This window comes from Prunus mume, linkage group LG3, assembly GCF_029339155.1.
Source record: "Prunus mume cultivar Tortuosa linkage group LG3, ASM2933915v1, whole genome shotgun sequence".
In the NCBI taxonomy this organism is placed as follows: domain Eukaryota; kingdom Viridiplantae; phylum Streptophyta; class Magnoliopsida; order Rosales; family Rosaceae; genus Prunus; species Prunus mume.
Window position 1 is genome coordinate 20,872,817 of NC_142700.1, and position 71,600 is coordinate 20,944,416.

Sequence of the window (71,600 nt, forward strand, 5' to 3'; positions counted from 1 at the left end):
TTATTCTTTGTTTTAGTAGGAAGAACAACTGTTAAGTAGAATTTCCTATTCAATACAACTTCCTTATGGTTGATGTAATTGGGGACTGATGTATATTGCATGTCTATTGCATGTATATTTCATGTCTATTGCGTGTATATTTCTTGTCTGTTGCCTGTGTATTGTTATTTATTTCCTTCGTAAGCAATACAAATGAATACATACGCAATAAATGTAAGATATGCACGCAATAGACAAGCAATATAGACCCAACAGATATGCAATATAGACGCACCAATATACATTATTTTTATGCTACTCAGCTGCCCAAAACTAATAAAATAAAGAAAATCAACCAATTTATTAACCGATTATAAAGGAGAGAGGGATTCAAACCCGAGGGGCAGTGCGGAACCAATAGGGAGTTTTTAGAGCATTGCACCTGGGGACATTTTTTCATGTGTTTCTATAAAAAAGGCATGGTTGAATAAAATATTGGAGGCGAGGCCATAGCCGCCTATTCCCCTTACATAATTACCTTATTAAGATGCAACCCATTGCGATTAAGTCAAGGCATGTTGAACGGCTTAAAAATTGGGATCTGATATTTGGAATGGTGGCTTGGATAAATGATGACATATCACTTTGCAATGATGTAATACACTTAAAAAGCCATCAGTCCCCATTCACATAAGCATTATTCAAATCCCAATTCACATATGCAGTCTTCAAATCCCAATTCAATGCAGTTTGGTTGAGGTTAGGTAAATGTCATGAAGGAGTTAGGCCAATATTACACCGATGTTTGTTTCATTACATCAAAAAAAACTTTACACTCCATATGCACATTCTATGTATGGGAATGACATGTGTCTAACTTCAAAAACGCATCTGCCTATCCATTTAGATTGCCCACGTGCAATAGATTTACAAATTCATTTATTTTTCTCCTCACCAACCTTCAGCATCTCCATTTCAAATTCTTCATTTTTCTATGCTCTGCATCCAACTCCATATACATTTCGCACAATATGAGAATAAACATAGCGTAATATCACACTAATTGAAATGAAAGCATGCATCCGCTTTCATATTTGCCACTATTTTGGTTCTAATTGTTATTGTCCAATAACTTAAATCTAAATTTCTGTACACAAATACACTAAGATTGAGAAAGACGAAGAAGAATTCAGGAGCAGAGGTAGAATTCGAAAAGGACCCGTGGGTCTCTATTGTGTATTTACATGACTTTGAAATTGGATATTCCCAAAACCTATTTAATCATCATGCGCCTAAACCAAGTTCAACCGATATCATGGCATGTAAGCATCTCCCCGTGCAATTTCTGCAGCCAACTTCAACCGAAAAAATGGCATGTTGGTGCAAGTAGCTAAGGGAATCTCAGCACTCAACAGCTCGATGTACTTCAACACGAACATACCACAATCGCCTCTGAAGCAAAACAAGAACTCGATCAATTCAACTAATGACATTCTCACGTAATTGACAAATTAAAGTAATAAAATTAAATAAAAAGTTGTGCTCACTGATTAGCCTGTTGTGGAACATCCATACAATGTATTGACCATGGACACCACCAATCTCGGGTGCACTCATTCGCGTAAACACCTTCTTCATAAAAGTCGAGGGTGTTCAGAAGATTTGGAATCGTAATTGACAGAGGGCCGAGTTGTTCCTTTAAGCTCTGATCTAGAATGAGTGAAATCATTGAATCGTAGACTTTGATTTCACACTGAATCAGATCAATCTCTAGAGCCACCCAATGCTTATATTTTGGCAACATACAAGGTACATACACCTTATCGTGTTCTGCCAATCCAATCCACACGCCGGAACCTTGCCATTTACAACGTTCACTAAACTGCTTCTAATTTTCCACCCAACTTGCTCTTTTTTCCTTTTATTATTCGCAAAGCAAGTATGGATGTGATTCTGTTAAATAGAAAACAATCAATGGTTAAACACCTCCACAAAGCAAGTATGGATAATTTGTAATTATTAACTGCACTTGGTCAAGGCCTATGTCATACTGATGTAGCACAGCCCTGGGTGTGTTAGTTTAAACACTTAGAGCAATAAGATGTAGCAGATGAGAAAAGTGAAGAGAAGAAAAGGTAGAAGGCAGGCAGAAATCAGAGAGTTGAGAGGAATGTTTAATCAAGATTCAAATCTGAATTGTAAAGAACTACATAGGTGTATTTATAGCAAACTACAACCTAGAGACAATAGAATTAAAATCCCCAGGTAAAACAGAAATCATATTCCTAATAAAATAGGAAACTTAAAAATCCTAATAGGATGTGGAAAACTAACTTAGAAATCCTACTAAGATTTGGAAAACTAAAGAATATAGGAAACTAACAAATCAATTAGGAAACTAAACAATTTAGGTCCTATGCATCCTGCATCACATACCATAAAAAATACATCGGTCGTTGTCCAGTCCAATATTTCTACTTCCTCCAACTCTTGTTGTCACTTCCGGATGAGATACAAGCCCAAATCAATGTGCTGCACATGTTTTCCTTGTCAATCTCATAATCTATGTACATTCAAACAAATCCATAATCAATTAAACTTATATCTCATTTCAGCCAACCGTCAGCTTTGATGAGGGAAGCGAAGAATTCAATCTCAGCTTCCACGTTGCCAAATTGCATCATCAAACTATGAATATAAAAAAGTTTAGAACACAACAATTTAAAAATATATACACTCATGCCTTCTATCTCAAAAAACAAAGGACTTACTTTGGGTTATGGCGCTATTCCCAACAAAGTTTCAGCAATTTCACCATATCATCATGCGGAATCGCCTTCATTGGGTCTAACGTCCGAAGTCGGGTTGTCTTTGGCAAATTTTTTTGAACCACTTCACTAGCTTCAACGATCTTCCACATAGGAATAATCCTCTTCCTCTTCCGTAATTGGACCTCTCGTTCCACACCTTGACCTTCATCATTCAACCAAACGTTCAACTGAGATAACACAGCTGTAGGTTGATCCAAATCAATGTCCCCGAGAGTAAACTCAACCTTTGTCCCCTCCGTGCTCTTGCCAATGTCATCGCCAACCAACATAACTTCATCATCCTCTTTCTTACATTGGTTTCTTTGCACTTCTTTTTCCTCACTTCTCTGTGTTTTCACTTCCTTGCCCTTCCTTTTTTTTTTCTTTTTTTTTTTGGATCCTCTCCCTCACTGCTTTTTCTTTGCAGTTCTTCCTCTCCTCAATGCTCTTTCTTTGCGCTTCCTCTCCTTTGCTGCTTTTTATTTTCACTTGCTCTCCCTCACTTCTTTTCCTTTGAGCTTCCTCTACCTCCCTTGGTTTTCTTTGCACTTCACCCTTCAATCCCCTCCTCTTCCTTTTCCTCTCCCTCATTTGTCTTACTTGCCCCTTCACCCCTTTCAATCCCCTCATCTTCCTTTTCCTCTCCCTCATTTCTGTTATTTGGCCCTTCACCCCTTCAATGTCCTCCTCTTCATTTTCCTCTCCCTCATTTCTGTTACTTGGCCCTTCATCCCATTGCATGTCATCCACTTCCTCATATCCCCTAAATAGATGTGACACGACACAACAATTCGTCCTCTCTTTCAGTAAAGCTATGTCCCTTCTCACTTCCTGCTCAAAATGAGGACCTAAACAGTGGTCCAAAATTTTTTCCATCCGTATGACCTTTAACTCAAGGATGTCCTTTTCCCGCTTTACTTGAAACAACTCGGACTTCAACAAGCTTACCGCATTGTTCAACTCATCAAGGTCAGCACATGAAGAAGGAATTGACTCTGCCGAGACAACAGCAGGGCGATCCTGTGGCCAACTCCAATATGGTTGTCTCATTTCCTCTTCACTTGGACATAAGCGCCAAGCGATGTTTAAAACAGACAAGAGTCATATGCAATCATTCTACTTCATAATTTCATTGAATCTTATAAATAGTTCCAAGGGCTACAAACCAAACCTCTTTGCTCTGAAAAAATAATTGTTCAACTTTCTCATCTCGGGAACAGACGTAGTAGTTCTCCATCGCAAATACGCGGGAGAGTTGTCGGATCAACAACTTTGCAGTAATTCAGGTCTGACATTCTAGGAATTAATTCATATACCCAAATCTACATAATTCACAGGACACAAGTTATTATTTAAGTTTTAAAGTCAACAAAACATAACGACATGAACATTATTACCATGTACCTGGAAAGCATACGTGAAACCTTTAAAACTCCAGCCACCCCTTTGCACTTCACCATGGTTATCCTTCTTGCCCTTCTCATTTCTCCGCCTTGTTCTGGTTACCTTACTTTTCCCCTTCCCTCTTCCATCTTCCCTCTTCATTTTCAAAGCTTTTCACATACTTTGTTGGTGCAGAAAACAGACTGTCTTGGGTTTTGTCAAACGACACCGAACCCCATGGATACCTGTTGAACGCATCCAAGTCCTCTACAAGGGTTAGGTAATTTAGATTAATGTTCAAATGTTTGTCCCTTCCCAAAACCACTAACTCAGCAAAGTAAACAAGAGCTAGCTTGTAGACGTCATCTTCCTCTGTGCACCTCAGAAATGCTTCTTCTAAAGCATTACATGTAATTCTTTTGTCTATAAAATATCTTTCCTGAAGTCTAATTTCATCACTTTCTCCATTGGAAACTTCAGGCACTTCCCCAAAACGAAGCCACGAGATCAAACAGAAATCTGACGAGTGTGAGCAGCGTCGCACCTATTAAGAAACTCAATCCATCCAAGTCTTTCACACCCTGCCCCGCTATTCTACGCAACACAACCCCATGCACAATCTGCCCGCTAAACTGAATCTTATCTATATTGGAAGATGGCTAAAGCATGATGTCTTGAATTGTTCTAATTGTTCGGCACTCAACCGCTCGAATTGCAGCTAGGGATGAATTTGCATGTGAGCAGATTGTTCACCGTGAGGAATATGCCTCGACTGCAGCCATACCGGCTCCACGTTGGCTCCCATTTCCTGAAATACAAGATGAAATAACGTGAACACATATACTACTACGTATTTGCACAATCACATTGGTATTTACACAACTAGTCAACCAGCACATTACAAATTTTACAAAATACATGCGCATAGGGATTACTGATCACAGGCTTTAACATGATCAATGCAATATGACATATTTTGTGCAAATACCTGTTAATGCAATGATTCTGTGAATTACAAGCAATAGCATGTGTTTTATTTATGGATCCAAACTCCAATCAATGGTTGATGCATGAGTGAGTGTGAGTGCAATCTAGGTAAGTTATGCACTTCACACACATGACAATTATTGTCATCTCATACATAACACAAAATAAATAAATAAATAAGAAAGATGGTGGAAGGAAGCAAAGCAAAGCATCTGCTATGCTATCCGCTCGCTAAGCCATTGCCACATCCTTCTTTCTTTCTAGCTTTTTCTTTAGTCAGCCATAATCGTCATAGATCAACCTTTTTTCAAATGCTTTGCACTTTTATTCATAAGTTTATTATTATCTGTTCTCATTTTTAACAGGCAAATTTAGTAACAACGAATTAATATTTATTTCAAAAATTATATATATTCTAGCGCCAGAGAGATAATTTGCACTCTGCACTGCTTCAAATGTGGAAGGTTTTGAGGGCCTCCTCCAATTCAACACCATTACCTTATTCATATCATTATTGACATGTTATTGACTTTATTTTCATTCGTTTTTTAACATATACCCAAACAAAAATTAACATGCAAGTGAAGCACACAGAAGAGATGCCAAATCTAACAACATTCATGGTATAAATTGGGGAAAACGGTTACTCTAACCCTAAACTCAAATTCCATAAATTACTCACCAAATGCTGGTTATTAAACAATCGCAAGGTGTCTGTGTTGGGTCTTTGTGCGGCTTTGCTCCACAAATGGAACCTATCACTTCCAACGAATACGGCTTCTCTCCTTCCCCTTCCCTTGCCGTCTTTTCATTTGAATCCACGCCTTTGCTCCTTCCACTCAAAATAAATACTTTTTCACGGTTTAGATATCTGGAGTTGCGTTCAATCGTCGTTAACCTTTGCCTTCAACCGTCGTTGCCCGTTGCCTTCAACCGTTTCTCGAGCTTAGCGATTTCTCTGAACTATGAGTTTGAGATCAATGGGTTTTTTCTGTTCAAAATTCGAACTTGCCTTTTTTCTTTTTCTTTTTTTTTTTGTTGGGACCAACTTCATTGCTGGATATTAAATTCGGGTTTGGGTTCCTCATCTACCCGATTGCACAACTTTATCTCAATTCTCCCCAGTCCTTAGATTGATCCAATGACTATAAAGTGAACCCCTTATAACTTACCCCTCATTATAGTCTGAGCGAACAACTCAACATAGGACTAAAGTCTAGTCTAGTTTAGTCCAATCGGAAAGGCTATAATGAGTCTTAGTCCAATACTTCAAACTTAATTATAATCAGTCTAGTCCAGCCTACTAAACGGGACATCTGGAGCCTCAATTTCGTGTCTTAATTTTTTTGAAGAATTTCGTGGAGTTTTTAAAAATTTACTGAGACTACAAGCCGTTGGATTAATTGAACGAGTGAGGTGTGTGGGGCTCTACAACGCTCAAAATGTCGTCGCTCACTTCGCACCCTAAAGCCGCTCATCAGACTGCTTTGCGTGAGGAGTCCACGGCCCCTTGCTGCATTTAGGGTTTAATCATATTTGGATCAAACCTTTGAAATTTCCTTAAAATGATGACCCTTTCTTCAATCTCTCGGTTCATGTCCTCCTCAGTTGGCCTCAAAAGTCACAAATTCTCAATCTTGCGGTTCGCTGCTGCCTCAGATGAGATATTCTACAAGCCAATCCCAAATGGGTCTTAGGATTTTCATATGGGCTGGTCTTCACTCCAGTTATAGGCATAGCTATTTTATGTACAGCAAAGCTTGTGAACTGTGTGAGATTAAGCTAAACCCAAGTGTGATTTTTGATGTTTTGGAAGCTTATAGAATTGAAGGGCGCTTTATTAGTCTTAAGGCATTTAAGGTTATCTTTAATTTATGTAAAGAAGCTAAGCTTGCCGATGAAGCTTTGAGGGTATTAAGGAAAATACCGGATTTTGGTTTGCGTCCAGATTCTACTCTGTATAATGTTGTTATAACGTTGTTTTGTGATAAAGGTGATATAAATATGGCTGAAAGTTTGGTGAAAGAGATGGGCTTTGTGGATCTTTTGCCCGATTTGATCACGTACATTGTAATGATTAATGGGTTTTGTAATGTGGGTCGGTTAGATGATGCTTGTAGGTTGTTTAAGGTTATGAAAGCACATGGTTGTTTGCCGAATGTTGTGATGTACTCGGCACTTCTTGATGGGTTTTGTAGGTCTGAGAAAATGGAGAGAGCTTTGGAGTTATTGACAGAGATGGAGAAGGAAGGTGGGGATTGTAGCCCTAATGTAGTAACATATACGTCTGTGATTCAAAAGCTTTGTGATAAGGGTCTGTCGAAGGAGGCATTGGGTATTTTGGACCGAATGGAAGCTTGTGGATGTGCCCCAAGTCTCGTAACGGTTAGTTCTCTAATTAAGAGTTTTTGTGTCGAGGATCAAGTTGAAGAGGCTTATAAACTGATTGATAGAGTTGTTGCGGGACGTAGTGTTACGTATATAGTGATTACTATAGCTCTCTTGTTGTGTCTTTGGCAAGAGGTCTTGAGGATCATGCTTGATAGTGGGGTGAAACCAAATAGTTTGGTGTGTAGCATTACGTTAAAAAAGATTTGTTTGGAAGGACGGGTGATAGATGGATTTTGCTTGTTTCATGAAATTGAGAAGATGGAATGCTTGTCTTCCATTGACTCAGATACTTACGCAATTCTTTTAGTGGGGCTTTGTGAACAAAGACATTTAGTGGAGGCTGCAAAGCTGGCAAGGCTAGTGCTAAAGAAAGGAATTAAGCTGAAAGCTCCTTATGTTGACAGTATAGCTGAGATCCTGAAGAAATCCTGAGATGAGGAGTTAGTTAAGCATTTGAGTATAATTGCATTTTGAAGTTGAACAAAAGACATTGCTCTCCAGTTTTTATGCCTTTTCTTTGCTTATCTAGAATTGGGTTCTTCTACTAAGCTCAAAGTCTCGAACCAAGAAGAAGACAATCATTGAGTTAAGTTGGTAGGTGAGGAAGAAGGGAATTCATGCCCATGCCCTGGAAATACAATTTTGGTAGCAGAAGCATCTTTGGTTCAGATGCAAAACGGGTTTTATTGGTTCAGGGGCTCATGCACTGTTTTACCCGACTCTTCTTTACAATGTCACTGGGAATAAGCTTTAGTGTTGAATTATAAGTGCTCAAGCTGATTTCATAATTAGTAGTTTTCTGTTTATTTGTATTTTCTGGTTTTAATCCAAGTGGCATAGATTGATTGGTTAGTTTAATGGAAGGCTGAGATTGCATTGTGATGTAATGCATCCAGCTGGCACAGTATAACGGATATACTCTCACACCAAGAGTGTGAGCGATCTTGTACAAATGCTAGCAGTCTAATAGAAGAAGAGTGTTCTCTCTGCTACACGTATAGCAGAGGAGATTTCTGATTTCATCTTGCTCTCTCTCTCTTTTTTCTCTTCTTATCAAAACTCACACACAGATTCACAAAAACACTAACATGGTATCAGAGCCTAGTTGGATTATCCAAGCTGGGCGTTTATTCGTGAAGAAAATCGTTGAAGTTAAGCTCAATCATAGCTCACGGTGATTGAGCTCGATCAATTGCTGAATCTGAAAACAACTCGTTTCAGTGCTTACAAATTCGAAATGGCTGGATCTGGAAGCTCAGAGGCTAGAATCCCAATTTTCTCTGGTGAGAACTATGAGTTTTGAGGATTAAGATGGTTACCATATTCAAATCATATGGTTTATGGGTTTTGGTAGAGAAGGGGTTTACAATCCCAGATTCAAAGAAGAAGGAATCTGAGGATGTTTCAGGAGAAGAAGTTGATGAGAAAGCATTTGCCATTCTCATGAGGATGCGAAAGCTCTTGGAATTATCCAAAATGCAGTTTCTGATCAGATTTTTCCCAGGATTGCAAATGCTGACTCTGCAAAGATGGCTTGGGATCTGCTGTACTCAGAATATCATGGTGGAGAGCATGTTAGATCGGTAAAACTTCAAAACCTCAGACGTGAATTTGAGTACACTAGGATGCGTGATAATGAAACCTTATCTGATTATCTTACTAGACTAAATGAATTGATCAACCAAATGAAAACATTTGGTGAAGTTCTGTCAAATGAGAGGCAGGTTCAGAAGGTGTTAATTAGTCTTAGTAAGAAGTATGATCCTATATGTCTTGTGATTGAAAACACAAAGACTCTAGAAATTGTGGAGTTGCAGGAAGTGATTGCCATTTTGAAGAGTCAAGAACAAAGACTTGAAATGCATAATGTTGATACAGCTGAGAAGGCATTTGCCTCATTCACTGTGAATCCCAAAGGTCAGAATAAAAATGGATCTCAGTCTGGTTCATCCAAGTCACAGGGAAATTGGCATTCTAAAGGAAAGCCATGGGAGTCAAAAGGCAAGTCACAGCAGAACAGTTATCCTGCACAGAATGTCAATTCTACAAATCAGGAGAATGCAAAACCTCAATGCAAGGTGTGTTCAAAGCATCATTTTGGTGAGTGTAGATACAAGGGGAAACCAAAATGTTATAACTGTGATAGGTTTGGACATTTTGCTAGGGACTGTACTGTGAATAAAAATGTGCAGAAGGCAAACTATGTAAACCAAATAGATGTGACAGGGAATCTGTTTTATGCCAATTGCACAACCACTGAGATCAAAACCAATGGAGAATGGTATGTTGATAGTGGCTGTAGCAATCATATGACAGGAGATTTAAAACTGCTGGTTGATGTGAGAACTAATGTGACAGGGAAGGTACAAATGCCAACAGGTACACTTGTAAATGTTGCTGGCATTGGTTCACTGATGATTGACATAGAAAAGGGTAGGAAATACATCAGAGAAGTAATGTACCTGCCAGGGTTAAAGGAAAACTTGCTGAGTGTTGGACAGATGGATCAACATGGATATTGTCTGGTGTTTGGAGAAGGAATGTGCAGGGTGTTTGATAGTCCATCTATGGATTATCTAATCATCAATGTACCAATGAAGAGTAACAGATGCTATCCAGTATCTTTTCTTGCTGACAACCAGCTACTCATGAAAACCAGTTTCATTCAATGCACATGGATGTGGCATAAGAGACTAGGTCACTTGCACTTTAAAGGTCTGAAACAGTTAAGAGAGAAAGACATGGTGCATGGTTTACCACAATTGGAAGAACAAAGTGGTGTGTGTGAAGGGTGCCAATTGGGAAAACAACACAGGGTTGTGTTTCCAAAGGAACAAGCTCAAAGAGCAAGCAAGGCACTTGAATTGGTGCATATAGATCTTTGTGGTCCTATGAGAAATGAATCAGTTGCAAGGAACAAATATTTCATGCTGATTATAGATGATTTCACAAGAATGATTTGGGTATATTTCTTAAGAAACAAATCAGAAGCTTTCAGCTGTTTCAAGAAGTTCAAGTCTATGACTGAATTACAAACTGGACAACAAGTGAAATGCATAAGAAGTGACAGAGGTGGAGAGTTTCTATCTACTGAATTTGTGGAGTTTTGTGAAGCTCACGGCATTCAAAGGCAGCTTACAATGGCCTATACTCCTCAGCAAAATGGAGTGGTAGAGAGAAAGAATAGGACTGTCATTGAGATGGCAAAATCAATGTTACATGATAAGGGAATGCCTTATTTCCTATGGGCAGAAGCAGTGCATACAGCTGTTTATTTGCTGAACAGATGTCCTACCAAAGCTCTCCATAACATTACCCCATTTGAATCATATAGTGGAAGGAAGCCTGGGATTGCACATCCTGAAAGTTTTCGGTTCTCTGTGTTATGTTCATGTACCAGCTGAATTGAGGCACAAGTTGGATCCTAAGAGTACAAAGGGAGTGTTTGTGGGATATGCCACTTGTGAAAAAGGTTATAGAGTTTTTGATCCAATCTCTAACAAGCTGATATTGTCAAGGGATGTGACATTCGATGAGGAAGGTGTTTGGAATTGGACAGATAACCATGGTTCAGATATGCCAACATACTCAGTTGAAAATCAAGTAGAGTTTGATGTCAATTCTGAAATTCAGGTGACAATGGTGCAGCTACACCTCTAACTCAGAATTTGCAGGAAGGAAATTTGTCATCTACTCATCACACTCCAAGTGATATAAGTAGTGAAGAAAGGAGAACTCAAGCCTATGATCATTCTCCATTAAAGTGGAGGAGACTAGATGATGTGTTGGCACAATGTAACTTGTGCATCGTGGAACCAGAAAACTATGCTGATGCTGCACAGGATGAATCTTGGCTTAAGGCTATGCAAGATGAATTGTACATGATTGAAAAGAATGGAACATGGGAATTGGTGGAAAGACCATCTGAAAAACCAGTGATTGGAGTTAAATGGGTTTACAAGACAAAGCTAAATTTGGATGGTTCAGTTCAAAGGAATAAAGCAAGGTTAGTTGCCAAGGGATATGCTCAGAAGCCTGGACTGGATTACAATGAAACATATGCACCTGTAGCTAGATTGGATACCATCAGAACACTTATTGCTCTTGCTGCCCAAAAGAACTGGAAATTGTACCAACTTGATGTGAAGTCTGCTTTCCTTAATGGAGTATTACAAGAAGAAGTCTACATTGATCAGCCGGATGGTTTTGTGATTCAAGGTCAAGAAGACAAGGTATATAAGCTACATAAGGCTCTATATGGTTTGAAACAAGCACCTAGGGCCTGGTATGGAGAGATAGATAACTATTTCTCTCAATGTGGTTTTGAGAGAAGCTTAAGTGAATCAACCTTGTACACCAAGGTAAGGGGAGATACGGAGATCCTAATTGTGTCTATCTATGTAGACGATATTGTGTATACAGGGAGCAGTCAAACACTGTTAGCTGAATTCAAAGAAGATATGATGGCTAAGTATGAGATGACTGACTTGGGCCTACTTCATCATTTTCTTGGCATGGGAGTTATTCAATCTGAGTCTAGTATATTTCTACATCAAAAGAAGTATGCTAGCACCTTGTTGAACAAATTTGGCTTGACTGAATGCAAATCTGTAACCACACCTCTTGTTGCCACTGAGAAACTAGCTAAGGATGATGGGAGTGGAGCTGCAAATGAAGAACACTACAGAAGCATTGTTGGTAGTATGCTGTACTTAACTGCTACAAGACCCGACATCATGTATGTTTCAAGTCTAGCTTGATTCATGCACTTTGTCCTACAAACAGGCATTATGGAACAGCTAAACGTGTTTTGAGATATGTCAAGGGAACTCTAGACTACGACTTAGAGTATGTGAAAGGCAGGAAATCAGTTCGATCGGCTCGTGACAGTGATTGGGGAGGATCAGTTGGTGATAGCAAAAGCACATCGGGTATGCTTTTACTTTTGGAAGTGGAGTGTTTTCTTGGGCCTCGGTGAAACAGCGTGTTGCCCACTGCAGGTGAGTACATCAGGCATTGAAGCCACTACTCGGCCATTTGGCTTCGATTTGTACTAGAGGATTTTGGAGAGCTTCAAACTGAAGCTACTCCATTGCATTGTGATAACATCTCAGCAATAGCAATCACTAAGAATCCTGTATTCCATCAGAAGACAAAGCACATTGACAGGAGATACCATTTCATAAAGGATGCTTTGCAAGAAGGAGTTATTAATCTGGAATATTGTCCCACGAATGAGCAACTGGCTGACATATTCACCAAACCTTTGGCCAAAGATAGATTCAATTATCTCAGAGAGATGCTTGGAGTGAAATCAGCTCAAGACTTAAAGGGGAGTGTTGAATTATAAGTGCTCAAGCTGATTTCATAATTAGTAGTTTCTGTTTATTTGTATTTTCTGGTTTTAATCCAAGTGGCATAGATTGATTGGTTAGTTTAATGGAAGGCTGAGATTGCATTGTGATGTAATGCATCCAGCTGGCACAGTATAACGGATATACTCTCACACCAAGAGTGTGAGCGATACTGTACAAATGCTAGCAGTCTAATAGAAGAAGAGTGTTCTCTCTGCTACACGTATAGCAGAGGAGATTTCTGATTTCATCTTGCTCTCTCTCTCTTTTTTCTCTTCTTATCAAAACTCACACACAGATTCACAAAAACACTAACATTTAGGCTGAGTTTCTGTGGTGGGACAAGGTCGATGAGGTACAAATATAATTTTATCAAGCACGTTTATGCTTATATTTGTTTGTCATGGTTCATTTTGAATTCTGATTTTCAATTGGATAGCTTGTGGAAGTTTCTGGGATCTTTTTCTCCTTTTTATTTTTTTTATTTTTTTTAAGTGGGTGTTTATCATTTTTCTGCAGCTGTGAATTAATTTGCAATTTTTGGTTATGTTTTGTTTTTATCTCAGTTAATTGTAGATGTAAGTGAGATGCAGTTAATTTTATTTAAATGAAAGGAAACTGTTTTTATTTATTCTACATGCGGCCTTACTATGTGTGTTTATGTGACTGATTTGGTATTCATTTGATTATTAAGGGTTGTGCTATTCCTTAGATTCGTCACATTAAAGTTTGTGTAGTTTTGCATCAGTTTTTATGTGCTTGTAGGACTGTTTGATCTGAATCAATTTCTTGTTTAAATTATAATACTTCTATTTTCAGTTTGTATTGTTAGGTGCAGTTGCCCTGCATGAAGTTGGAGTTCGATGGAGTCTTCACACTTAATGAGCCATACAAGACTTTGGTTCCATCATCTTTATATCATGTTAGTGGTTTCCTGGATTTGCATTGTCCGAGTTTGCTTGGTTGGAGATAAACTGATACATTTTTCCTTCAAATGAAATATTATTGCTGCGCAGAGTTTATCTTTATTTATTTTTAATGTTTTTTTTTCTTAAATTTTTATCAATGGCTTTATAAGTTCTAAAAGCACTTTCTGATAGCCAAAATAGTGTTTGGCAACGATTGATAGAAAAGGTTACAAGTGCTTCTAGGTTAGTGCTTTTACTTATGTGCTTCCTCCAGGAAGTGCTTGCAAGTGCATTTTCAGGAGGCTGAGGCACTTGGTTTTTTAGTCAAAGTTTTGTTGTGCTTCTAACAAAATTCCTTCTCAGTAGGAGAAGAATGCTCTGGATTAAAGTTGACTTGGGTCATATCTATACTTGACTAGAACTTCTGCATTTTGTTTTGTTTTTTATTTACGTTATTTTTTGGGCTCTAATCTAACCATTAAACTTTTGGCAGTGTCACGGAATTAACCATCTGGTGATTCCTACAAGAGATTACTGCTTTGCACCATCACTGAATGATACATGTTGTGCTGCAGACTTCATTCATGGTAAGCATTTTTGCATCTTTGATTTGATTATATTGAATACCATCCGATATTTCATGATTTAGCATAAACTAGGCTCTATGTACCTAGGACATTCTGTTCTTGACTAGATACAAATGACATGAGTCATAAAACTGTTGAAGCCAGGTACACTCATCCAGTATCTTTCTGATATGCAAGGGTGGAAGTGTGAGGCTTCCCTTCTGGAATTTTCCAGTATAAATAAATGGTTGGTTAGAATATCTTGGACCATCTAGACTGACTGCTCATGTTTTTTTTGTATTTTGGGCATGAACTTTTAGAATCTTCAAGAGATATTTTTTGTTGAAATCTTTGTGTCATTTCCAAACTGCTTGGTGGAATTCATTGGGGTTCTTTCTTCTTACCCATGAATTTTGGAAGAAATTGATCCCAATGCTTGTAATTAATTTTATGAAAATTCTGTTGGACGAAATTGAAGTGATGAATTACTTTTCCTATATTATGAATAATGTGCCAAGCATTCAGCTCCTTTGTTTTTTTTTTTTTTTTTTTTTCTGAAGCTTATGCTGGACCAACTGGGAAAAGGCAGTAAGATCAATAATTCATTCAAGAAACAGGCTTGGACATCAAGGCACTAATTCTGAAGATGACATCTTACAGTACATGACTGGTGAGGTTCATTACATAACCATGGAGTATGAAATATCGGATCAGCAAAACAAGCGAAAACCAGCAGCTCCATCCACCTCAGCTAGTAAAAGAGCTCAAAGAATCATATCAAGGAGGAGATACAAGAACTATTGAATGAGAAACCACATATAGTAAAAGGGTTGGTCGGCGATGAAGAAGACAAAGACTGCTGCTCAATAGAACGCATTGTTGCTGCACTTGAAACTGTACCTGGCATGGATGATGAGCTCTTCTTGGAAGCTTCTCTCATTCTAGAAGATGATGATGATAAGAAAGCCAAGATGTTTGTGGCAATGGATGTTGCAGCTCGAAAGAAGAAGCTATACAGAAAACTTCGCCAGTAGCATCTAAGTTGCTTGTCAGTATGCAAGTGTAGTTTTGATATGCTTATCACCCTCGTGCTTTTTTCCTCATGTAAATTACATACATGGAAAGAGTTTCCCTCTACATAATGTAATTCCCTTTTGTATATCAGTAAGTTTTGAGATGGGCTCTTTCCCTGCTATTGAACAAGAAAGCCAAAGCTTCCTCTTCTCTTTGTTTTTTCAGCAAATGAAACTCACCAAATGCTAATTAGCACCCGGATTATCTCCACACTATTATGAGTTTAGGGTTTGAAGCTTACAAAGTTGTAAATCAAATTTCATACTTACCGAGATCTGCAATACGTATTAACAATAATTTCATACTTACAGTAAAACAATAAATGAAGTTACTGATCAATTAAAGAAAACAAAATTACCCAGATCAGGGGGAAAAAAAAACTACTGTGCCGTTCTTCTCTGATGAAGTAGAATTACTGATGAAACTTTTCTATTCTGTGAACCGCATAAAGACCCAGGTCGTTTGCAAAAGTTGGATCCAAATTCCACTCTGTGAACTGGGAATTGCCAAAACAAACAGACACGGACGGAGAAGACCGTGTCACGACCTTGACAAAAGATTGGTGCTTTTGCTAAATGGCATTGCTATCTCATTCTCCTCTCTACCTTCTTCTTATCCCATAAATCATATAAACTTGATTCAAGATAGCGCCCATAATAGGAGTACCCTAAGGTTGGAAGTAACTACTCCAAAAGTAACCCTAGCCCTGTGATGAAAGTTTTCCAAACAGGATTCCACTAAAAATAAATAGCACCAAACCACTTGTTCGATACAAATCTGGAACCAAGACGAACAAATGTTGTGGCAAGCTGATCATGTTCAAAGCCAAACTAAGTAAAGAAGTGTTATGAATACATACATGCAAACATTTCCAAATACTCCAAATACTGCATCATATACCACATTGGCAAACGAAACCGAGAAAAACAAGCAAGCAATAAATTCAAATATATATGCAGGATAGAAAAGTCGTTTGAGAAATACAATCATAATAAACAAAATAAGATACGTGAGTTAGGGGTGGGCATCTTAAACCGAAATACCAAACCGTACCCTAATCGCACCGTACCATACCAATTTCATACCGTTTCATTTGGTATGTGGCGATATTCGATACCGTACCGTACTGTACCAATAGAGTATGGTATAATAGAGGTATCAAGATTTTGGTACCGGTCAATACCGTACCGTACCGAATAGTATAACTTTATGTTTTTGTCATTTATGTTTGGATTGTGTCTGTATTTTTGTAAGTCATAAGACATAATTTTAACTATTTTGGTTTGTAAGCCATAAGGAGAAGATAATACCATTAATTAAGATATTATCCTAATAAAGAGAAGATAATATCATTAATTCAGATATTATCTTCATAAAAAGAGATAATATCGTTTAATTCAGATATTATCTTCAATAAAGAGAAGATAATATCATTAAATCAGATATTATCTAAGTCCGACTCGATCTCTACGAAACCCTAGCCCCGAGGCTCCTATAAATAGACTACTTCATTCATCATTCAAGGTACATCTAAACCTACTCCTAATACCCAAGAAAAATACCCGAAGCTCTCTCTTTCTCCCTCTCTACTCTCCATATTTTCTCCACACGGCTCCGGCCACCACACATGGCTCCAGCCGCCCGGTTCACACCCTGCATAAACACTACTCCGTACCCTTTGCTTAGCTATTGTTTTCCTACAAACACTCAAACTAACTTAGGCATCGGAGGGCCTTTGGCCAACACCCCTAGGGTGTGGTCTATTTACTCCAATCTGTTTTACAGGAATCGAGGAAGAGAGAGAGGGAAGATCGAAGGTTGAAGGATCTAGAAGCGAATATTCTCCCGTGAGATTATTTGCCCAAACATTTGGTGCTTTCATTGAGAGCACGAGTTATACTCAACGCGTGCTCAAGGAATTCATTCCTCCTATTGTCCAATCCACCGAAGCCTTCCAAACAACCATGGTTGGAAGCAAGCGCACGAGGAGCAAAACCGCCGCGATGGCTAAATCCGCGACGACCGAAAGCCACTCCACCCACAATCTCGCGATCGACATGGTGGCACCACCACCTCTCACCACCGTGCCACCTACCAGACCCGTAGTCGGATCTAGCAACCTCCGTGGCACCGCCACCTAGCATGGTGGAACCTCTCATCAAGGTGGGCTCGTTACCACCACTGACTTAGGCCCGGTCTTGGAGCAACTTCAAGCACTCCCTCCATTGCCTCCACGCTTGACGCATGCTCCTCCATACACATCCAATGAAACCCTAGCCTGTGTGCAATTGGGCTCCACACACTTCTCTCCTCCCGATCCACGAAGTCAAGCAGATCTTAATATGAGAGTTGACCAGCTAGCTCAGAGGATGGACGACCAAACCAATCTGATGAGGCAGCTCCTCCACCAAATAAACTTGGTTCAAAACCTTGACCTTGGACAACCGGGCCAAGAGAGAATGATGGATGAACACACCTATCGGCAGCTCGATGGGTACCAAGCAGGTCGAGCAGGAATGGGCAGACAAGGAGAGGGACAACAACGTGATCAGCTTGCCGTCATGTCACAAGCATTTGCAAGACACACACAAAGCAACATGCGAGAAAGACTCGACCCACGACTTGACGCTTTGCCGCTCGCAGGCACAAGGACCCAGAAATTATTGAGCGGAGGTGCAATATTGACTAAGTATGAAAATGGTTTTTCGGAATAATCATTTTCTCAAGATAATTTTTGGCGGCTTTTATTCCTTATACATCAAATAAGAAAACTTGAATTTATGAGATTTTAGTATGAAGTATATATTGACTTAATGAGCCATCATTTTTAGCTTAAATCGTATTTTGCACTAAAACCGAATTTTCATATTTTGATTTGGTGGGAATTTGATTTTCTAGTATTTTTATTTGAATCCAAATGGGGGGTACTTCCTTATTTACCCAAGGAGGTCAACTTGGTAACCCGCACAATGAGGACCGTGAAGAAAGGCACTCTACTGACCGCTCTCGAAGAACCAATTCTCATCGCCAAGTTACAGAAAATCCTCGCATAAGCAGTTCACCAACACGCCGCCTAGGCAGCGCAGCCGAGAAGATCAACCCTTGCAAACCAACGAGGAAGTTACTCGGTCTCACCCAAATCATAAAGGTCATCAACGTGACCGACTAGCCATGTGTGCGGAAGACGTTGAGAAGCTTGTGAATAACCGACTTCGAGACTTAAAGATTGGTGGAAATTTCGTAGATGCACTACGTGTTGAGGTAGACCGAGCAAACTCATCACATTTCACCGTCGAAATTGAGCAGGCTGCTCCCCCGAAACGATTCTCAACGCCCTCTTTTACATGCTTCAAAGGCGATTCGATTCCGAAAGCCATCTGAAGCATTTTAAGAGCCTTATGATCCTCTACAAAGCCGAAGACGAGCTAATGTGCAAGGTGTTTGCAATGACTTTGCAAGGAGCAGCTCAGGACTGGTTCCACACCCTGCCATCCGGTCGATCAGCAGTTTCAAGGAGCTTGCTTATGTCTTCACTAAAGAATACACTTCTTATCGGTCAATCAAGAAGAATCTGACCATCTGTTCAACCTGCACAAGAAGTCCAATGAATCCCTGCGAGACTACATCAAGAGGTTTAAAGCGGAGAGGGCAAACAATGTAGGATGTGATGACCAAATTGCGTCCTCTGCCTTCAAGAGGGGTTGCCAATTGAATGTGAGTCTGTATTGCGAGCTGACCATTTATCCTCGCCAAACACTGGTATAAGTCTTCGCTATAGCAGAGCGCTACGCATTATGGGATGACGACCGGATCGCCACGAAGAAGGCTGATCAAGTAGCTGAGCGGCAAGCCAAGAGAACGGCAAGCGCAGATCACACCTCGGAAGGTGCTTCAGCATGAGAGCTACACCAAGTTCACTATCCCGATACACTAGCTCCTGACCCAAGTAAAAGACATGCCTTGGTTGAAGAAACCATCGCCTTTAAAGGGAAACCCAACCAAGAAGGATACCAGTAGATACTGCACATTCCATGAAGGGCATGGTCATTACACAAACGACTGCTTCGCCTGGAAAAGGCACCTTGAAGATCTAGTCAGAGACGGCCATTGCACGGAATTCATCGCAAGGAGGGCTATCCAGCAAATCAAGGATTGTGACGCAGCTAACGATGAACCTCCATGAAAAAGGTCATATAGATCAACACGATCCTAGCTGACTCCAAAAGCCCAGACTGACCATCAGGGGGCAAAAGAGAAAGATCAAGCAGGCGACTTCCATCTCCTAAGCCGTCACTAGCTACCAAGTTGTGGAAGATGAACCTTTCATCATCTTTCAATGGAAGGAAGTTTTAAGACAATGAAATACCCATCACCTCCAAGGGTACTATCCATGAAGCTCTTCACTTATCAGCTCGGCTCTAAGCAGGCGACCAAGCCTTCCTCACCTCCATTGAAGACAAGTTACTTTTGATGTTACTCATGCACTCATCTTTTTTGTTTGATAAGGCAATGTAGTCACACAGACATCAATACAAGTTCAAGCTTTTCTTTCCAATGAAGTATTCACAAAAGCAATCGACACGTTTCTGGACGTAGGCCAAACGAGCCACTCTCAACGACACGTCTCGGGACGTAGGCCAAACGGGCCACACTCATCGACACGTCTTTGGACGTAGGCCAAATGAGTCACTCTCATCGACACGTCTCGAACGTAGGCCAAGCGGGCCACTATCGCATCGACACGCCTCGGGCACGTAGGCCAAGCACGGGTCACACACATCGACACGTCTCCGGGCGTAGGCGAACGGGCCACTATCATCGACACGTCTTGGACGTAGGCCAAACGGGTCACACATAACGACACGTCTCGGGCGTAGGCCAAACGGGCCACTATCGCATCGACACGTCTTTGGGACGTAGGCCAAACGGGTCACACACATCGACATGTCTTCGGACGTAGGCCAAATGGGCCACTATCGCATCGACACGTCTTCGGACGTAAGCCAAACGGGTCACACCATCGCATCGACACGTCTCCGGACGTAAGCCAAACGGGCCACACACATCGACACGTCTCCGGACGTAGGGCACACGGGCCACTCTCATCTACACGCCTTGGCGAGGTTAAACATGCCACACCCAGTGAACACTCCTCCTATCTAGTAGGCAAATAATCGGATCGAGACCATTACGCTTTCATCCTCGACATTCTCGGCAGAGGCGGACCATCGTCTTTTTCGATACTCGCCAGCAACTAGTAGCCACTCTCGCTCTAACCTTCTTCGATTGCCATCACGATGTCACCCAGCTGGTCCTTGTCTCGAAAAAGAGAAGACGAAGAAAAATATACGTGCTTGACTTACCTTGGGATGCACGGCAACTCCTCTCTTCGACAAGCAGTACAAAATTCTCCAAGATCTTTCTCAAGCTAGAAAGTAGAGAAGTTAAGTTTGCAATGTAAGAAAAAGTCAAGAGAAGCCCTGTATTTGTACAAGTTGGACAACTCAAGTCAAGAAGGAATGGCAAGCTCATTCCTATTGGGAATCCAACTCCAAGAACGATCAGAAGCCTGCGCCAATTAGTAATCCGATCTACAAAAAGCCCAGACACGTTGGAGAGCCCGAAAAAATAATTTCATCTCCTACATGCCACACAAGGGCCATGCAGGCTGAGGGCATTTGTGAAAGCAAATATTTCCGTCTCCAATCAGGGCACGCCACGTGGAAAAGAAGATTATCTATTAAATTAATTAATTGAACCAATTTATCTGGCCAATTAATTAATTGAGATAAATATCTTAATTAATGGGATATTATCTTTATTTAATGAGATAATACCATTAATTAAGATATTATCCTAATAAAGAGAAGATAATATCATTAATTCAGATATTATCTTCATAAAAAGAGATAATATCGTTTAATTCAGATATTATCTTCAATAAAGAGAAGATAATATTATTAAATCAGATATTATCTAAGTCCGACTCGATCTCTACGAGACCCTAGCCCCGAGGTTCCTATAAATAGACTACTTCATTCATCATTCAAGGTACATCTAAACCAACTCCTAATACCCGAGAAAAATACCCGAAGCTCTCTCTTTCTCCCACTCCGCTCTCCATATTTTCTCCACACGGCTCCGGCCACCCGGTTCACACCCTACGTAAATACTACTCCGTACCCTTTGCTTAGCTATTGTTTTCCTACAAACACTCGAACTAACTTAGGCATCGGAGGGCCTTTGGCCAACACCCCCCGAGTGTGGTATATTTACTCCAATCTGTTTTACATAAATCGAGGAAGAGAGAGAAGGAAGATCGAAGGTTGAAGGATCTAGAAGCGAATATTCTCCCGTGAGACTATTTGCACAAACACACTTGTAACCTTTTCTATCAAGCGTTGCCAAACACTATTTTGGCTATCAGAAAGTGCTTTTAGAACTTATAAAGGCATTGCCACACAGGCCCTAAATATTTCATGCAAACAAAAATAAAAAAATTAAAAAATAAAGATAAACTCTGCGCAGCAATAATATTTCATTTGAAGGAAAAATGTATCAGTCTATCTCCAACCAAGCAAACTCTGAGAATGCAAATCTAGGAAACCACTAACATGATATAAAGATGTTGGAACCAAAGTCTTGTATGGCTCATTAAGTGTGATGACTCCATCAAACTCCAACTTCTTGCAGGGCAACTGCACCTAGCAATACAAACTGAAAATAGAAGTATTATAATTTAAAAAAGAAATTGATTCAGATCAAACAGTCCTACAAGTGATGCAAAACTACACAAACTTTAACGTGACGAATCTAAGGAATAGCACAACCCTTAATAATCAAATGAATACCAAATCAGTCACATGGAGAGCTTGATAGGTTGAGGAAGGAAGCAATCACAAGAGCAATGAAGGCCAATGGTTCAACACTTACACCTTGGGATCCACAGAACGAAATGGAAAAACACGTCCTGATTTGTCACTTGAAGGAAAATCATTGTCCCAAAGAAGGTGGCAGTAAGCAAAGACAACTAGCCACACGTACCAACAGAGTGCTTGTTGGTCCAAAAAGATCACCCTTTCGAGACATTGGAAACTCCTCGTTGCCGGTGAGGCAGAACAGCAAAGCAGTCTTCCCTTTGCATTGCCCTTTACCTTCCAAAACATAGAAAAGCTTTTTAGATTGGTTACATTGGATTCAACTTGGGAATCTTGCTCTTTTCCGACCATATTAACTGCAGGGGCTCTTCCTCTTTGCTAACCATACGAATTGTACGGGCACAGTTGAAGATCCATGTTCTAATTAATTTCAATAGTAGAGGATACCATTTGTGAGGGTTGGTGAGTTGCAATCCTGAGTTTTAAATGTTTGTTGTGGTTTTTCACTTATTGCATCAACGATATGCCTCCAATATCTATCACAGCTAATGAGCTAGAATCAGATGGTGGTATAAATAATAATCTAGATAAATAAAATTTAAATTAATATTAACTTAAATCAATTAACCCAGGTCAAAGCCAAATCCATAGGAAAGCCCAAGTCCTCATGATTCAGTTAGAGTTCACATATCATATGTGGATAATGCTACGAAGACCACATTTATAAGAAGATCTATAAATGTGGTATCTCTAACATTTTGCACAAGATATTAGGTCTTTACATGCATTGTGAATTATTATTGATTAGAGCATTTCTATCCATTTGCCATGGCAAAGGGTAATGGGAGGTAAGAGCTGTTACTATTCACATGAATAGTGCTAGCCCTTGCAAAAGGCAAGTTGTGCTTCCACCCATTGCCATGGCAAAGGGCTATTACTTTTTACTTTAAATTATATTTATTTTTTTAATACTTAAACGATTAATTTGGATAAGATTTTCGGTTGTGATGTTTCAATATTTATTATAAAATTCACATTCATATTTCAAATAAAATTTTCGGTTGCCATGTGTCTATATTTATTATAAGATTAACATATAAGATTTCAGTTGCTACAATTGCACCACGTGTCATCTCTATATTCTAAATCTCTCCATGAAACCACAACCTCAACTCACAACAATCATCCATATCCTCTCTAGCTTCAACTCACAGCTTCTATCCGTTGGGGGAAAGCAAGGCTGACACTAGCTCAAGGCGTCAAGATTGACATCACTGACCTCGGCAGGAGAACGAGCTGATTTTGTCTTGGGCCTTGCCCAGGTTGGTGCCCCCCACATCTTGCCCAGATTGCATTTATGCGCTAGAAGTGCCTTTGCGGGCCCTTTTGTCCCGGGCTGAAATCGTGATTTGGAAATGCTTTTAGATGCTCTAATTTTATAATGTCATGATGGCAAGTTATGCATGTGAAGCTCTCGAGGTACACATACTCCCGCGTCCACTTAAAATCATAAAGACAATACATACTCCTTGATCACACAAGGATATGATTATTATATAAGATGTAACACAAACGTTACTCAATAAAAACACACTTGTTACCAAAAAAAAAAAAAAAAATCTCATTTATGTTATGCTTTTTTAGGATCATTTATGCTCTGTTGGTTGGGAAACTAAGCTATATATTTTAAGAGCATCTCTAAGAGAGATGTTATATTCAACGTGACACTTTCAACATGTAAAATAGATAGCTGACATTCCCTCCAACGGATATGTTAAATCCTACATGGAATAAATTTCTTTCTCCTGTTGTTATTTTTGGCTATTTGACTTTGTGATGTTATTTTATTATTTTATTATTTATTTTTGGCTTAATTATGTTCATGGCCCCTGTGCTTTCAAACTTATCTTAGATTACCACCTGTGTTTGCAAACGGCTCAAAGTACCCCACAACCTTTTAAAAACCGTCTCCCGTTACCTCTTTCGTCAATTTTTTTGACGCGTTCCGTTATGAATGTTATTGTTTATACCCCCCCATTGGCTGGTTTTTACCCAAATCGCTCATTTGGGCGATTTCGATCACCATTTGCTTCGATCCAGGTATGGTTTTTCAATCTCTCGAGCTGTTCTTGCTGCTAGTTGTGTTGGTTAGGAGAAATTTCTGAGTTTGGAGGGTAAATAAGTGATGAGCAGAACAAAGGGAGAGGTCTGCTCGAAATTTTTTGGGGTGTGGGGATAAGCGACAAGAACGTTAAATGCGAAATGTCAAAAAATGACAAAAGGGGTAACGTGAGACGATTTTTAAAAGGTTAGGGGGGTACTTTGAGACTTTTGCAAATACAGGTGGTAATCTGAGATAAGTTTGAAAGCACAAGAGGCATGTAGATAATTAAGCCTTTATTTTGAATTAATATGCTTAAAAAGTAATAAACCAATAACCACTATATAATAAAATAATATTTTAATTTGACATATTGAGTCGAATATGTCCAATTGCAACATAAGCTATGAAATTCAAATTTAATGTTTGATATTTGACATCTAGATGCTCTAAAAACTAAAATTAATATAAAACTTTAAAAATAAATGGGCCTGAAGAGTGAGCTGGGCTAAAATAGCTTTGCATCAGTCTAGCCCGTTCTTCATGGGCTACGACCCACAATTGTTTTCTATGTTCCAGCACAAAATGGGCCTCCACAGTTGCTCAACTAACACACCATAATCATCGCTCTCAACGTTGAAGCGTCTTCTCTCTCTCTCTCTCTCTCACTCTCTCTCTCTCACTCTCTCTCTCACACACACACACACGCATTTTCATTTAGCTGTGAGTTCTCCAACTTCATCTGAGTATTTCATTCTCAATCGATCAGCGTAAGGCTCTACATTTCTCGCTGCATATATCTGCTAATGGATCTAGGGTTTCATTTAAATTTATGATTTGCTCTATGAATTCTTTCCCTTTAGTTTTTGTGGATTTTCTGTATTTATTCCTCAATGTATCTTGTATTACAAGATTCTGTCATTGTCATTTATTTATTAGGAGATTAAAAATATTGTTGTTTTCCGTTTGGTATATATAACGTTGTTTTATTATGTTCATAATGGTTATTACAGTCTGAAAAATGTCAGGAATTTACATCGTCGGAGCTGTCTTGGGAACCTTTGGGCTTACATATGTTTTGGACAAGGTTGTTTCTGACAAAAAATTATTCGGAGGTAGAGTTTTGATGATAAAGTTGCTTGATGATACTGTGTTTATATGAAAATAAAATAATTTAACCTAGATGATAAATAACCAGGCAATACTCCAGTGACCATTTCGAAGGAATGGCAAGAAGAAACTGAGAAGAAGTTACAGGCTTGGCCTCGCACTGCAGCATCTCCTGTTGTCATCAACCCTATCTCTCGCCAGAATTTCATTGTCAAATCCACCTCTAAATAGGCCTCATAATATGCTCAGCTCAGTTGATTTTTTTTTTTTTCTTTTTCTTCATTTTTTTCTTTCTTTTCCTTCTTTGGCCTTGTAAGTCATGCTAATAAATATATGTTACTGATATAAAACGGTGACAGGAAAACATTTCCGTCGAAGGAATTAATTTTTTGAGACAGAAATATTTTTTTGGCTATTTGTTCGTTAGAATGTGAATTACCTGTTAGCTTTTTGTTCAGATTTAAAGGTCTATATTTTTTTCAGATAAACATGATTTTAAACGTTGGAACTCTAATTGACATTTGAATATGTTATATATGGGTTGGAGATGCTCTAAGGTTCATTTTGCAAATGGTTGTTGGGACTGGTGGGCAGAGTTCTGCTGTTGGATTTGAGTAGCATCTCTTCAAAAGATATACTGACATTTGCTTGCCAAGAATTTTGGATTGGTTTGCTTCCTATGCATCGTCAATTGGCAATCATGAATCATCCATTACTTTATATATTTATCTTTATCGTAGTCAAGATAGAATCAATCTTCCATGGTACGGAAGGTTGTTGTGTGCCTGCCTGCCAAATGTGTGAAACCCTTCCAAAACCCCCTTGATTTTTGTGCACATGACTTGCTCCTAGCCCTGCTCGCTACTTTAATCCAAAATGTATCACCATTTTCAACACTTGATACATGTTCATATACATACTACTGTTAACTCATTGATATCTATATTTGTGGAACCATGATTATACTCATGGACATATGTCAATTATAGAATTAAGAAAGATAAAATGAATTGTTCCATAAAAATAGGACCCATATTTTGATTATTTTTTTATTTTACATTTTTTAATCCTGAAAATATAAATTTACAATATTATCCTCATTTATTTAATATTTTCAATTCTTAACATTATCATTAACAACCAAGGGCATTTTTTAGTATTTTGAATGTTTTATCCTTTTGCTTTATAAATATAGATTCCAACCAGTTGACCTGTTCCATCAACTCAGTAGTAAAAAATGTTAATTAATCGGGATTTGGAGCCTTTATATGTTGTGCATTTACCCGCATTTTGCGACATTTAGATCATTCTAATAATTTAACGGTCCAAGATACGACACTTCATTTTTAACTTTTGACACCTATCTATTTAATTAACTTTAACCCTAACACTGTTAACTCTAATTATTATTTTGTTGGCACTGATCAGTCCGTAGAAGCATAACCGAAAAATTGTATGGAGTCATCACAATGTTTTTCTTTTAATTTGTTTGTATCAATAAAGGAGGGTGTTCAACTTAAGACCTCTTAGAGCACTTCTACCATTGAGGGGGAGTCCTGGAAAGAGGGGGCCCAAGCAACTAAAGGTAGCTCTAGAGCAAGAGTTCCAGCTCGGACAAACAGTGGCCCCAGCAATCTGGGCAAGCACACGGGTAAGTTCATCTTGAGCTGCTATAATGACGTCAGCAATAAAAAAATCGAAAACAAAAAACAAAAAACAAAAAGTTTTATATTTTTTTTTATAAATACCTAGTTATATTCTTTACTTCCCACACGAAAAACTCTATACAAATTCATTTTCTCATATCTCATATGATTAGTAATTGCCCTTATCCTCGCCCATAGGGGTGGAAACAAAATTGTAAGAGCTGCCACTATTCACGTGAATATTAAGTTGGTGGATCACAATGTCTATCTGTACCACTACTACAAAAATCATCAAAGGCCACAGGCATAAGGGCACACATACAATATTGTGCCCTCCTTTAAGTTATATTTGTGCTCTTTTTTTTTTTTTTTGGTATAAAACACAAATATTTGTGATAAATTCAAGCACATAGGGCACGATTTTAAATTAGGCACAATAATTCATGCCCTATGCATTGTGCCTCTTGTGATTGAGTCTGATTCTCTGTTGGTGGTTCATAAGGTTAAGAGTGATGAGGAGTGTCTTGCTGCCGAGGGTGCTTTGGTGGAAGGGGTACGTCGTCTTCTTGCCAATCATGAGTCATCTGCTGTTAGGCATATCCCTCGTCATGCGAATGGGGCTGCCCATCGCGTTGCCCGTTTCAGTCTCCGTGATCAAGGTCTATCGTGTTGGATGAATGTGGGTGCTTTATTATGGCTCATGGAAAAGTACCCACATCCATGACCCGTTCTTCAGAAAAAGTAAGTGAATTATTTGGAGAGACAAAACATTTGGGTCTTTATCTCTGACAGATGTGACATGTTCTAGACACAAAAACTATTTTATGCCCAATACTTTATTATAATTTAGATGTGAAGTAATTTTTTATTTTCAAACTCTGTTTTTATCTACTATACACAAAAATCATTTTGTGCCCAATAAGTTGTAATAATTTAATGTGAAGTAATTTTTTTTTTCTTTTCAAACTCTGTTTAATATTTCACGGCTTTTCTTATAGTGTGTTTGGATGAGAAAATTTAAAAGTACAAAGAATTTCTTAAATGATGGAATTTAAAATGATGAAAATTAATGTTCTAGAATTTATAAAGTTTCTTGTTTGGGTGACTGATTTAAAACACGAAATTTAACCTTTATTTGTAAAGTTATCTTTTAAAAACTCAATCTCTCTTGGGATTTTAGAAATGACGACTTTTAGATAGAATTTAAAGTTGGGATTTATGATCTCCAAATTCCCTGTTTTTTTCCCACGTATAATTTCTAAATTTCTATGTTTTTTATATCCAAGCACGGGAATTAGTTCATGTCAATTTAGAAATTTTGAGTTTTGTCAAAATCTCAGGTTTATTTCCCTCATTCAAATGCATCGTTAAAGTTTCTTATGTTTCTTTTGTTTTGTGTTTTTTGGCAACCCTCCACCTAAAGTTTAAGTTTAAAACTTTTGACCCAAGAAAATATCTCATCCATCACCCTACTTTTTTGAAGCCCTTTTTCTCTCCCCCTCTCCCTTCTCTCTGTGTCTTTGCTGCACCCATTTATTGAATTTCATTTTTGATTATATAGATTGAGCTTGATATAGTTAGGGCTAGTTTGGCATTGTTGTACTGTGAAAATAATCGCTGTCAGATTTACTCTGAGAGAAATCAGTTGTGGGAGAAACAGTTTGTTGTTTGGTAAACTTTTTGTTAAAAGTGTGTTGAGGCCCAAAAAATCCACAGTTGGGCCCGAATAAATTCCCGGTCCAAAACAACACATTATTGAAAAAAGACCCAATTTGGAGCACACAAAAGTCCACCATGCACGAGTCACACTCCACGCACTATGCCAAATAAATAATCCGTTATGTTAGGAATCGAGATTAAGATAATAAAATGCATTAGCTCTGCAAATTCATGCTAATTATCCTATCAAGTATCATAATTAAAAGCATGTCACGCGACATGCCATGCCAAACAAGAAATTATTATTGCACACCTAACCACGCTACAAACTGAAGTGGGCCCAAGCCACTCGAATGCCCGGGGCTTGCTTCAGTGGGTTGTGGTATGGATGGTAATAGGTTGTCATGAGGCCCATTGATGGGCAGAGAAATGGAGGTTCCAGATTGCTTGGGAGCCTCGGAACCCAAGCCCGTTTCTTAGGTCCAAATATGTGGGTAAGCACGAAGGAGAAAAATAGCTCATTATCTCAACCAAAATAGCCCATTACCTCAGCCCAAAATGGTCTATTAAATTAACCAATATAGCCCAATACTTGATGAGATTAGCCTATTTATTTGACAAACCAGCCATTGTCCTAGAAGGCCCATGTAACTAAGATAAAGACCTGCAAAAGCCTCAGCACTTGGCTGAAAAACAAGAGCCATAAAGGGAGCTTGGAGGTCCACGTGCACAGATCCATCACATGGGAAAGAACAAGTTCCAAGCAAAAAACATCTGAAGGACTAAAAGGTTTTATCGCGCAGGCTGCTAGGAAGAAAAGCACCTTTCGAACTAGCATGTATACCCACTTTTTTCCTTTATCAGATCTGGCCATGAAAGAGGGGAGGAAAGAAAGAAAAGGGGATGGTTGAGAATAAGAGTTTTCCACTAAAGTGGCTGTGAGAAGAGCATTGAGCTCTCAAAATCCCAAATTTTATGCAAGTAAGCAGAGTAGATTTCACCAAAATAGGATGATTGAAGGGATGAGGGGAGAAAAGAAGGGAAAGACTTGGCCAAATTGGATAGAAGCCATTATGGTTTCTTGAAAAAGAGTGGCTTCCAATGGCTATAAATAAGGTCTCTTCTACCTAACAAACATCAACCACAATCAGAGAGCAAGCTTCCTCTCTTACTTCCAAAACCCAGCAATTTCGTGCTTAGTTCATCTTCCTCCTCCTTTGTTTTTCCTTCTGGCAAACTGTTTTAATATTTGACAAAGTCTCTATTAAGTTGCCGGAAAAACACTTAAGCCACCCATCCTTCTCTCTTTCCCTCATTCTCAGCCAAACCTTTCTGCAAACCCTTTCTCTCCCAACTTAATACCCCCATTTTCCCCTAGGAACACTTAGTTTTCTCTTCAACGCTAAACTCATGACAATTTTGCTCTCATACCATAAGCCTCTCATGGCCAAGCTATGATTCTACCTGTAAGTACTAAGAATCTATTTGTAAGCTGTTGTTATTTTTGTTGGTGAAGGTAACCAATGTGTTTCCTATGGTTTTACCGTCCTTTCAAAGCATTCTTAAGGGCTTGGTCTCTGAACTCGAACACAAGGGGTAATTTCACCTATTTCTCTTTTCAGAGCCCAAGCCCATTCGTCAGGATTCTTTGGAATAAAAACCCCTACAAAGTGTAGTTGGTACTAATTCCCGCATAATTAGAAAATAATTCCCCCATAATCATTAAACCCAGTGCCTCTTCGAAACTGATTCTTGTATAATCAGAAAATGAAAGCACCTCATTAGATGTTTTCCCTTATAACTTTCTCTCACAACAATTTTTAACAATAAATGATTTTCTCATAGTTTAACAAACGGATTGGGCTTCCCAAATTTTTAAAAAAATCACTTATGATCCCAAATAAGCAATACTAAATAGGCACTTAATCACTGTTGTAACTTTTGCTTAAGTAATGTTGCTACTATCTCATTCTAGCTTTTGATTGATTTTTTTGTGCGTGATAGTGGAGGACAAGTGTTGCTGTTGTGCTTGCTTTGATTATCATCCACAACAAAAGGAGCCTAAAAGAGAAGGAAAGAGAAAAGGAAAAGCTGCTCTTCCCAAAGTGAGTTGTTTGTTAAAGCAAAATTGTGTTTTCTGTTTTGCATGTTGTTATTACATTGCAATGCCTCAATTGCATCTACTCTATTAAAGTTTAAATTGAATGATATGCTGTTTTTAATGTTCGGAAATTTTAGGAAAAGTACAAATTTGAAGAGGAGAAGGCTCACTTTCAAGAGGTTGATGCCTTTGAGTTGTTGGAAGAGAGAGAGGAGGTTGTGGGTGGTTGAGAAACAGAGAGAGGGAGAATATAGGCAGCTGTGGTGGAGAGATAGTTTTAGGTGTTTTTTTTAAATCTTTTTATTATAAATAAATACATTGGACACGAATGAATAATTTGTGTGCATGTGCAAAAGTCAAATCAGATGAACAAAGCCACATAATGCCACATACGTGCCCAAAATTGTTGAATTTTAAGGCACGAAAAAGAAAAATCGTGCCTTTTGAGCAATGAAAACTCCTATAAAGGAAACTGGCTAATTTATTGTGATTGCACTGTGCGATCACAAAAGCACTTCAATACCACAATTTACACAAAATATAAGGACAAATGATCACTATTAGGAGCTTTTTATTTTATATATAATATAAAATTATATTACAATAACGGAAAATACCAAATATTTTATTCAAATAAAAGAAATTACATGACTAACAATACTCAATAATGGTTTGTCATTTAAAGAGCAGCTCACAATGCTGCTGATTTTGGCTTGGGAGGATCAACCAAGCAAATGTCGAGGAAGCTATCAATGGAAGTGTAGTTGTAATCCGGATACAACTTGGAGGCCTCTAGGTTGTTTTCTGTGAATTCATAAACTTGACCTACGACGAATATATCGTGGGCAATGGAAGCACGTACATTGTCAGCGTGAGGGAGTGCTGCAAGGAAGAAAGAAAGCAAAAGAAAAAAAAAACATCATTACCACAAATACATAATATTTCTTCCTTCCATATTTAGATAACTAAGCAGATTAGCACTCAAGCGCTACTCGGTTAGTAAGTTAAATATGGAGTTTGATAAGTTGTAGATGAGAATTCTCACTCTTTGAGTATTCGATCAGTTGTTGTGCGGAGACATAAACCCTTTTAAGAGTGCGCCCTGTCTTCTTCTCCCAAAGAGAAATTAAATCCAACTGAGATATAATGTTTCCTTGTGGTCTACAAGTGATGGTATTGTTGGCTGCCCTTGGATCTGTTGCTGCTTTTATTGTGTAGGCTGCTATGTCTTGCTCGTAATTCATCACGGCTAGACATGTACATAAAAAACAAAACAAAACAAAAATCATATTTTCTCGCAAGCATATACTTCTGATTATTCATTTCAATTGACAGTTTTATTCAAGAATAAAATTTTGTGCAGCCAAGGTGACTTGAGGGGCAAAACTTTCCATTTAATCGTTGAGGTGAGGTTGCTTTATTTTTATTTATTTTTACGTAAATAAAACCACCTAGAAAATAGAACATTATTTCATTGTGCATCAGAATGAAAAATTAAAAAAGAAGAAGATAAAATAATATATATATATATATATATATTTATAGTATGACTGTCAAGCTTATACCCTTGGCTTCACCAGTGCCATAAACAACGACTTCGTCCCTTTCCTGATGAGGATTAAGCAAATAACTAACAAAATAGGATCCAAATGTGTTTCCACACACATAAGTGTGGGGAATTTCTGCTGCTTCTGTAGCCCTTCTAATCTTCCTTCTATCCTCATGGATAGCCTCAAAAGCTGCCAGTGTACTTTCTCTTGCTGGATCATTTCCAAACTCTGATGGGATAAATCTCTGTTTTTAACAATTACAATAAATATAATAGTTAGGCTTAAGTGCACATACTCAAGTAGGCGACATATTTTCACGAGCACGGGTAATATTATCTTATCAGACTTATAATTATATTACGAGACTCTGTGAATGTCATCCACACATTCGCATAAGAATCAGTGGTTCATATTCACAGCCTGACCGCAATATAGCACTTATCGTCTTTTCACCTTTATATTGCCTGCATCTTTGATGGCATTGATAATTTTGAACTGTTCAAGAAGTTGAGGGATAGGCAGCGTAGATATTACAACATCAACTTGTTTTAAAGCCGCGACTAGCTTTTCATGCTCATCCAGTTCACCCTGTTGAATTGGCAGTAAAAAGCAGAATATAATTAGTAGAGTTTGGCCAATTAAATTAAGAAAATGAGAGATTAACATTAATTTAATTACTTGGAAGATGGTGAGCCCCATGGCTTCAAATTCTTTGAGCAGCTCAAGCCTGGAAGAGTCGTTGCTGGGTTTGATTGGCCGAACGTAGGCATAGGTTGGATGGCCCAAAGAAAGGCTTGCCTTCACCATGAATTTGCCAAGATACCCTGTGGCTCCAATTATCAGTATCTTACTCTTCTCGTCCGAACCCATGGCTTCTTCTTCAGTAGTACTTTTCTGATGAGCAGCTTATTTTGAAATCTGGGAACCGATTAAACATCCTTATATAAGAAAATGATGGCATGGCATGACTTGGATGGCATGGCATGACATGGTTTGGTCCAAGGACAGACCGTCCCTATGACTAACCCGGGCTATACTCCAGGCAAATTTTATTTTATTTTATTTTTTTTTCTGGTCTAAAATAGCAAACCCAGCACACCTCCCCCAAGTTCCAATCAACCGACAGATTTAAATGTAAGTGGACCCCAACTGACAGATTTAATACATTGACTTGGTGGAGTTGCGTGTAAGGCACCTGCCCTTTTTAGTTCCAAACCGCTTAGTTGGCATGGAGCGACGTGATTCTGTGAACCACAGGACAGAGTAACTTGAATTTTTGGAGACCAGTATGCATCCAAGCCACGTCATTCTGACACCACAAGACAGAGTAACTTAAATCATTACGGACCAGTTTGTACAATTCCTGACCAGATAATGGCCCGTTTGGCTATGTAATAATTTGGATTTGAATTAAGAAAGTTTACAAGTTCCTGTAGATTGTCGGCTTTACCACTTTGGTCTTTATAGTTTCAATTTTGTCAATTTTATTCTTATAGTTTTAATTTAGAGCAATACAAGGAATGTTTTAATTTCTGTCAAATTCCCCCAAATTTCATTAACTTTTGACAACGTGGAGAGGTATTTCAGTTTACTAGAGGCATCTAATGGTAAAACACAAGCTGGAACTATTCTCATTCACTTTAGGCGAGATTTTTGGGTTTAGGGCTTCAATTTTTTTTGCATATATTGGTTAAAATTTGGGTGAATAGGAGAAATTTGGCTCGATTGGATCAAAACACCCTTCTACCTCTCTAAGTGAAGGGCACGTGATCAGAACTTAATGGAATTGAGAGGAATTTTGACAGAAATTGAAACGTACCATTAAAATGCTTCGAATTGAAAAGTACAAGAATAAAAATGACAAAACTGATAAATTACAATGATAAAATTGACAAAACTTATAAATGATAAAATTGGTAAACTACAAAGATCAAAAATAACTTTTAGCCTTGAAGACTTGAGAGTCAAACCTAGATTGGAATCATTGTAATTCGTTTAATTGTTGTGTTATATTGCTCCATTTTTTAATCCTCGTGCTCCCTTAATAGAATTCGTTTAGTACTTGTTATATTGCTCCATTTTTGCAATCCTCGTGTTAATAGTATTACATTGTTTAAGGAAACACGTGTTATTCACCACCTTAATCGTAAGTGCTGCATCACCACAATACTTGTGCCACACCAGTTGACCATGATTAACTTCTAATAACAAGTACCTTAATCAAACAATACTCCAAATATTTTCACAGTTCTTCCCCTCATGGAGGGATTCAGGAATTTTTCAGAAGAGGTGCAATGTTTTAGCCAGTATATATAGTCATGTTTAAAAACGTATAGTTCACTCAAATAAAGCTAAACAAGATTTTCCTTGATTGTGATGACTCATAATGAATATTCTTCTTCATTCAAAATTAATATTCAATTATATATGTATTGGAAAAATTAATATTCAATTTCCCATGTCAATTCTCCATGGGGTCCAAATTTTACATAATCTTCTTGAGTTCATATGGATGCACTCCACCACTCAAAACATCTCTCGATTATTTCATATGGGAGCCAATTGAAATTTTAAATTTTAGGTTATTAAAAAATATAGATGGATAGAGAGAGAGAACAAATTAATGAATTGTGGTGGGTTATTATCTTTAAAGAAGGAATTTTTGTGGTTTGTGGGGATTGCCGGTGGCGTATAGTGGTGGAGTGACATGAAAGTGACCCCACATGGAAAACAGGCCGACCCATGGCTCCACAGAAAGCCACAACCCTTGTTCTTCTTCTTCGTCTTTTTTTCCCCTACAGATGTGCGCTGTGCGCAGCAAAGAACAAAAAAGAATAGGTTGCTCAGTCATTTAATCAAACACTTCGTTGGTAGGCAACTTCAAGACAGACCAAAGGGGCAACTTCCAGTAAAAGGAGATGTAGTTGCATGCAAAAGAGTGACATCGTTAAAACATTCTAGAAGAAAATCCTGTGAGACAAAACTTAGGAAAGAGTAGCTAGTGCACACGTCACAAAATACAGCTCAAAACAAAGAAAATTAAAACCTACACGCGATTCTTCTAGAGCATGATGAATGATGATAGGTGGATTCCCGTACCATTCATTCCAGATGCATTATTTGTGCTCAGAGAAAAATGCGCTAGCCTATCTGCCACTCCATTGGCCTCTCTACGAACGTGATTAACAATGACATGGTTTTTCCTCTGCTAACATGTTGAACAACCACTATGGGCCAACTAATGTAAATGCACGCAAATGCAACACAGTGGCTGATTAAGCAGCAGTTCATGAGTGCTTCTATAGTGAGTGGAAAGTTATAAGGGTTTTTTTTGAGGGGTATGTAAGAGCTATTGGATTTCATCTAACGGTGAGTTTTTAAAAGAGGGTGCATGTAGAACCGGGTTGAAATCTGACCTGTTTGGAAACCCAACTTCAGTTGAAGATTTTTCCCTCTCTGTGAAAAACTCAAGAACACAATCCTCTTTTTTTTAATGTAATGCAAATCCACAATTAGAAAGATCCAAAGCTCCCAAACTCTATAATCGCTCCATTGTCATCGGCTCCTTAGGAGGCTTGCGATCTATGGTATCCTCGGTATGACGATTAATGACTTTTACCTAGCTATTGCCCTATTTTGATTCTATGATTCAAGTGAAAACCCCTTCTCTTTTTCGTTCAGCAGAAGAGATTCCAGATGAAAGCAAAGTAGCATATCTCTTTTTCGTGCTGCTGCAGTTGTTCCTCGATTTTGGTAGAGATGGAGTCTCCACTACGAAAGAATCCTCTCTAATGTCCACCATATTCTTTGAAGCTGACTGACTTCGGAGCTCCCGATTGACTTTGAGAGGTAAGTTCACTCTTGCTGGATTGATTTTGTTGGGTTTGATTTGTTTTTTGTGAGGGTGAGAAATTTGTCATTTGTGGCATCAATAATGCGTCATTTGCTCTACTATCAATAATGCGTCATTTGACTTTGAGAGGTAAGTTCACTCTTGCTGGATTGATTTTGTTGGGTTTGATTTGTTTTTTGTGAGGGTGAGAAATTTGTCATTTGTGGCATCAATAATGCGTCATTTGCTCTGCTATCAATAATGCGTCATTTCCTTATGAATATTCAATATACTTAGTTGATTAATTTTTTTTTGGAGGGGGGTTGGAAAATTATGAAATGTAGGTAAAAGATCCTAAACTTAGGCTTAATGGCATTAGGAGTAAGCATTTGGAGAGGATATTGGGTGAAGTTTTGTAATTGCTGGTTTGAATTACATTTGAGTTCTTAGTTGAACATGTTGGTTCTAATGTTATTTTTTCCAGATTATTTCACAAGAGATGACGTAACTATTATTAAATTTTGCTTGTGTTTTGTGTAATCAGAATCCAACAAGCTAGGCTATGCGTGTATTGTGTCAATTTGGGCAATGTTTTGTGTAAGTGGAATGCATTGATAAGTTGTGATGCAGTAATGATTGATTAATGAATTAACATTTGCTATGCAGTAATATAGAAGTAGATCAATAATATACGTGGATAAAATGTCTGGGGGCTCAGAGAGTGATGACTCTGTAACAGCTAATGGGAGGGTTTACATTCCTGAAGTAAGAAATGAGGAAACACCAGCAGTTGGGATGAAGTTCGACTCGCTTGACCTCGTTTATAATTTCTATAATAGATATGCATTCTTGGCTGGCTTTGGTATTCGACTTCATTCCATCTTTTGGGGGAAAAATAAGAAAGATATTCTGAGAAAAGAATTTGTATGTTGCAAACAAGGTGCATACCGGAATGATGAAACTTGGGAGAGAAAAAGGCAGGGGGAATAAGTAGATGCAATTGCAAAGCTAAGATTGTGGTTGTGAAGACACATGGGAGCAAGAAGTATACCATCTCTCTTTTTGCAGAGGGACACAATCATAAGATGATACCCTCAGGAAGAATGCATTTACTGAGATCACACCGTCGTATTTCAGATTCTACAAAAGTACTCACAAAACAGTTGGGTTCGGTTAATATTCCCATTAATCAGAAGGTAAGTATTTTCGAGGTGCAATCCGGAGGAATGGATAAAATCGATTTTATCAAAAAGGATATCTACAATCTTGAATGTAGTGTGAATGGGAAGCTGAGGAACCACAATGTTGAACTAGTGACCGAGTATTTTATGGCTGAACAGAAAAAAAATGAGGCTTTTTATTTCAAGATTGAGGGAGATGGCGATAACAGGTTTAGTCAATGTTTTTGGGTAGATGCAACTTCTAGACAGGCGTACGGATTTTATAGAGATGTTGTTGTATTTGATACCACATTCAACACGAATAGATAAGACTTGACATTTGCACCAATGTTGGGAGTTAATAACCATGGTCAAACAATTGTCCTAGCATGCGCATTTTTGAGCAAGGAAACGACTGAGTCGTTTATTTGGATGTTTGAGGAGTTTAAGAAAGCCATGCCAGGTGGCGAACCTAAAACGATCATCACAGATCAAGATGCGGCAATGAGCAGAGCGATTTCAATAGCCTTCCTGATAACATTTCATCGACTTTGCATATTGCACATCACATCAAAGTTCTCTGTTAAGTTACCATATTCTGCTTATAAGAAGTATTGGGGTGAATTCCAGAAAGCCATATGGGATACTGACAATAAGGATGAGTTTGATGCAAAATGGAATATTGTGGTTACAAAGGCTGGTTTGACTGACCATCCACGGCTAAGTTCAATGTTTGATTTAAGGGAATCTTAGGTTCCAGCCTACGCACGACACTTTTTTGCCGCTGGAATGTCAAGCAGCCAAAGAGCGGAATGTTCTCATGGTTTCTTCAAGCAATACATATCAAGGAGAAATTCGTTGATGGATTTCATAATAAGATTTGAGAGGGCACTTTCTCATCAATGTCAAAAAGAGTTAGTTGCTGATCACATAGATGCATTTGAAGTGGCTCAATGTATTCTACCGATGCCAATGAACAAACAAATGGCTACCTTGTACACAAGGAAAATGTTTCAAAAGTTTGAGCAAGAACTAATACAAAGTACAACATGTTTCCTAGAGTTGAAAACAGAGGATGCTACTAAAGTTGTCTTTAATGTGAGCGAAAGGAAAAATTGGGAAACAAGAGTGGCAGAAGTCGTATATGTCAAAGATTCTGACCACGCATCGTGTAGCTGCAAAAGATTTGAATTTGTTGGAATTATTTGCAAGCACATCCTAGCATTGTTCAGAAGGGACCAGATTGAATATATGCCCGATAAATACATTTTGAAGAGGTGGAAGAAAACTGCGAAATTTGGATTGGTGTCAGATGCAAATGGCAATGAAATTAAAGACTCTGCAGATCCTGGTCTTTTAATAAAGCGGAGGAAAATGTCCCGACTTGCTTCAGATGTGGTTGAGGATGCATTAATGTGTGAAGAAGGATGTGAGCTACTGTCAGAGACTCTAAAAAGTTTGCGGGTGAAGTTGAAGTTGTTGAAGGATGAACCAAGTAATAACGAAGTTGGAGGGTCCAGCTCTCAAACACAATATATGAAAGACCCTAAGAGAGTAAGGTGCAATGGAGGGTCGAAACGAGTAATGGGAGTAAAGGAAAAAGCAATCAAGCGAGGGATTAGACACTATCGGGAGTGTGGACACATTGGTCATGATAAAAGACAATGCCCAAGAAATTTGAACACACTGCAAGATGTTAACACTATTTATAATAAGACCTAAAATTTGAATAGGTAAAGTTCTTATGTGCTTCTGTTTGATGTTTATGCAGGACATCACCGTCGAACAATGACGAATCAACTCCAATAGATCTTAGTGACCCATTATTCGACGAATTTTACAGGATGCATGGACCAACTCAATGATTTAAGTTTCTATTATACGAAGCCCGGTTATTATGAAGACTAATGATCAGGTGAAGTTTTCTAGATGCAGTTTTATTATTATTATTTTTTTGTTCATGTCCACCGATGAGCTCTTACTATGTCCATTGATAATTGAAATGAAAATTTGCTTGGTTTAATTCTTGCATGAAATTTGGACACATGTTAATTTTACGTCTTCTCCCTATTTAGAAATTTTCATAGACATTAGATAAAGCATCAAATTTTGATTTATGTGAAGAAGCAATGACTTTTACCTTGTAAAATGGGTAGTTTATGGTGAATTATGTTTTAATAGAGATTCATTGATTATATGACAGGCTAATGCAGCATTTCCAGTTGTTGTTTCCATTACCAGTAATGATTTCCAGAAGACGCATCATTTGTAGCAGCACCCACTTTTTGCGAATGTTATGCTCTAGTGTTTTACTGGTGATTAAGATCTGAGCTGGACTGGTTATTAGGTGCACGATTTTGCAAACATTCGTAACTGAAGGATACTTGAAGCACTTTGTTAAAACAGAAAGATTAGAAAGCAACGTGTAAAAAAGTACATTGCAGCTAATCACATTTCGAATGGTTGGGTAATATTAAAGGGTACACTAACATTTGAACTACTCATAATTCCACACACAAAAGAAAATTTGATTGCAAAGCATTTTATGTGCTCCCTCTTAGCAATACCACGATCTCCCCAATCAACTGAACAACGGTAGCCACAATCACTAGGTCGTATTGGTCAGCTTCTTCTTAGCAGGTCTCACGTGCTTATGGTCACTCATGTCCCCAGTGATATAGACAAAATAAATATTCAGCAATATTTGGAATTTTATTATATATACATAACCATAAACCATTCACTACACAATGTATAGCACATGGTGTTTTACTTATGACTCACGTGTCATGATAATGGGGCTTTACTGATTTCCAACGTGCTGTGATATTGACTGCTTATTGAATAATATTTCCATATTTGCAAAATATTAGACAGAAGGAACACATGATGACTTGCAAGACATAGTCCCAATAATTATATATGAAGCAAATGAAACTAATATTTGTATTATTTTATATTAGATAATGACATTAAGGGAATATAGTTCTAATTTGTGCAATACCACGATCACCACCAACCAACAGAACAGTTGTAGCCGCAATCACTTAGTCGTATCGGTCCGCTTCTTCTAAGCAGCTTTGACATGCTTATGCTCATTCATGTCACCACCATCGTCTAGTATCTCTCTCACAGCATCAGGGGACACATAGTCCCAATTATAACTTGTATGAGTAGTTGCCACGAATGCTCGGAATTTTTCGAATCCTTCGTTGAATGCCAACTCTAGTTCACTGTGGTGCTCTTCGCATCGCATATGGTTCATCAAACAACCCTTTAATTTCATCATTCATTACTGCATCCAACTCCTCAGCTTTCAGCTTCCTTTTATGACTCAGCTTCAAGTACTTGTTCTTTTGGGAGAACGCTTTGTTCACTCTAATGTTAAGATCAGCCAAAATGGCCTCGTCTTCAACACATTTCTCGTGCCATGAATTGATCAGTCTGGAATTATAATCCAGCTTGGTACTGACTGCATCTATTGCCTCTAATGGGTCATCGGAGTCCCCCTCACTCCCAAATGATGTTGAAAATGGAAGAGGTCGGCGAGTACAACGTGGAAACGGAACCTGCGACTCCAATTTTTCATCTTCGATTATGTTGTTGGCGCCTGAAGAGGTTGACATGCTTGAATAATCCTATTTGTTTTAGAGGATGAGGATTCCAGATGCAATTTCGTTTGAGAAATAGAACATAGCTTTATAGACCAACATACCAAAGCTTGCGTGTAGTCAACATATCTACTTTATTTCAATTTTAAAAAAGGAGGTGTCAGGTTTTGCTTTTCAAGCATGTCAACCTCACACTCTCCTTACACCACTGTTAGTGGTTGAAAGAAACTCAATGGAAGTGACATCTAGTTAGTGAACCCAACCAAACTAAACAAACTAGTTAGGATTAAACTTAGATTGTATGAGACCTTTTTTCATTTATACATTGTCAACCAAATGTTTTTTTTGGCGGGAACCCTTTTTTATTGGTATTACTATCACCCCTTTCATAAAAATTCTCCCTCCACAAAAAACTCACTCCTCCACCGAATCTGTCTCCATCTACTGAAACTCTCTCCTCCACAGAAACTCTCTCCCCCCATTGAATGGATTTACTAACCAAGTTTGATGTGAGCATAATAAACACCCCTCCAAACAAAGACCGCCTTCGAAACGCAAGTGAGTCACCAGACAAGCAAGGTCACTTTCCTAGACAGAATGACCATTTTGTTGGAAGTTTTGAGTCTGAAAGAGTTCTTGCTTTTTGGAAGGAGAGGCATCTTCAACTTGGTAATGAAATCCAAAGGGCAAGGGCACGTTTGGAATTTGTTGAAGGCCAAATTGAAGATGACAAAAGGCATGCCAATCTGGATAGGGCGAAGTTGCAGCCATGAAGCGTAGACACAAACGACTTCGGAGTGTAGCTGTTCAAAAATACAAGAACTCATCTAATGCAATGGAGTCAAAGAAGCGTGTGATGCAAGCTGGATTCGACTACTTCCGGTCGTATGCAAAACTCGTCGTACCCGGGTTTGATTGGTCATCTATTACCGTTTCCGACGTTAACAAATATACTCAGCAAGGGAAGTAACCATTTTGGTTATCGTGTTTGAGTAGAGGCAAATCAGAGGAACTGGAATTTTCGTTAAACTCTGCTTCAAACCTATTTTGATGCTTACTACTATAGAATATTTCAACCTTAATAATTTGATGTCTTTAATTACGATAACACGATGCAAAGTGCCCATCTACTTCAGTCATATGTTGCTGCCATGTCCATTTTTTTGTGATCACGTATCAGATTTGGACATGGTTGCATCATATGCAATGTTGCCTTTATGTATTATATGTTAGGGTAAGGTTTATGGAAAAGCATGTGTGAGTGGTTTTGTGACAAGGTTATGACATTATTTTGTACCAGTTATATATTATTTTTTGTACTGGTTCATCTCCTACTATTGCTTTATTTTTTTATATTATATGTTTATGCGATTGGACATGATATAAAATATATTACTGATTCCCAATGCGGCGTCATAAGGACAACTTATTGAATACTGCCGACGTATTGAAAACTCTAGGTGCAGGTGAATATGGACAACTTATTGACTATCTCTGACGTCTTCAAAGCTCTAGGCGCATGCGCAGTTCCAATGATGGCTTCGAAGTAGTGGTGCATTTATTATATATGTACATTATTATAACCAAAACAGATAATTTTACATCCTTATATTAGTACAAATTATAAAACGAATATTAAGGAAATATACTTGTTAAAGTGACAAACATATATACTTAGGGTTAAGGGAAAAGCGAGTTATGTAAATCATTTTTGAATTTTTAATTGCGAAATGGATGATTTATGGGTTCCCCTCGTTTTATAACGTCACAAGGAGGCCGGAGTATTTTTCGGGGCATTTTTAGGATTTTTCTACTATTTATTGCATTTTTTCAAAGATTTTTGCACTAAAAAAGCCAAAATAATTGCCAAATGGACACATGGCGCGATCTCAACCCCTCACTTTTCACCCCTTGTGTGTCAGTCAACATGGCCATATCCTTACCTTTTACCCTAAATTATTATTTTATGACTTTTCTTAGAAAAGTCATAACTAAATACACAAAAATCAGAAAAATGATCCGAAAATTGCTACGAACTCATTGAGACTCCATCTCCCTTGCTGAATTCCCCGATTAGTGGTTACGCATTTTAAAAAACAATTCCGAACATTAACGGGAGATGCTTGTTGAAGTAGGTTATTGAAGTTAAAGTTAACAAACATATATACTTAGGGTTAAGAGGAAAGTGAGTTATGTAAATCATTTTTGAATTTTTAATTGCGAAATGGATGATTTATGGGTTCCCCTCGTTTTATAACGTCACAAGGAGGCCGGAGTATTTTTCGGGGCATTTTTAGGATTTTTCTACTATTTATTGCATTTTTTCAAAGATTTTTGCACTAAAAAAGCCAAAATAATTGCCAAATGGACACATGGCGCGATCTCAGCCTCTCACCTTTCACCCCTTGACAAGTGTGCGTCAGTCAACATGGCCACATCCTTACCTTTTACCCTAAATTATTATTTTATGATTTTTTCTTAGAAAATTCATAACTAAATACACAAAAATCACAATAATGTTCCGAAAATTGCTACGAGCTCATTGAGACTTCATCTTCCTCTTGAATTCCCTGTTTCATGGTTACGCTACATTAGTATTTTATTATTATTTATCCAAAATTATTTTTATTATTATTGTTATATTACTTTTTAGCTTGTACATTTGTTAATTATATTTACTCCAAATTTTTTATTTTATTTTTATTTTCCGTGTGAATAGACAATTTCTGGTGCTAATCAGTTTCTCTCTTCTTCAACTTGTTAATGTTTTTTCTTTTTTAGGTTTAAGGGATGTTTTCAAATATAAAATGGAAATATACAAGCCATCCATTCTACAACATCAGGAAATAATTATTCAAAGTCTTTCACTGTTCAAGTTTTGCTTAAGAAACGTGTAACCCAATCATTTGGGATATGCTAAGTGGGAAAATGTCATTCCCAAGAACCGGTGAAAAGACACATACTCACTTCATGCATGCGTTTTCGTTTACCAAATATTAAGATTGCAGTTGTGCAAAATATCTGTGTCAGTAAAATGTCATTCGTAGCCGTCAATTATTGCAGTAATAATTCCACTATATAACAAATATTATACATTTATATATAAAACGGTTTAGGACAGCACAAACAAACACCAAACAAAATAGATTAAAACATGAAATAGAAAACAACATTTGTAGAACATAGACACGCATAAAAACCGTAGAAACATACTACAACTAATTATAAGGGTATGGATTCCATGACACAACATAGACACGCATCACCTTGAACCAAAAAACACTTTCACAGTGCCATTTGCATCGATTGCAACAAGTCCAGAAGGCAGGATTGATCTTTTCTTCACTAGGCCAGCCTGGAATAACAAAACACCAGTCGTTGTTGTTACAAGCACTGCACTAATTGAACTTAATCTTCCCACAGTGAAACATATCTACGAGATGTCTTCCAACAGAAAAAGTCCGCTTAATCGTCGTCTCAAAGCATCACTGGTTCCTTTCATATCAATGTTGTTACGTTGATTCAAAGAACACAAGAATTCTAATGCATCCTCTTTTGATTGACCAATTCCGGACATGCCAAGTAGTCCAACTAGATATGCCGCTTCCATATGGCCTGCCGTGGCTGCAACGCGCATCCCAGACAATGCTTCCACATTACCCTGCCTGAAAAACACGTCGAACGCTTCTCTAAATGTCGCCTCACGGTTCTCGCAAGCCCTGCATTGTTCCACGAAATGCCGGACTTGCATTGAGGCATAGTACCAGTTAGGATGGTCTTGGTACTTTGCCATTGAAATTGTGTTCCACACTTGTGGAGTGTTTGCCAACCTATTGAACAATGGGCACACAGATGCCATACGAAAGAGATCTTCCGATGATTGGGTTGCCACGTATAACATCACTTTAAACCAAGCTAATTTGGGATGAAGGCTTGAGGCACATCCAGATGGAGATGCTTCCTTCTCTTTCCTCCGACTGTAGTGTAATGTTTCGAATTCATTGAAATATTTTTGGAATGGAACGATTGGAGGACTGCAAGAGGGGAGAAATGAGAATATACGGGGTTTTGGGTTTGTTTTAGCCTCTGTTTGCACTGTTTTGAAAAGGTGTTTCCTTGGGGTTTTTCCAAGTTGACCCTTTTTAAAGAAACTGAACCCAACACCCAAAACATAAGACAAGCGAAGGGAAAACGTCATCGAAATGCAAAGGGAGTCAGACCGTCCAAAAGTCAATTAATAAACTATTTCCATAGCCATTGTTAGGCTTTTCCCTCCATTAAATTCATTGATACAAATGTGATGGATTACTGACTAGTGACAGAAGGTCCCATCAGATACTTTTTCATTTTCCCACACCACACTACCCCTAGTAAATGATGGATTCTTATCCAACTAGTTGCCTTAATGAAATATAAAGAAAATAATATATTTAAAGTAGTGTCCCCTCAATTGTAAGATTAATATTTGGTAGTGAAATAGTATATCGCTTTTCGGAGTAAAAGGTGTCACAATTCTGACGGTACAGGTGTCCAGATCGTGACCAACCCACCCACACACAGAAAAGAAGGATATAATTTGATTTGGGCAGATATGAGAGAGAGCTGAGTGAGAAGTTTAGGGTTATGACTTATGAGTGAAGGGGTATGACTGAGAAGGTATGAGTCCGAAGAGGTTTTAGTGAGAAGATCTGACTGAGAAGAGGTACAAGTGATAAGATTCAACATGTCGTCGTCTTCATCTCCCGCTCAAACAAAGAGGTGTCAGTATTGTAGAGCTGCAATGGTGCTTCGGGTTTCAAAATCAGATAAAAATCGAGGGAAGCCATTTTGGAAGTGTCTAACCTCCTATGTAAGTTCTCATTTCCAGAATATGTATGTGGGTGAAAAAAAAATCCTAGGTCTAACTCTGACAGAATTATTTTGCATATATGATGCCTGCAATTAGGGAGCCACCAGTTGCAATGGATTTGAATGGGTTGATGTAACCTCCTGAAGCAGATCAGCAAGCTGACACGTATGATGCTACAGTGCTTAATATGCTGAAGTCCATTAAGGACTTGGTATTAGTTTTATTAGTTGTATCAATTGTCATATTATTTGTTCTTTTAATGACCAATTAAGTGCACGGTTTCAAGGATTGTAAAAGTTCTCCCAAAAACACATGTTGCACGCACCACCAATGACTTTTCAAACCCAATTTGTAATTTTTGTTCTTCAAATAGGTGGATTGGCATTGAGTTTAAATTATTGTTTGAAACAAAAACATGTATTTGTCAAAAACCCAGTAAAAATTTTCCTAGACTTACTTTACAAAAATAAAGTCATACGAAGACGATAAAATGACAATACAGGGCCAATACGATGCAATACTAAGACAATACCTTTTTTGAAGATTGCATAATTATTCAGTGTATATAGATTGTTTATTGATTGTTTACTGCATGTAAATCGCATGATATTGAATGTTTACTGAAGGTTTATTAACTACATATATATCGCATGTTATTGCTCCAATATTGCATGTTTATTGGGGGCAAAAGTAGGACTCAAGTTAGATTTAAGGGGGAAAACGGTCCTTATTCTTTGTTTTAGTATGAAGAACTACTGTTAAGTAGAATTTCCTATTCAATACGACTTCCTTATGGTTGATGTAATTGGGGACTGATGTATATTGCATGTCTATTGCGTGTATATTTCATGTCTATTGTGTGTATATTGGTTGTCTGTTGCCGGCTTAAAGATTGGCATATGATATTTGGAATGGTGGCTTGGATAAATGATGACATATCACTTTGCAATGATGTAATACACTTAAAAAGCCATCAGTCCCTATGTGAATATGCATTCTTCAAATCTCAATTCACATATGCAGTCTTCAAATCCCAATTCAATGCAGTTTGGTTGAGGTTAGGTAAATGTCGTGAAGGAGTTAGGCCAATATTACACCGATGTTTGTTTCATTACATCAAAAAAAACTTTACACTCCATATGCACATTCTATGTATGGGAATGACATGTGTCTAACTTCAAAAACGCATCTGCCTATCCATTTAGATTGCCCCGTGCAATAGATTTACAGATCCATTTACTTTTCTCCTCACCAACCCTCAGCATCTCCATTTCAGATTCTTCATTTTTCTATGCTCTGCAACCAGCTCCATATACATTTCGCACAATATGAGAATAAACATAGCGTAATATCACACTAATCGAAATGAAAGCATGCATCCACTATAATATTTGCCACTATTTTGGTTCTAATTGTTATTGTCCAGTAACTTAAATCTAAATTTCTGTACACAAATACACTAAGATTGAGAAAGACGAAGAAGAATTCAGGAGCAGAGGTGGAATTCGAAAAGGACCCATGGGTCTCTATTGTGTATTTACATGACTTTGAAATTGGACATTCCCAAAACCTATTTAATCATCATGTGCCTAAACCAAGTTCAACCGATATCATGGCATGTAAGCATCTCCCCGTGCAATTTCTGCAGCCAACTTCAACCGAAAAAATGGCATGTTCTGCGAGGTGCAAGTAGCTAAGGGAATCTCAGCACTCAACAGCTCAATGTACTTCAACACGAACATACCACAATCGCCTCTGAAGCAAAACAAGAACTCGATCAATTCAACTAGTGACATTCTAACGTAATTGACAAATTAAAGTAATAAAATTAAATAAAAAGTTGTGCTCACTGATTAGCCTGTTGTGGAACATCCACACGATGTATTGGTCATGGACACCACCAATCTCGGGTGCACTCGTTCGCGTAAACACCTTCTTCATAAAAGTCGAGGGTGTGCAGAAGATTTGGAATCGTAATTGACAGGGGGCCGAGTTCTTCCTTTAAGCTCTGATCTGGAATGAGTGAAACCATTGAATCGTAGACTTTGATTTCACACTGAATCAGATCAATCTATAGAGCCACCCAATGCTTATATTTTGGCAACATACAAGGTACATATACCTTATACGTGTACTGCCAATCCAATCCACAAGCCGGAACCTTGCCATTTACAACGTTCAGTAAATGGCTGGTTCTAATTTTCCACCCAACTTGCTCTTTTTTCCTTTTATTATCCGCAAAGCAAGTATGGATGTGATTTTGTGAAATAAAAAACAATCAATGGTTAAACACCTCCACAAAGCAAGTATGGATAATTTGTAATTATTAACTGCACTTCGTCAAGGCCTATGCTATACTGATGTAGCACAGCCCTTGGTGTGTTAGTTTAAACACTTAGAGCAATAAGACAGAACAGATAAGAAAAGCTGAAGGGAAGAAAAGGTAGAAGGCAGGCAGCAATCAGAGAGTTTAAAGGAATGTTTAATCAATATTCAAATCTGAATTGTAAAGAACTACATAGGGGTATTTATAGCAAACTAAAACCTAGAGACAATAGAATTACAATCCCCAGGTAAAACAGAAATCCTATTCCTAATAAAATAGGAAACTTAGAAATCCTAATACGATTTGGAAAACTAACTTAGAAATCCTACTAGGATTTGGAAAACTAAAGAATATAGGAAACTAACAAATCAATTAGGAAACTAAACAATTTAGGTCCTATGCATCCTGCATCACATACCATAAAAAATACATCGGTCGTTGTCCAAGTCCGATATTTCTACTTCCTCCAACTGTTGTTGTCGCTTCCGGATGAGATACAAGCCCAAATCAATGTGTTGCACATGTTTTCCTTGTCAATCTCATAATCTATGCACATTCAAACAAATGCATAATCAATTAAACTTACATCTCCTTTCAGCCAATCGGCTTTTGACGAGGGAAGCGAAGAATTCAATCTTAGCTTCCACGTTGCCAAATTGCATCACCAAATTATGAATATCAAAAAGTTTTAGAACACAACAATTAAAAAATATATACACTCATGTCTTCTATCTCAAAAAACAAAGGACTTACTTTGGGTTATGGCGCCATTCCGAACAAAGTTTCAGCAATTTCACCATATCATCATGCGGAATCGCCTTCATTGGGTCTAACGTCCGAAGTCGGGTTGTCTTTGGCAAATTTTTTTGAACCACTTCACTAGCTTCAACCATCTTCCACATAGGAATAATCCTCTTCCTCTTCCGTAATTGGACCCCTGGTTCCACACCTTGACCTTCATCATTCAACCAAACGTTCAACTGAGATAACACAGCTGTAGGTTGATCCAAATCGATGTCCCCGAGAGTAACCTCAACCTTTGTCCCCTCCGTGCTCTCGCCAATGTCATCGCCAACCAACATAACTTCATCATCCTCTTCCTCACATTGGTTTCTTTGCACTTCCTTTTCCTCACTTCTCTGTCTTTTCACTTCCTTGCCCTTCCTTCTTTTTTTACGGATCCTCTCCCTCACCTGCTTTTTCTTTGCAGTTCTTCCTCTCCCTCAATGCTCTTTCTTTGCGCTTCCTCTCCTTTGCTGCTTTTTATTTTCACTTGCTCTCCCTCACTTCTTTTCCTTTGAGCTTCCTCTACCTCCCTTGGTTTTCTTTGCACTTCACCTCCTTCAATCCCCTCCTCTTCCTTTTCCTCTCCCTCATTTCTCTTACTTGGCACTTCACCCCCTTCAATCCCCTCCTCTTCCTTTTCCTCTCCCTCATTTGTCTTACTTGCCCCTTCACCCCTTTCAATCCCCTCCTCTTCCTTGTCCTCTCCCTCATTTCTGTTATTTGGCCCTTCACCCCCTTCAATGTCCTCCTCTTCATTTTCCTCTCCTTCATTTCTATTACTTGGCCCTTCATCCCATTGCATGCCATCCACTTCCTCATATCCCTTAACTAGATGTGACACGACACAACAATTCGTCCTCTCTTTCAGTAAAGCTATGTCCCTTCTCACTTCCTGCTCAAAATGAGGACCTAAACAGTGGTCCAAATTTTTTCCATCCGTATGACCTTTAACTCAAGGACGTCCTTTTCCGCTTTACTTGAAACAACTCGGATCTCAACAAGCTTACCGCCTTGTTCAACTCATCAAGGTCAGCACATGAAGAAGGAATTGACTCTGCCGAGACAACAGCAGGGCGACCCTGTGGCCAACTCCAATATGGTTGTCTCATTTCCTCTTCACTTGGACATAGCGCCCGCAATTAAACTGACTGTTTGAAAACAGACAAGAGTCATATGCAATCATTCTACTTCATAATTTCATTGAACCTTATAAATAGTTCCAAGGGTTGCAAACCAAACCTCTTTGCTCTAGAAAAAATAATTGTTCAACTTTCTCATCTCGGGAACAGACGTAGTAGTTCTTCATCGCAAAATACGCGGGAGAGCTGTCGGATCAACAACCTTGCAGTAATTTAGGTCCGCCATTCTAGGAATTAATTCATATACCCAAATCTACACAATTCACAGGTTACAAGTTATTGTTTAAGTTTTAAAGTCAACAAAACATAACGACATGAACATTATTACCATGTACCTGGAAAGTATACGTGAAACCTTTAAAACTCCAGCCACCCCTTTGCACTTCACCATGGTTATCCTTCTTGCCCTTCTCATTTCTCCGGCTTGTTCCGGTTACCTTACTTTTCCCCTTCCCTCTTCCCTCTTCATTTTCAAAGCTTTTCACATACTTTGTTGGTGCAGAAAACAGACTGTCTTGGGTTTTGTCAAACGACACCGAACCCCATGGAAACCTGTTGAACGCATCCAAGTCCTCTACAAGGGTCAGGTAATTTAGATTGATGTTCAAATGTTTGTCCCTTCCCAAAACCACTAACTCAGCAAAGTAAACAAGAGCTAGCTTGTAGACGTCATCTTCCTCTGTGCACCTCACAAATGCTTCTTCTAAAGCATTACATGTAATTCCTTCGTCTATAAAATATCTTTTCTGAAGTCTAATTTCATCACTTTCTCCACTGGAAACTTCAGGCACTTCCCCAAAACGAAGCCCTGAGATCAAACAGAAATCCTGACGAGTGAACTGAGCAACGTCGCACCTTATTAAGAAACTCAGTCCATCCAAGTCTTTCACACCCTGCCTCGCTACTCTACGCAACACAACCCCATGCACAATCGGCCCGATAAACTGAATCTTATCTATATTCAGAAGATGGCCAAAGCATGATGTCTTGAATTGTTCTAATTGTTCGGCACTCAACTTCGCTCGAATTACAGCTAGGGATGAATTTGCATGTGAGCAGTTGTTCACCCGTGAGGAATATGCCTCTGACTCTGGCCATACCAGCTCCACGTTGGATCCCATTTCATGAAATACAAGATGAAATAACATGAACACATATACTACCACGTATTTGCACAATCACATTGGTATTTACACAACTAGTCAACCAGCACATTACAAATTTTACAAAATACATGCGCATAGGGATTACTGATCACAGGCTTTAACATCATCAAAGCAATATGACATATTTTGTGCAAATACCTGTTAATGCAATGATTCTGTGAATTACAAGCAATAGCATGTGTTTTATTTATGGATCCAAACTCTAATCAATGGTTGATGCATGAGTGAGTGTGAGTGCAATCTAGGCAAGTTCTGCACTTCACACACATGACAATTATTGTCATCTCATACACAACACAAAACAAATAAATAAGAAAGATGGTGGAAGGAAGCAAAGCAAAGCATCTGCTCTGCTATCTGCTCGCTAAGCCATTGCCACATCCTTCTTTCTTTCTAGCTTTTTCTTCAGTTAGCCATAATCGTCATAGATCAACCTTTTTTCAAATGCTTTGCACTTTTATTCATGAGTTTATTATTATCTGTTCTTATTTTTAACAGGCAAATTTAGTAACAACGGAAATAATATTTATTTTAAAAATTATATATATTTTAGCGCCAAAGAGATAATCTGCACTCTGCACTGCTTCAAATGTGGAAGGTTTTGAGGGCCTCCTCCAATTCAACATCATTACCTTATTCATATCATTATTGACATGTTATTGAGATGTTATTGACTTTATTTTCATTCGTTTTTTAACATATACCCAAGCAAAAATTAACATGCAAGTGAAGCACAAAGAAGAGATGCCAAATCTAACAACATTCATGGTACAAATTGGGGAAAACGGTTACTCTAACCCTAATCTCAAATTCCATAAATCACTCACCAAATGATGGTTATTGAACAATCGCAAGGTGTTTGTGTTGGGTCTTTGTGCGGCTTTGCTCCACAAATGGAACCTATCACTTCCAACGAATACGGCTTCTCTCCTTCCCCTTCCACTGCTTCGTCTTTTCACTGTTTCAGAATCCACGCCTTTGCTCCTTCCACTCAAAATAAATACTTTTTCACGGTTTAGATAGTGGAGTTGCGTTCAACCGTCGTTAACCTTTGCCTTCAACCGTCGTTGCCCGTTGCCTTCAACCGTTTCTCAGAGCTTAGCGGTTTCTCTGAGCTATGAGTTTGAGATCAATGGGTTTTTTCTATTCAAACTTCGAACTAGCCTCTTTTTTTTTTTTTTTTTTTTTTTTTTTTTTTTTGTTGGGACCAACTTCATTGCTGGATATTAAATTCGGGTTTGGGTTCCTCACCTACCCGATTGCACAACTTTATCCCAATTCTCCCCAGCCCTTGGATTGATCCAATGACTATAAAGTGAACCCCTTATAACTTACCCCTTATAACTTACCCCTCATTATAGTCTGAGCCACAATTCATACCTTCAAGTGGCTAATTGGGTCTCCTTTGTCGCGACCTCTCTCTCCACGTGTGACAATTATTATGGTATTTGGTGGTCCAATATGGGAGGCCCGCAATTCAATTAATTTGGAGTAACTAGAGAGAGGCCTGATGTTGTTGCTCAAAAGGCCATGGCCATGCAAAAATTATCAACATTTATGCAAGTTTGCTCCTAGGATGCCATTCAACGAAGGTGGGAGTTAATAGGAGAGGCAATTCTCAAGCACAAAAGATTTGATGAGGAAGCAGTGGGTATTGTGGCACGTGATTCTAGTGGGAATTTTATTGCTGGGAGAGCCAAGAGATTTGATAATATTTTCTCAGCTTTACACTGTGAGCTTTTGACAAATGGAGGGTGTAGCTTTGGCAATGGAAAGGGGTTTTACAAATGTTTGTTTTGAAAGTGATGCGCTCCATATGCGCTTAAAAGTCCATCACTTGATTGATTCTAAATTGATCCACTATTGAAGGACATTAAATTTATGCTTTTACAGATAAATGGAGTATGTTTCATCTATATTCATTGCACATCTAATAGAGTAGTTCGCAGAATTGCAAAATGCTCTAAACATTGGCAATTTTTGAACTTGGTTTGAAGAACATCCTCATTTTTTTATTGATTTCCTTTTTGAGGATTGTAATATATAACTTTTTGTGACTTTGGCTTTAGGGGGACTTGGGGGTGTCCTATCAGAGGTAAGGTTCCCTCTAATTGCTTTGCAGAAGAAGGGTAACTACTTGTTGTTAGCGTGACTTGTGGACTATTGACTTACTTTCCTTAAACACCAAGAATTCATATTATAATTGTAATTGATTTACTTTAATTCTTGATTTCCTACTGTAGGGAGTCTGATGTACGCACAGGTGTGCACAAGACCTGATCTGGCTTTTGTAGTTAGCATGTTAAGGAGATTTCAATCTAATCCTGGACAAGCACATTGGGTTGCAGGGAAGAAAGTTATGAGATACTTGCAGAGAACAAAGGACTACAAGCTGGTATTCAAAAGAAGTTAGCAATTGGAATTACAAGGATTTACAGATGCAGACTTTGCAAGATGTCAAGACATATTCAAATCCACATCTGGTTTTGTGTTTATTTTTGGAGGAGCTGGAGAAGCATCAAACATCCTCTGACAGCTGGTTCTACAATGCTTGCTGAATTCCTAGCCTGCTATGAAGCCACTTCTCAGGCTATGTGGTTGAGGACTTTTATCATTAGCTTAAGTTTGGTGGAATCAATACACAAGCCTATCCAACTACGGAATGACATTAGTGCAGCAGTGACATTTGCTAAGGGAAACAAAAGAACAAGAGGTTCAAGGCTGCTGGATGTAAAATTCATAATTGTCTAGGAGAAAATCAGTCAAAGATACACTACCATAGATCACATAGGAACATATCAAATGATTGCAGATCCACTTACTAAAGTAGTACCAAATGCTGTTTTCCATAGACATGTTTCTAGTACGGGATTGACACCTGACATGGATGCCTAAATCAGTAGGAGCTTGTCTCATTTCAAGTTTAAACAATTATTGTTTGCTGTAGTTTTTATGGATGTTGATATAGTTTGGTTCAAATTAAAGTTAATTTTATTTTAAAATTCTGTTGTTATGTTTTGAAAATGCATGGATAACATTTAGCAGCATTGCTAGCTTAAAAAAGTTGTGCATGGTAATGTATCCATGACAGTGAACACAATAAGACCTTGGTAGTGAAAACAAGGACATTGAACAAACATGGTAATATCTTAGCTTTTACAGTATATCATGTTGTTCTGCTGTTTAATCTTGATTGAAGGTTATGTGGCTTTAAAGGGTGATGAGTGTGGTTATAAAGACCTTGAAGTAGAAGATATTCACAGAAGTCTTGATAACCCTTCCTCATGCTTTACAGTTGACAATTGCTTGGTGGGAATTGTTTTGAGTCATATTTCACAAGGCCTTAAAGTGATCTATGCAAACACTCTTATGCTTAATCGACCAAGTTGGAGGAATGTAAGACGATTCATTGTTGGATTTTCTTTGTATAAAGCTATCCTAATTGAAGTACAAGAGATAATGGAATTCCTAATTCTACATGGATTGAAACAACCTAATTCTAAGGCAACTAGAACACTCAACAACTCCTTGATGGGCAAGGCTTTCGAGTGATGAATATATATAGAGGTCCCTTCTCTAGCAACAACACATGCTAAACACAGCCGCTCTCACCCCATCTAGAGAAATAACATTAAAGTGTTGCATAGAGAAAAAGATCCTCTACAGCCAAAATGTCTGACCAAGGTTAGTGTTGAGTTATAAAAGTCTAGTTCAGATTAACACCGAGCACATTCGTCATTAGAAGACTGGTACCTAGGCAGGCATGCCGGCTGCCAAAAGGAAAGAGACACTCCTAAACACTAAACTCCCCAATTCCTCTCTCTATTTGCCTTCTCTTTAATTCATGAGAAGGAACTTGTGAACTCCTTGCAAGACCAAAGTCATTTTCTAATCCTTTTACTTTTCGACTTTTTTTTTTCTTCCTTTCATTTTATTGCTTTGTCTTCTCTTTTCCAATCCTTCGTACCCAAAATTAATCTTTCCTTTTTTGTTTTGTTTATTTGACTGAAAATCGTGATTTGTTTATACTTTATATTGATAAAATTTCAGATACTGTATGTCAAGTGCAATTAAATCATTTATCTTCCCTCTCTCTCTTTTTTTTCTCTTTTTACCTTGATCAAAAGGTTAAGATTAATATTTGGATTGTCTACTTCCTTAGCTATTAATGTCAATATAACAATGTTATTTCTGTCCCAATTTTTGTTTATATAATTTTTACACTATGAACCCTTGGGGTAAAAATCCTGGATCCACACACACAAAGAAAAGCAAAATGACAAAGAAGAAGAAAGCAATAAAGAAATAAAATTTTCTAAAAGAGGTCCGGAAAGTCAGTCCCTTCATAACTCATTTTTTTGTTTTCTTTTTTAATCATCAAAACATAAGGTTGGCCACAAATTTGCAAATAGTGAAAGCTTCTCTAGCAAGAGTCCATGAATTTTGTTGATGGTTCTGCAGATCTTAAGCTTAATCCACAGCTGTCTAACATTCATATAGAGAAATAGAGACTTCAAAACATACATATGGAGTTTCGAACCCCCACCATCCTCATTACTCTCTAACACCTTATCCACCATGCTAGATATAACTTTGTGATTATATACGATGCCTTTTGATATTTATAATGTTTCTTTTCTTCTTTTGTTTTTCTTTCTTTTCCGTCTATCTTCTCCTCTCTCCTTTTTAATTTCTTTTCCTTCTCTCTTTTCTCCTCTCTTTTTTTACTTCTCTTTAGTTTTCTCTCCTCTCTTATTTTTTTTCTTTCTTTTCCTTCTCTTTAGTGTTCTCTCCTCTCTTTTTTATTTTTATTTCTTTCCTTCTCTCTCTCTCTCTCTCTCTCTCTCTCTCTCTCTCTCTCTCTCTCTTTTTCTTTTCCTTCTCTCTTCTCTCCTCTCTCTATCCTTTTTTTTTATTTTCCTTATATTTTCTCTCCTCTCTCCGTTTTTTTTATTTAAATTTTTTCAGTTGTGACTTTTGTAACATGCATGTTATTATTTATCAACCCTTTACACGACTCGAAACCCGCACGATAAAAGATGACCCGAACCCGACATGACACATTTATTAAATGGGTTGGGTTCGGGTTGAGTATTCTTGACACGTTTAATATCCCGACACGACCCGACCCATTGCCAGCCCTAATCTATAGTGTCAAAAATTATTATCTATGTACAAGTGTTTTTTTTTTTTTTTTTTTGGAGTGGTATCTATCTATAAGTTACTGTATCTACGTAAAATGCACAAATATCAATTAGTAATTAATTTTAATGATACTTCTCTTCCTAATACTAAAAGAAGTCACAAATTCTATCCAGAGCTGAGAGCACTATAGGTATAAAAACCATTTACCTTTTTTTCACCAAATAAAAACCTATTTAGCAAAGAAATAAAAATGTTATTTTCATTTGGAGTTTCGTGCATGTATAACACACAAAGCTCAAGCACTACCCCAAACTGTAGCTATATATGTTTGTGAAAGTAATTTTTCAATCTATATGTTGGTGTACTAACCTTTTTTTTCTAGGGAGATTCACTGTTATACCCAATATAGGAGCCAAATTATATAAAAAATCATATATGAAATAGACTTTAGAAACACACTCAAATACCATTTACAACATAACAAAGAGGTTTTTAACTTCTTATAAAGCATCGATTTCTTAAAACAAGCTCAACCCCAAAACATCATTAAAAAAACTCAAAACACCAAATAGGTCATCAACGTATTTTAATAATCAAAATTAATTTCAATAAGGCCATGTGTCATTTTTGGGGTTTTTTTTTTGTTGGTTTGTTTATAAAAATTAAATGGTGTAGGATTTATCTATATCATTAGTGCTAAGAATGAGTATATCTAAATATCTCCTTTTTTAAAATTTATAAATATCTCCTTCTTCTCTTTTTTAATTTATAGATTTTGTACTTATTTGAATATTGTACATATAATTTACCTATCACATATGTAAAAAGGGATGGGTAACTTATTTTTATTTCACATGAGGACATTTTCTAGATATATATATATATATATGTATATTATATATTATAGAAATCATATTTGATAATTTAAGAGCGACATGCTAGTGGTTCACTACTAGCAACATATATCAATATTGTCCCCAACTTAATCACCTACATATTCAGTAGGTGTGGAGTTTTATACAAAATGTCTTGATTCTATTAGTAGTGGAACCACTTATATGTTCTGTGAACATTATGATGTGAGACTTTATATTGTTCAACACGACCCCTGATAACTGATCACGTGGAACCACCACCTAATGGTCCACACGTGACACGTGAAGCCAAAACAATTGGAGTTATTAGTCAGTTCAATTTCTGACCAAAACCAAATAGTAGGCCTAGAAAGAGATAAGGCATGCCGCGCATGGCTTCCATTTGCATTTCTGCTTCATAATAGCTAGTAACTGTGCATCAATAAGATTGTGCTACATCGCTCTTTGGGTTCGGAACATGTCGACATCCCAAAACCAAAACAATTGGAGTTATTAGTCATTCAATTTCTGTTCAAAAGAAAATATATAGTAGGCCTAGAATAGATAAGGTACATGACTTCCATTGTCATTTTAATGCTCCATTGCAAATAGCCAGTGTGCTTCACTAAAATTGGTTCCAAGACCTAAACAATTGGAGTTATTAGTCGGTTCAATTTCTGACCAAAACCAAATAGTAGGCCTAGAAAGAGATAAGGCGCAAATGGCTTCCATTGCCATTTCTGCTCGATTGCCAATGTTGGTTTGCAAGACTAAGATCGTGCTACATCACGTCGTTCTTCCAGTTTGGGACATGTCGCCATCCCTCAATTTCTGACCCATAATATTGTAAAGTTCTAACTAGGCTAACAGCGGTTGTGGAGGTGGGGGGAATCGAACTTAGGAACTCAGGTGCCAGGTAAATATTCTTAACCACTTAAACTACAAATCCATTCCTAACTAGTCTAATATTTGTTATATTATTCATGTACATTCGACCCATAGAACACTTTCAATCTTGCACGTTGAAGTATAAAACACATTACTTTTTTCTTTTTTAACAAACACATCAACATTCTCCATTGCAAATTAAAATTAGTACCCAATACCGAACAATATAGTGCCCAATACCGAACAATATATTACGACGTTAGTTTTCCACTGAATTTGTGGTATTTAATCCCCATTTGCCTCAAATTGATTATGGTTTTATTTCAAAACTAATGTAAATACTTAAAACAGAAATAAATATATATTATATATTTATTTGGAAATGCAGACATATATGATGGCTTGAGCACCACACCTGTACTTATCTATAGTTGGGGTGGCAATTTCGTACACGACTCGAAACCTGCATAGAAAAACACGACTCGAACCCACACGATTAATAATTGGGTAATTTTCGGGTCAGCCTGTTTTGACCCGTTTATTAAACGGGTGGGTTTCGAGTCAACCCGCCAACCCGTTAAAACACATGTGTAACCCATTTATTAAACGGGTCGTGTCAACCCGTATAAGACACGCCAACCCACGAAAAAATATAGAGAAATAGAGACTTCATAACACACATATGGGGTTTCAAACCCCCACCATCCTCATTACTCTTCAACTCCTTATCCACCATGGTAGATACAACTTTGTGATTATATACTATGCCTTTTGATATTTATGTTTCTTTTTCTTCTTTTGTTTTTCTTTCTTTTCCGTCTATCTTCTCCTCTCTCTTTTTTAATTTCTTTTCCTTCTCTCTTTTCTCCTCTCTTTTTTTACTTCTCTTTAGTTTTCTCTCCTCTCTTATTATTTTTTCTTTCTTTTCCTTCTCTTAGTTTTCTCTCCTCTCTTTTTTATTTTTATTTCTTTCCTTCTCTCTTCTCTCTCTCTCTCTCTCTCTCTCTCTTTTCCTTCTCTCTTCTCTCCTCTCTCTATCCTTTTTTTTTCTTTTCCTTATATTTTCTCTCCTCTCTCCTTTTTTTATTTATTTAAATTTCTTCAGTTGTGACTTTTGTAACATGCATGTTATTATTTATCAACCCTTTACACGACTCGAAAACCGCACTATAAAAGATGACCCGAACTCGACATGACACATTTATTAAATGGGTTGGGTTCGGGTTGAGCATTCTTGACACATTTAATATCTTGACACAACACGAACCCGACACGACCCGACCCATTGCCAGCCCTAATCTATAGTGTCAAAAATTATTATCTATCTACAAGTGTTTTTTTTTTTTTTTGGAGTGGTATCTATCTATAAGTTACTGTCTCTACGTAAAATGCACAGATATCAATTAGTAATTAATTTTAATGATACTTCTCTTCCTAATACTAAAAGAAGTCACAAATTCTATTCAGAGCTGAGAGCACTATAGGTATAAAAACCATTTACCCTTTTTTCACCAAATAAAAACCTATTTAGCAAAGAAATAAAAATGTTATTTTCATTTGGAGTTTCGTGCATGTATAACACACAAAGCTCAAGCACTACCCCAAACTGTAGCTATATATGTTTGTGAAAGTAATTTTTCAATCTATATGTTGGTGTACCAACCTTCTTTTTTTTCTAGGGAGATTCACTGTTATACCCAATATAGGAGCCAAATTATATAAAAAATCCTATATGAAATAGACTTTAGAAACACACTCAAATACCATTTACAACATAACAAAGAGGTTTTTAACTTCTTATAAAGCATCGATTTCTTAAAACAAGCCCAACCCCAAAACATCATAAAAAAACTCAAAACACCAAATAGGTCATCAACGTATTTTAATAATCAAAATTAATTTCAATAAGGCCATGTGTCATTTTTGGGGTTTTTTTTTTGTTGGTTTGTTTATAAAAATTAAATGGTGTAGGATTTATCTATATCATTAGTGCTAAGAATGAGTATATCTAAATATCTCCTTTTTTAAAATTTATAAATATCTCCTTCTTTTTTTTTAATTTATAGACTTTGTACTTATTTGAATATTGTACATATAATTTACCTATCACATATGTCAAAAGGGATGGGTAACTTATTTTTATTTCACATGAGGACATTTTCTAGATATATATATATATATATTATATTATAGAAATAATATTTGATAATTTAAGAGCGACATGCTAGTGGTCCTCTACTAGCAACATATATCAATATTGTCCCCAACTTAATCACCTACATATTCAGTAGGTGTGGAGTTTTATACAAAAGGTCTTGATTCTATTAGTAGCGGAACCACTTATATGTTATGTGAACATTATGATGTGAGACTTTATATTGTTCAACACGACCCGTGATAACTGATCACGTGGAACCACCACCTAATGGTCCACACGTGACACGTGAAGCCAAAACAATTGGAGTTATTAGTCAGTTCAATTTCTGACCAAAACCAAATAGTAGGCCTAGAAAGAGATAAGGCACGCCGCGCATGGCCTCCATTTGCATTTCTGCTTCATTGCAAATAGCTAGTAACTGTGCATCAATAAGATTGTGCTACATCGCTCTTTGGGTTCGGAACATGTCGACATCCCAAAACCAAAACAATTGGAGTTATTAGTCATTCAATTTCTGTTCAAAAGAAAATATATAGTAGGCCTAGAATAGATAAGGTACATGACTTCCATTGTCATTTTAATGCTCCATTGCAAATAGCCAGTGTGCTTCACTAAAATTGGTTCCAAGACCTAAACAATTGGAGTTATTAGTCGGTTCAATTTCTGACCAAAACCAAATAGTAGGCCTAGAAAGAGATAAGGCGCAAATGGCTTCCATTGCCATTTCTGCTCGATTGCCAATGTTGGTTTGCAAGACTAAGATCGTGCTAGATCACGTCGTTCTTCCTGTTTGGGACATGTCGCCATCCCTCAATTTCTGACCCATAACATTGTAAAGTTCTAACTAGGCTAACAGCGGTTGTGGAGGTGGGGGGAATCGAACTTAGGAACTCAGGTGCCAGGTAAATATTCTTAACCATTTAAACTGCAAATCCCTTCCTAACTAGTCGAATATTTGTTATATTATTCATGTACATTCGACCCATAGAACACTTTCAATCTTGCACGTTGAAGTATAAAACACATTACTTTTTTCTTTTTTAACAAACACATCAACATTCTCCATTGCAAATTAAAATTAGTACCAATACCGAACAATATATTACCCATATAGTATGTAGGCCTAGTTCTTACTGTTGTTTATACTTTTCTAGATAGGCCTGCACGTTCGTAGAGCTTAGGTTTGCAATAAGAACCCCATTCACTGCAACGTTTCACTATTTGTGCGATGAAGGAGAATTCGTCGCGCAAAATGCAATTAAGCGACGGAAAAAAATACTTCGTCTCGAAAACCACCGAAAATTGGCGCGACCAATATTTTTGTCGCTGAAAAACTCTTAGCGCGACAGAAAACTTATTCGTCACGCAAAGTGAGGAAGAAAAACGCAGGTTTTTTTTTTTGGCGCCAAACACTTGCGCGACGACAAAAATCGTCGCGAAAGATGACCTAGCGCGACGGTTGGACGTTTCGTTTCGTAAATGTGGACAAAGAACAGTGGGTTTTGTTATTTGGTTGCAAAAACTTGTGCAACGACAGTTGTTGTCGCGAAAGAGAACTTAGCACGACGACAAGATTTATCGTCGTATAAGAAAAATGTGGGATATTTTTTTTGGCGCCAAAATATTGGTGTCGGATTTTTTTTTGGCGCGAAAGCCTTGCGCGACGGAATTTTGCTTTTGTGCGACGAATGTTTGTGTGACGAATCAAAACTTGCGTCGCGCAAAAGTGTGATGTCGACACGTGTTTGCGTGACGGAAATTTTATTTTGTGCGACAAAAAAGTCGTTTCGCGTGACCTTTTTTTTTTTTTTTGCGACGGCAATTTCCGCGACAAAATTAAGGTTTGTCGAGCAAAGTCTTTCTTCTTCATATCTGAATTCTGCCATTGCAGAGGCAGAATGCAAAAAAAAAAAATAATAAATAAATAAACATTCTACCTCTCTCCACACCTCTTTGCCTCTGCTGGGAATTCAGTACATTAATTAGATAAGTATTTTTTGTCATTAGTTTAAAAGTATTAATGTAAATTCGTACTAACGCTATTAATTTCGTTCTCATTAGGGATATTTGTAATTAGCGATTGGTGGAGAACGATTGAGAATGTATTTTATTTCATTTTATGCATTAAAAATGTTAAATTAATTACATTATGTTAAACTTAGGTTGTTATGTTTTTTTTTTTTTTTTTTTTTTTGTGAAGTTATATTTATATTATGTTGTTAAATTGTGTGTAACGTAGTACAATGTATTGTGATGTACGAAGTTAATTGAAATTAACTTCATACTTTTATTTTTATTTTTAGTTACACTTTGTTTCTCATTCGAGATTAGTTGAATTTCGTGCATGGATGCGTAAAGCATGACTGCGGTCTAATTAATTCTTAAATTGTCCCATTATTTGGACAGTTTGGGAATGCATAGTTATATCACGTAATGTACGGCTACAGGATTAGGTTTCGATTGTGGAGATTTCAGTGTTATCTCATGCGTTCTTGGTGGTACGTAGGTATTTATACCTACGATACACCTTAAGAATTGTAAGGAGATGCTGCTGAAATTAATCTACGTCGAAATCTAATCTCATGTAGCCGTAAATTACGTGACATGACAATGCATTCCCGAATGGGATAGGGCCCTTACGGGAGGCATAAGGTGACATTATGACTTCGTATGAAGTTGTTGTGATTGTGGTTCCAGGAATTATGAGCAGGAGGTGGATACAGAACCCGAATAGATGCGCAGACGAATACTTAGATGGAATCGAGGATTTTATTGAGTTTGCACCTACACACAACCCGGGTGCAACTAGAATCCGTTGTCCTTGTAGGAGGTGTAACAACACGTTGTGGGAGACAATTGAAAATGTTGGATTTCATTTAGTAAGAAATGGAATGATTGAGACTTATAGCATTTGGAACATTCATGGGGAACAATTAGACCATACTTTGTCTTCAAATGCCACAAAACTGGACAATGTTGAACCTATTGTGGATCCTAATGATCAAGTCATGGATATTATACACGATGCTTTTCCATTTGTATCGACCAACATCAATCAGCATGGGGAAGATGACGCGCCTACACTAATAGACAGTGTAGAGTTTGAACAATATGAAAAAATGTTAAAAAATGCCAACCAAAAGTTATACCCGGGGTGCGAGAGCTTTTCCATTCTCACAGCCATTGTGGAGCTAATGCACGAAAAAATAAAGTATCGTATGTCGAACCTGTGTTTCGATTACTTTTTGGGAGTTTTCAAGAGAATGCTTCCGACGGACAATTGTTTGCCGAAAGACCATAAAAACACGTAAAAGGTGCTGAATAGTCTTGGATTGGGTTATGAAAAAATTCAAGCATGCAAAAATAATTGCATGTTATTCTACAAAGAGTATGAAACGTTAGATACATGCCCTATATGCAATGAGTCGAGGTTCAAAATGACATCTCACAATAGAATGACTAAGATCCCACAAAAATTCATGTTTTATCTGCCCCTGAAACCTAGGTTGCAGAGATTGTAAATGTCAACGCATACTGCCACAGACATGAGATGACATAAGGAAAAACGGGTAGACGACGATGTGATGCGGCATCCTACAGATAGGGAGTCATGGAAAGAGTTCGATCGAACGTTCCCCGAGTTTGCTGCTGATCCCTGAAATGTTAGATTGAGACTTGCCACTGACGGATTCAATCCTTATGGGGTTCTAAACCAACACCACAACACTTGGCCTATTTTCGTATTCCCATATAATTTCCGCCTTGGAAATGCATGAAAAAAGAATACATGATGATAACTGTTTTGATAACTGTTTTGATACATGAAGCATTAAATTATTCGTTCAAATGGTCCATTAACTCTATATTATTCGTTGATTTGGCACTTCATGTCATGTCCATGAAGGATGTTAAAAGAGCATTTGGAATACTATAGGCTCGATGGGCTATTGTTCGAGGCCCTGCACGTATGTGGTGCAAGGATAACCTCCACTCAATCATGATGACGTATATAATTTTGCACAACATGATTGTGGAGGATGAGTACGAATATGTTGAACAGGAATCTGATGATGAGAATATGTGTTCACAACGATCTAGGAGGGCCAGAGCAAGGCAATATGAGCTGGAGCCAAGCTTTACATATGATATGAGTACAACCAAGATAGGCAGACTCTCTCTGATTATATAATTCATCATAATAGAGTTCAATCTCCACATGTGCATCAGAGTCTCCGACATGATTTGATAAATCACATTTGGATGAGCTTTGGAGATGGTGAATGAGGTCGATAATTGTTTCAATCCTCATTTTGTGTTTCAATTATGTTGTGTGTTTTTTTTTATGTTGTGTGTTTACTTTTGGAATAAAATTAAATTTATGGAATTTCAATTTTTTTTAGGTCAAATTGTTCAAAAAATTAAATTATGATGTTATTTAAAAAGATTAAATGTAGAAAAGTCATCCATTAAAAAAAAAAAAGACTTAAACCATTCTTAAACAATTTAATAAAGTTGCGGACTTAAAATTTGAGTCCGGAGGGTTGGGAGAAAAAATGATTTGAGTTCGGGCAAAACCCGAATAGTTACTTTTTGGAGGGGAAAAATTTGAGTTTAGCCCCTCATGGGTTGGAGAAGGCCTTAGGTCACTAATACAATTGTCAAGATCTTCGAAGCAGCACTATGGAAATCAGCTAATCAAGGTAAATCATGAATACATCATCATTTACATAATCTAGGATATTGATTTAGTAATATTTATTACCAAGTTGAAAAAACTTATAGCTTAAGAGGTTGAGAATAGTTACCATTGCATATGAGATCTTAGGTTCAATTCTCGGCTCCCCAATATCACTTGTATAAAACAAAATAGTCATTCCCTAGAGTCAAGAAAATAGTCATTCAAGATCCAAAGTCTTAATGAAATAGGGTAAATTGCTCAAATGGTCCCCAAACTTATACCCGATTTACGTTTTGGTTTCTCAATTAAATTATTCATTCAAATGGTCCATCAACTCTATATTATTCGTTCCATTAATCCCACGGTCTAATTTTCTATTAAATTTAACCAAATTTTAGGGTAAATATGACTTTTCATAATTAACAAATAAAAATAGGGTTAAAATAAATACAAATTAGAAAAAATCGAAGAAAAGGAGAAAAAAAAAATTATAATCCTAAGAACAGACCCAAAACTCACTCACTCTCCTCCCTGCTCTGCAGTTTTCTCCTCCCATTCTCCCATACAAATCCCCCACCCCACCTCCGCTCTTTTCTTTTTTACCCCTGGGGTTTTCTTCTCCTACCATTCCCCCATGACCACCTCCTTTCTCTTCCGATTGTAAAACAATCCACAACCAGAAGCTAAATTGTTCAAATTTATTAGTAATTTGATCATTTATGGGACAATTTTAGCAAATACAAATTGCCAACTCGTAGAAGCAATAGCAAACATTGGCTAAGAGGATCTGTGCCCCAGCCATCTTGGTGGAGGTGGGGTTGATACCCTATGCTACCCAGCCATTAGATTGGGAGGAAAAAGAAGAAAAAGAAGAAGAAGAAACCCAGCTGTAAGATTGGGAGGAGAAAGAAGAAGAAGAAGAAGAAGAAGAAGAAGAAGAAGAAGAGAGAGAGAGAGAGAGAGAGAGAGAGAGAGAGAGAGAGAGAGAGAGAGAGAGAGAGAGTTGATGGACGAAATGACCAATTTCCAAGTAAGTTTAGGGTTTCTCATTAGCTTTCCAAGTAAGTCTAGGGTTTCTCTTGTATAAAAGGAATGCATGGATCTCCCTATCCCTTAAATAAGTAAGTCATAGTTCAAGATCAGTGACATTTTGGTCATGTAGCTTCATGCGGTATCACTCTGGCATCTATGTAATAAAAAAATTGACCCACCAGATGCCACATCAAAAAAAGAAGTTATTAGACAGACGAATAAACTAATGGTATATCAATTTGTAATTTTATAGTCTTTTTTTCTTAAATTTAAATGATAGAGACCACAAACTTCAAGGGATCTCGGTGATTTAACCTCTACGTGTTGAAAATTAGATGAAAGATGTGAACCATGGAGGAGGAATGACACATGTAACGGATTTTAATTTTAGTTTGTTATATTCTCATTGTTTTCTCCTCACCTTTCCTCTCAAAAAAACAAAAAAAAAATATTTATCTTAATTCTAAAACAATTTCATAATTATTCATAGATCTTATAAACTGTCAAGATGAGAAAGAGAGCAGCTATGCCGAAATGCACAAGCAACTAGAGCCATCATTTTCAAACTGTAATTGGACAACGTTGTCTCAAATGTGACATGTTTTTCTCACCTAAAAAAGAACAGATAGGGCTTAACTTTGTAGGCCCAAATATGTCACGGATGGATGCATATTGCCACATGTCATAATTTCATCCATTAATTTGACCAAGTATAATGTATTCGATTAGGTATTTATATTTATTTGGAATATTTTCTTTAATTAGGTACTAAGATTTAGGTTACAATTGTTCATTTTTTACCACACATTTCTATGTTAGAGAAAATAGCCATGGTTAAGTCTTATTATTTAATGTTTTTATGCAGAGAAAAAAAAAACAATTTGGCATTTTCCTTAGCAGATTTTATTATTTAATTGTTTTTATGGAGAAAAACAATTCCTTAAGGAAGGTAAACTACTTTTTGGATTTCTTGAGTTTTAAATAAATTATAAATATTTACTTTGATTAGAGACTTCATCATACCCAATGGGGTCGGTCTACCATCTAACCCACTGAGATCGTGGCCCAACATACCCAACATTCACAAATACAAACAAGAAAGCATAAAATAGTAATAAGGATAGTAGTTTTCCATTTTATCCAAAAAGAAAACAGTCATTCAAATGCTGCTAATTTTGGCTTGGGAGGATCCACCAGGCAAATGTCGAGGAAGCTATCAATGGAAGTGTAGTTGTAATCAGGATATAACTCGGAGGCCTCTAGGTCATTTTCTGTTAGTTCAAAACTCATTTGATCCCCTTTAATGAATATGTTGTGCAGAATTGACACCCTTACGTTGTCTGGGGAAGGGAGGGCTGCAAGAAAGAAGGGCACACAAAAAAAATATCACTACCACATTATCATATTGCTTGCTTCCATTTCCATTTCCAAAGAGACAATGAGAGAGAATTGTTTGGTATCAAATACTTTCGTTGGATATAACTTCTAAACACAAGAAAAAAAAAAGAAAAAAAAAGATTAATTGCTTACTCTCAGAGAGCTTGAGTATTTTTTCTTCTGGGACATAGCTCCTTGTAAAAGTGCATCCTGTCTTCTTCTCCCAAGACGAAATCAAATCCAACTGGGACACAATGTCTCCTTGTGGCCTATAAACGATGACACGGTTGGCAACCCTTGGATCTGTTGCTGCTTTTATTGTGTAGGTAGCAACAACTCCCTTTTATTGTGCAGACACATAAGTATATGGAATTCCTGCTGCTTCGATCGCCCTTCTGATCTTCCTTTTGTTATCAAGTAAAGCCTCGAAAGGCGGCAGCCCACTTACTCTGTCAACTTCATTTCCAAATTCTGACGGAATAAATCTCTGATTTTACAATTACATCGGTTAGATAGACATGTATGTAGACATATATAGCTGTAGAATGGTCCCCACTATTTAGGGATACCTTGTGGGATCTACTGCAAATTCTACTTGAATGATCAAAATCATCTATGTTTTAAGTCTTCATTCAAAGATCGTGCTTGTGAAACATTAGACAAAGTGGTAGTTGTTGGGATCAATAAATCGATGAACACGGCGTTAAAAAAAATGCCAAAATGACAACCATTTAATTAAGTGGTTAAATGATTTTGAATTTCAGTGATTTTGGGTGGACCCCATAAGGGTGTTCGAGAAGTTCTCAGTAAAAACCAAGAAGGGAAGATTGACCTTTATATTTCCAGCATCTTTAATGGCTTTGATTAGTTTCAGCTGTTCAAGATGTTGAGGGACAGCCACCGTGGATATTACAACGTCAACTTGCTCGACTGCTTTGACTAGCTTTCCATGATCATCCAGTTCACCCTGTTACATCATGAAGATTTCATATCTTGATGAACTATGAGGAATTTGCAGCATAAATACATATATATATATATATATATATATATTTGACTGCAGTTTGGCTAAGAAATGAAGGAATTTTAATTTACTTGGACGATGGTAGCTCCCATGGCTTCAAATTCTTTGTGCAGAAGAAGCTTGGAAGAATCGGTTTTGGGTTTGATTGGTCGCACATAGGCATAGGTTGGATGTCCCAAAGAGACGCTTGCCTTCAACATGTATTTGCCAAGGTAACCTGTGGCTCCGATTATGAGTATCTTGCTCTTTTCACAAGCCATCATATCCCAGACGACTACTCCTGATCTACTTATGAGATATTGATGAATATTGATTGTGATGACAAGCTTATTCTCACATCCTTAAATAGGAAAACGAGTGCACATGCTGAACCCAAAGGTATAATATAATTGGTAAGTTAATTACAGTTTGAACCCCAGGAGTTTGGGATCAATCACATACTAGTGCCTACTTTTCAAAATTTGGCCAAGATTACCTAAAGGTTAGGAGTCCTTAGAATCTTTGCCCCTCTTTGTACAACATATATCTTTTTCTTTACATATTTTTTAATACAAGCGATATTGGAGGAATAGAGAATCAAACCTATGACCTTGGGTGCGGGGCTAAATGCTTTTTACCACTTGATCTATAAGTACTTTGCAGGTAATAAATATCTTAATTGATATTTACAACTCAAGACTACACTTGTTTCTCAACTTATCAAGAACACACTTTTTGAAATTCAGAGAAAATTGTTATATTGACTATTGTCATGCCTTTTCTAAATGTGTATAAATGCATTGATGCTAAATATAGAGACTTGAAATGACTACAAGAAAATAGGCCTTAGTTGACACTTAAGAGTTGACGCTTTTTTGAAAATTATAAATTATTTTACGAAACTTTGACGCTTTTTTAAAAGCGTCAACTACTTAGCAGTAGGGCTCATAAAAGTGCCGGGGCGGACTAGCTCAACCCAAATTTAATGGGATTAGGCCGGGCCGGGCCGGGTTTTCTAGAATTTATTAAGAAGAGAAATGAGCCCAAAATCGGCCTACAAACAGACTGCAGTGCAGTGTCATGCATGAGCTAATTGTTTTTGGTGGGGAAGTTAGGTAAAGTTGGTGAAGTAGATGTTGTAGGAAGAGGCAATACTCAAATCAGATTTTTTTTTCCCTTAAGCCTATAAATAGTGAAGTTCTCCACGCTTACAAACACACCCAGGGGGGGGGGAGTTGAGCTCTCAAACATCTCTCTAAAGCTCCTCTCCTTTCTCCCTCAAATTCTCTTAGTTTTTCTTTTAAGTTCTCAATTGTTGTACCAAAACCCTTTTGCTAAATTTTCCTTTATATTTTTCTTAGTTGTATTTTATTTTTCATTATGTAATTTCTTATTTTAAGTTTTTAAGTTTGATTAGTTTCCAAGTTTCAATTATGGTTCTTGTTCTTATTCATTATGCTTATAAGTAAATATGCTTGTTTGAATGATTGATCACCATTAAAACTTGTATGTTAGCTATCTTGGTTGGAATTAAGAGTATACACCATATGCCTTAATTCAAATTGAACTATGAATAGGAAGAGTGTGTATGGACATTTGACAACAGGGATTAGATACATGCTTGGTTGTTTAAAACATTCTTATATGTTTAATGGATTTCTAATGCTTAATTTAGGTTCGACAACAAAGGATCAAACCCACGAGCAACTCCCGGCGGGTCACCCATCCTGGGATTGCTCTAGCCCCAACTAGCTTAACTTTGGAGTTTCCATGACTCCGAAGCCAGTGAGCTCCCAAAAGGCCTCGTGCTAGATGGAGGTGGGCATGTATATATAAGGCACATCACCCCCTCTCTGTTGGTCGATATGGGATGTTACAATCCACCCCGCTTAAGGGCCCGACGTCCTCGTCGGCACATTTGCACCACACGGCAGAATGACTATGATACCAAATTGTCACATCCCAGGATCAGCTCCGTCGTAGCACGATATTGTCATCTTTGGGCCTTCCTCTCCGCCCTCACGGTTTTGTTTCTGGGAACTCACGAACAACTTCCTAGTAGGTCACCCATCTTGGGATTACTCTAGCCCAAACTCGCTTAATTTCGGAGTTCCTCTGACTTCGAAGCCAGTGAGCTCCCAAAAGGCCTCGTGCTAGATGGAGGTGGGCATGTACATATAAGGCACATTACCCCTTCTCCGTTGGTTGATGTAGGATGTTACAGATGGTTTTTTTTAGTTTGAAATGAATAAAACTTGGATGTCAAAAGATTGAATGTCAATAGAATATGAAGATATGTGAAGATGGTGTTGAGCAATTTATTGCGTTTGCTGTAAGTTAATGCAAGTAATCCCAAACTTATGAAATTTCCATGCCTAATATGTAGAAATTTGATGTTTGAGACTTCTAAAGGGATAAGAGACCATATGTTTATAAGAGGTGTTGATCAAAGTTATAAGATATGGAGTTTCCATGGGGCTGATATTGGAGGTACAACAAGTAGGGAATTAATTAATATAAGGAATTTGGTATATTTTAGGCACAAATATTTACATTGTTTCATTTTATATGTTTAGGGGGAGAGAGGAAAAGTTGATATTGAAAATGTACCATTATTAAAGAATGAGAAGACTCTTAAAAATGTATTCATGATTCATTATTAAAGAATGTTGTGTTCGTGTATACTTATAGATGTATATTTAATATTTCTTTGTTATTTTTCTTCAGGGTCCCAATAAAGTTGAGAAAACACCTTTCACTGGCAATTCTCTTTTGGAAATCCAAAAAACTCTCCCAATAATTCGTACAACTCTCCTTAAAATCCTGAAAACTTTCCCTAATATAAAACAAACTTCACCTAAAATGGAAGTTCAAGACCAGTCCAACCTCCTATTACGAAAGCCAAAAGTGCTAAAATATGAAAAGTATGAGAGAATATTTGTTTGTGAGAATTTTTTGTGTATTCTTCTCCTTGTAGGAGGTCATATTTATAATGCAACGAAACCTGAATGGGCAAGTAAATAATAAATTCCTAAATCTATTTACAGTAGGAAATTAGGAATTAAAGTAAATCAATTACAATTATAATAGGAATTCTTG

General features: G+C 37.6%; 5 protein-coding genes, 3 long non-coding RNA genes and 2 pseudogenes across 9 annotated transcripts; 5 read left to right on the forward strand and 5 right to left on the reverse strand.

Moving 5' to 3' along the window:
• The first annotated feature begins 6,724 nt into the window (after positions 1-6,724).
• LOC103326891 (pentatricopeptide repeat-containing protein At5g47360 pseudogene) lies at positions 6,725-8,024 on the forward strand (annotated as a pseudogene).
• Positions 8,025-13,079: 5,055 nt separating this feature from the next.
• Positions 13,080-15,649, forward strand: LOC148919068 (uncharacterized). Its single transcript, XR_016125280.1, has 4 exons — positions 13,080-13,259; positions 13,724-13,826; positions 14,306-14,399; positions 14,939-15,649. It is a non-coding gene; the product is annotated as an uncharacterized LOC148919068 (long non-coding RNA).
• Positions 15,650-25,084: 9,435 nt separating this feature from the next.
• On the forward strand, positions 25,085-25,962 carry LOC103326889 (uncharacterized). The gene is made up of 3 exons (XM_089048891.1): positions 25,085-25,201; positions 25,445-25,546; positions 25,630-25,962. The coding sequence occupies exons 2-3, from the start codon at positions 25,453-25,455 to the stop codon at positions 25,770-25,772; spliced, it is 237 nt and encodes a 78-aa protein (XP_088905017.1). The 5' UTR covers positions 25,085-25,201; positions 25,445-25,452; the 3' UTR covers positions 25,773-25,962.
• Positions 25,963-31,488: 5,526 nt separating this feature from the next.
• LOC103326870 (isoeugenol synthase 1-like) lies at positions 31,489-33,545 on the reverse strand. Its single transcript, XM_008229122.3, has 5 exons — positions 33,176-33,545; positions 32,951-33,085; positions 32,513-32,741; positions 31,993-32,196; positions 31,489-31,829 (listed from the first exon to the last, which is right to left on the reverse strand). The coding sequence occupies exons 1-5, from the start codon at positions 33,365-33,367 to the stop codon at positions 31,639-31,641; spliced, it is 951 nt and encodes a 316-aa protein (XP_008227344.2). The 5' UTR covers positions 33,368-33,545; the 3' UTR covers positions 31,489-31,638.
• Positions 33,546-38,455: 4,910 nt separating this feature from the next.
• Positions 38,456-39,354, forward strand: LOC148919069 (protein FAR1-RELATED SEQUENCE 5-like). Its single transcript, XM_089049321.1, has 2 exons — positions 38,456-39,177; positions 39,261-39,354. The coding sequence occupies exons 1-2, from the start codon at positions 38,456-38,458 to the stop codon at positions 39,352-39,354; spliced, it is 816 nt and encodes a 271-aa protein (XP_088905447.1).
• A 5,179-nt stretch (positions 39,355-44,533) lies between these two features.
• On the reverse strand, positions 44,534-45,001 carry LOC148919070 (uncharacterized). Its single transcript, XM_089048780.1, has one exon. It carries the CDS (start codon positions 44,999-45,001, stop codon positions 44,534-44,536), a length of 468 nt encoding a protein of 155 aa, XP_088904906.1.
• Positions 45,002-47,339: 2,338 nt separating this feature from the next.
• LOC148919071 (uncharacterized) lies at positions 47,340-48,059 on the reverse strand. The gene is made up of 2 exons (XR_016125528.1): positions 47,800-48,059; positions 47,340-47,704 (listed from the first exon to the last, which is right to left on the reverse strand). It is a non-coding gene; the product is annotated as an uncharacterized LOC148919071 (long non-coding RNA).
• A 975-nt stretch (positions 48,060-49,034) lies between these two features.
• On the reverse strand, positions 49,035-51,321 carry LOC148919072 (uncharacterized). The gene is made up of 3 exons (XM_089048601.1): positions 50,536-51,321; positions 50,301-50,453; positions 49,035-50,209 (listed from the first exon to the last, which is right to left on the reverse strand). Exons 1-2 carry the CDS (start codon positions 51,319-51,321, stop codon positions 50,364-50,366), a joined length of 876 nt encoding a protein of 291 aa, XP_088904727.1. The 3' UTR covers positions 49,035-50,209; positions 50,301-50,363.
• A 1,593-nt stretch (positions 51,322-52,914) lies between these two features.
• LOC148919073 (uncharacterized) lies at positions 52,915-54,312 on the forward strand. Its single transcript, XR_016125472.1, has 2 exons — positions 52,915-53,461; positions 53,610-54,312. It is a non-coding gene; the product is annotated as an uncharacterized LOC148919073 (long non-coding RNA).
• A 12,918-nt stretch (positions 54,313-67,230) lies between these two features.
• On the reverse strand, positions 67,231-68,835 carry LOC148919074 (isoeugenol synthase 1-like; annotated as a pseudogene). The gene is made up of 4 exons (XR_016124890.1): positions 68,594-68,835; positions 68,331-68,465; positions 67,652-67,985; positions 67,231-67,476 (listed from the first exon to the last, which is right to left on the reverse strand). The product of XR_016124890.1 is annotated as an isoeugenol synthase 1-like (transcript).
• Positions 68,836-71,600: the final 2,765 nt, after the last annotated feature.

What these genes read in the sequence shown, in the direction of transcription:
- LOC103326889 (XM_089048891.1), top strand. Translation starts at nt 25,453, where the DNA reads ATGTCAGGAATTTACATCGTCGGAGCTGTCTTGGGAACCTTTGGGCTT. An exon ending in TGACAAAAAATTATTCGGAG is followed by an intron (nt 25,547 to 25,629) that starts GTAGAGTTTTGA and finishes ATAAATAACCAG; the next exon opens with GCAATACTCCAGTGACCATT.
- LOC103326870 (XM_008229122.3), bottom strand. Translation starts at nt 33,367, where the DNA reads ATGGGTTCGGACGAGAAGAGTAAGATACTGATAATTGGAGCCACAGGG. An exon ending in AAGATGCAGGCAATATAAAG is followed by an intron (nt 32,742 to 32,950) that starts GTGAAAAGACGA and finishes TGTTAAAAACAG; the next exon opens with AGATTTATCCCATCAGAGTT. An exon ending in ACTGATCGAATACTCAAAGA is followed by an intron (nt 31,830 to 31,992) that starts GTGAGAATTCTC and finishes TCTTCCTTGCAG; the next exon opens with CACTCCCTCACGCTGACAAT.
- LOC148919069 (XM_089049321.1), top strand. Translation starts at nt 38,456, where the DNA reads ATGCCAATGAACAAACAAATGGCTACCTTGTACACAAGGAAAATGTTT. An exon ending in CCAAGAAATTTGAACACACT is followed by an intron (nt 39,178 to 39,260) that starts GCAAGATGTTAA and finishes ATGTTTATGCAG; the next exon opens with GACATCACCGTCGAACAATG.
- LOC148919070 (XM_089048780.1), bottom strand. Translation starts at nt 45,001, where the DNA reads ATGTTATACGTGGCAACCCAATCATCGGAAGATCTCTTTCGTATGGCA.
- LOC148919072 (XM_089048601.1), bottom strand. Translation starts at nt 51,321, where the DNA reads ATGGGATCCAACGTGGAGCTGGTATGGCCAGAGTCAGAGGCATATTCC. An exon ending in GTTTCACGTATACTTTCCAG is followed by an intron (nt 50,454 to 50,535) that starts GTACATGGTAAT and finishes TGAATTGTGTAG; the next exon opens with ATTTGGGTATATGAATTAAT.